The sequence below is a fragment of the Triticum urartu genome, chromosome 4 (assembly GCF_003073215.2).
Source record: "Triticum urartu cultivar G1812 chromosome 4, Tu2.1, whole genome shotgun sequence".
In the NCBI taxonomy this organism is placed as follows: Eukaryota; Viridiplantae; Streptophyta; class Magnoliopsida; order Poales; family Poaceae; genus Triticum; species Triticum urartu.
In genome coordinates this window covers 121,803,102-121,875,190 of record NC_053025.1, presented here as the reverse complement: position 1 = coordinate 121,875,190, position 72,089 = coordinate 121,803,102, and the positions used below count along the sequence as shown (strand labels likewise).

Here is a 72,089-nt window from a genome sequence, read left to right as displayed (position 1 = left end):
ATCTATTTACTTTTATGTTGAGTCATCATCCTCTTATTAAAAAGCACTAGTTGGAGAGCACCGCTGTCATTTGCATTCATTACTGTTAGTTTACATTGAGTATGACTTGACTAGATCTCTTTCGCCATGAATTACAATGTCTAGTCAGTCCTTGATCTTTAAAGGTGCTCTGCATTTATGTTTTGTGGTCTCAGAAAGGGCTAGCGAGATACCATCTTGTTATATCATATTATGATTGTTTTGAGAAAGTGTTGTCATCCGAGATTTATTATTATTGCTCGCTAGTTGATTATGCCATTGATATGAGTAAACGTGAGACCTAAGAGTTATTGTGAATATGGTTAGTTCATAATCTTTGCTGAAAACTTGAATGCTGACTTTACATATTTACAACAAGGGCAAACATAGTTTGTAAAAGTTTTTCTTTATCACTTTCAGTTTGTCAACTGAATTGCTTGAGGACAAGCAAAGGTTTAAGCTTGGGGGCGTTGATACGTTTCCGTCGTATCTACTTTTCCAAACACTTTTGCCCTTGTTTTGGACTCTAACTTGCATGATTTGAATGGAACTAACCCGGACTGACGCTGTTTTCAGCAGAATTGCCATGGTGTTATTTATGTGCAGAAACAAAAGTTCTCGGAATGACCTGAAACTCCATGGAGATTATTTTTGGAAATAATAAAAAATACTGGCAAAGAATCAAGGCCAGGGGCCCACACCCTAGCCACGAGGGTGGGGGCGCGCCCCCTGCCTCGTGGGCCCCCTGGAGCTCCACCAACCTCAAATACAACTCCATATATTCGTGTTCGGGGAGAAAAAATCAGGGAGAAGGATTCATCACGTTTTACGATACGGAGCCGCCGCCAAGCCCTAAACTCTCTCGGGAGGGCTGATCTGGAGTCTATTTGGGGCTCCGGAGAGGGGAATCCGTCGCCGTCGTCATCATCAACCTTCCTCCATCACCAATTTCATGATGCTCACCGCCGTGCGTGAGTAATTCCATCATAGGCTTGCTGGACGGTGATGGGTTGGATGAGATTTATCATGTAATCGAGTTAGTTTTGTTAGGGTTTGATCCCTAGTATCCACTATGTTCTAAGATTGATGTTGCTATTACTTTGCTATGCTTAATGCTTGTCACTAGGGCCCGAGTGCCATGATTTCAGATCTGAACCTATTATGTTTTCATGAATATATGTGAGTTTTTGATCCTATCTTGCAAGTCTATAGTCACCTACTATGTGTTATGATCCGGCAACCCCGAAGTGACAATAATCGGGACCACTCCCGGTGATGACCGTAGTTTGAGGATTTCATGTATTCACTATGTGTTAATGCTTTGATTCGGAACTCTATTAAAAGGAGGCCTTAATATCCCTTAGTTTCCGCTAGGATCCCGCTGCCACGGGAGGGTAGGACAAAAGATGTCATGCAAGTTCTTTTCCATAAGCACGTATGACTATATTCGGAATACATGCCTACATTACATTGATGAACTGGAGCTAGTTCTGTGTCACCCTAGGTTATGACTGTTACATGATGAACCACATCCGGCATAATTCTCCATCACCGATCCAATGCCTACGAGCTTTCCATATATTGGTCTTCGCTTATTTACTTTTCCGTTGCTATTGTTATCATCACTATAAAACACCAAAAATATTACTTTTGCTACCGTTACCTTTTGCCACCATTACCACTACTATCATATTACTTTGCTACTAAATATCTTGCTGCAGATATTAAGTTATCCAGGTGTGGTTGAATTGATAACTCAGCTGCTAATACTTGAGAATATTCTTTGGCTCCCCTTGTGTCGAATCAATAAATTTGGGTTGAATACTCTACCCTCGAAAACTGTTGCAATCCCCTATACTTGTGGTTATCACCTGCCGAGCGTGGTTGCCGCCTTCCCGCAAGCTGCCGAGCGTCATGGCGGGTCAGGGGGACAGGCATCACGCAGTCCTGGCGGAGATGGAGACGGTCGTCAGGGGGGCGCCCGGGCCTCCAGAGCCTCCCGAGGCTTTGGGCCTCAACGGCTCGTGAGGGGTGATACGTCTCCAACTTATCTATAATTTTTTATTGTTCCATGCTATTTTATTACCCGTTTTGGATGTTTATGGGCTTTATTATACACTTTTATATTATTTTTGGGACTAATCTATTAACCGGAGGCCCAGCCCAAAATGCTATTTTCTTGCCTATTTCGGTGTTTCGAAGAAAAGGAATATCAAATGGAGTCCAAACGGAATGAAACCTTCGGGAGAGTTATTTTTGGAACGGAAGCAACCTAGGAGACTTGGAGTAGACGTCAGGGAAGCTTCGAGGAAGCCACGAGGCAGGGAGGCGCGCCCTACCCCCCTAGGCGCGCCCCCACCCTCGTGGGCCCCTCCTGGCTCCCCTGACCGACTTCTTTTGCCTATATATATGTCCATATACCCTAAAATCATCAGGGAGCAGAATAGATCAGGAGTTCCGCCGCCAAAAGCCTCCGTAGCCACCGAAAACCAATCTAGACCCGTTCCGGCACCCTGCCGGAGGGGGGATCCCTCTCCGGTGACCATCTTCATCATCCCGTTGCTCTCCATGATGAGGAGGGAGTAGTCCACCCTCAGGGCTGAGGGTATGTACCAGTATCTATGTGTTTGATCTCTCTCTCTCTCTCTCGTGTTCTTGGAGATGGTACGATCTTGATGTATCGCGAGCTTTGCTATTATAGTTGGATCTTATGATGTTTCTCCCCCTCTACTCTCTTGTAATGGATTGAGTTTTCCCTTTGAAGTTATCTTATCGGATTGAGTCTTTAAGGATTTGAGAACACTTGATGTATGTCTTGCATGTGCTTATCTGTGGTGACAATGGGATATCACGTGATCCACTTGATGTATGTTTTGGTGACCAACTTGCGAGTTCCGTGACCTCGTGAACTTATGCATAGGGGTTGGCACACGTTTTCGTCTTGACTCTTCGGTAGAAACTTTGGGGCACTCTTTGAAGTTCTTTGTGTCGGTTGAATAGATGAATCTGAGATTGTGTGATGCATATCGTATAATCATACCCGCGGATACTTGAGGTGACATTGGAGTATCTAGGTGAAATTAGGGTTTTGGTTGATTTGTGTCTTAAGGTGTTATTCTAGTACGAACTCTAGGATGGATTGAACGGAAAGAATAGCTTCATGTTATTTTACTATGGACTCTTGAATAGATCGATCAGAAAGGATAACTTTGAGGTGGTTTCGTACCCTACCATAATCTCTTCGTTTGTTCTCCACTATTAGTGACTTTGGAGTGACTCTTTGTTGCATGTTGAGGGATAGTTATATGATCCAATTATGTTATTATTGTTGAGAGGACTTGCACTAGTGAAAGTATGAACCTTAGGCCTTGTTTCAACGCATTGCAATACCGTTTGTGCTCACTTTTACCACTTGCTACCTGATACGTCTCCAACGTATCTATAATTTTTGATTGCTCCATGCTATATTATCTACTGTTTTAGGCAATATTGAGCTTTATTTTCCACTTCTATATTATTTTTGGGACTAACCTATTAACCGGAGGCCCGGCCCAGATTTGTTGTTTTATGCCTATTTCAGTGTTTCGAGGAAAAGGAATATCAAACGGGGTCGAAACGGAACGAAATCAACTGGAGAAGTTATTTTTGGAAGGAAACCTACCGGATAGACTTGGACCCTACGTCAGAAGATGAAGGAGGAGCTCACGAGGGTAGGGGGCGCGCCCACCCCCCCTGGGGCGCGCCTTGATACGTCTCCAACGTATCTATAATTTTTGATTGCTCCATGCTATATTATCTACTGTTTTGGACTATACTGGGCTTTATTTTCTACTTTTATATTATTTTTGGGACTAACCTATTAACCGGAGGCCCAGCCCAGAATTGTTGTTTTTTGCCTATTTCAGTGTTTCGAAGAAACGAAATATCAAACGAAGTCCAAACGGAATAAAATCTTCAGGAACTTGATTTTCTCACCGAACGTGATCCAGGAGACTAGGACCCTGCTCCAAGGAACAAAAGAGGCGGTCACGAGGGTGGGGGGGTGCCCCCCCCTAGGGCGCGTCCCCTGCCTCGTGGGCCCCTCGTTGCTCCTCCGGCGTACTTCTTCCTCCTATATATACACACGTACCCCCAAACGATCAGAACAGGAGCCAAAAACCTAATTCCGCCGCCGCAACTTTCTGTATCCACGAGATCCCATCTTGGGGCCTGTTCCAGAGCTCCGCCGGAAGAGGGCCGTCATCACGGAGCGCTTCTACATCACCATAGCCTCTCCGATGAAGTGTGAGTAGTTTACCTTAGACCTTCGGGTCCATAGTTAGTAGCTAGATGGCTTCTTCTCTCTCTTTGAATCTCAATACAAAGTTCTCCCCCTCTCTCATGGAGATCTATTCGATGTAATCTTCTTTTTGCGGTGTGTTTGTTGAGACCGATGAATTGTGGGTTTATGATCAAGTCTATCTATGAATAATATTTGAATCTTCTCTGAATTCTTTTATGTATGATTGGTTATCTTTGCAAGTCTCTTCGAATTATCCGTTTGGTTTGGCCAACTAGATTGGTATTTCTTGCCATGGGAGAAGTGCTTAGCTTTGGGTTCGATCTTGCGGTGTCCTTACCCAGTGACAGAAGGGGCAGCAAGGCACGTATTGTATCGTTGCCATCGAGGATAACAAGATGGGGTTTATTTCATATTGCATGAATTTATCTCTCTACATCATGTCATCTTGCTTAAGGCGTTACTCTGTTTTTAACTTAATACTCTAGATGCATGTTGGATAGGGGTCGATGAGTGGAGTAATAGTAGTAGATGCAGAATTGTTTTGATCTACTTGTCACGGACGTGATGCCTATATACATGATCATGCGTGGATATTCTCATAGTTATGCTCAATTCTATCAATTGCTCAACAGTAATTTGTTCACCCATCGTAGAATACTTATGCTCTTGAGAGAAGCCACTAGTGAAACCTATGGCCCCCGGGTCTATTCTCATCATATCAATCTCCATCACTTTAATATTGTTTTGCTATTTACTTTGCCTTTACTTTTTACCTTGCATCTTTATATCAAAAATACCAAAAATATTCTATCTATCAGATCTCACTCTCGTAAGTGACCATGAAGGGCTTGACAACCCCTAATCGCGTTGGTTGCGAGTAGCTATCGTTTTGTGCAGGTACGAGGGACTTGAGCGTGGCCTCCTACTGGATTGATACCTTGGTTCTCAAAAACCGAGGGAAATACTTACGCTACTCTGCTGCATCATCCCTTCCTCTTCGGGGAAAACCAACGCAAGCTCAAGACGTAGCACGCCCCCCTGCCTCGTGGCCCCCTTCAGTCCACCGACGTACTCCTTTCACCCATATATACACACGCATCCTAAAACTTCCAGAACAGACAATAGATCGGGAGTTCCGCCGCCAGAAGCCTCCGTAGCCACCGAAAACCAATCTAGACCCGTTCCGGCACCCTGCCGGAGAGGGCAATCCTTCTCCGGTGGCCATATTCATCATCCCGGTGCTCTCCATGACGAGGAGGGAGTAGTTCTCCCTCGGGGCTGAGGGTATGTACCAATAGCTATGTGTTTGATCTCTCTCTCGTGTTCTTGATTTGGCACGATCTTGATGTATCGCGAGCTTTGCTATTATAGTTGGATCTTATGTTTCTCCTCCCCCTCTTCTCTCTTGTAATGAATTGAGTTTCCCCTTTGAAGTAATCTTATCGGATTGAGTCTTTAAAGATTTGAGAACACTTGATGTATGTCTTGCAGTGGATATCTGTGGTGACAATGGGATATCACGTGATTCACTTGATGTATGTTTTGCTGATCAACTTGCGGGTTCCGCCCATGAACCTATGCATAGGGTGGCACACGTTTTCGTCGTGATTCTCCAGTAGAAACTTTGGGGCACTCTTTGAGGTCCTTTTGTGTTGGTTGAATAGATGAATGTGAGATTGTGTGATGCATATCGTATAATCATGCCCACGGATACTTGAGGTGACATTGGAGTATCTAGGTGACATTAGGGTTTTGGTTGATTTGTATCTTAAGGTGTTATTCTAGTACGAACTCTAGGGCTGTTTGTGACACTTATAGGAATAGCCCAACGGATTGATTGGAAAGAATAACTTTGAGGTGGTTTCGTACCCTATCATAATCTCTTCGTTCGTTCTCCGATATTAGTGACTTTGGAGTGACTCTTTGTTGCATGTTGAGGGATAGTTTTATGATCCAATTATGTTAGTATTGTTGAGAGGACTTGCACTAGTGAAAGTATGAACCCTAGGCCTTGTTTCAACGCATTGCAATACCGTTTACGCTCACTTTTATCACTTTCTACCTTGCTGTTTTTATAATTTCAGATTACAAATACCTTTATCTACTATCCATATACCACTTGTTTCACCATCTCTTCGCCGAACTAGTGCACCTATACAATTTACCTTTGTATTGGGTGTGTTGGGGACACAAGAGACTTTTTGTTATTTGGTTGCAGGGTTGCTTGAGAGAGACCATCTTCATCCTACGCCTCCTATGGATTGATAAACCTTAGGCCATCCACTTGAGGGAAATTTGCTACTGTCCTACAAACCTCTGCACTTGGAGGCCCAACAACGTCTACAAGAAGAAGGTTGTGTAGTAGACATCACTACCTTGCTGTTTTTATATTTTCAGATTACAAAAATCTATATCTACCATCCATATTGCACTGGTATCACCATCTCTTCGCCGAACTAGTGCACCTATACAATTTACCATTGTATTGGGTGTGTTGGGGACACAAGAGACTCTTTGTTATTTGGTTGCAGTGTTGCTTGAGAGAGACCATCTTCATCCTACGCCTCCCACGGATTGATAAACCTTAGGTCATCCACTTGAGGGAAATTTGCTACTGTCCTAGAAACCTCTGCACTTGGAGGCCCAACAACGTCTACAAGAAGAAGGTTGTGTAGTAGGCATCAAGCTCTTTTCTGGCGTCGTTGCCGGGGAGGTGAGTGCTTGAAGGTATATCTTTAGATCTTGCAATCGAATCTTTTTGTTTCTTGTTTTATCACTAGTTTATTTTATAAAAAAGAACAAAAAAAGGAATTGAATTTGCCTCATACGCTTCATATTTTTAATATCTTTTGTGAGAATGATGGAAAGGAAAATTGTGCTCAAGTGCTAGAAGAAGAAGTCTCTAAAATGTTTGGCACTAAATCTTTGAATGATGAGCATGATTGCAATGTTGTTAGTATGAACTCCTTGAATATCCATAGTACTAATGATTATTGCACTAGTCATGATGAAAATGTCTCTTATAAGCATGTCGACTTTTGTGGAGTGTATAGAGTTTGCAAGTACACACCAAATAGGGAAGATAGATTTTGCAAGAGGCATAAGTACTTAGAAACCAAATGGTTGCAAGAGAGGCTAGATTTTTGTGCTGAAAATTTAAAATTTCTTCGCCATACTTGTGAACTTTGCAATGAATATGGTCATTTAAATCTCCAATGCAAATTGTTTCATGATCGTATCGTGTCCAAAAATTGTGATGATTTGATTTCCCTTGCACATCATAATGAACTTAGCTTGCTTTTGGGTTATGAAGAAATGAAACGTATAACTGAGGGTATTCCAAAATATAACCTTGAGAAATTCCTCGATATTGATCTAGAAGAAATTTGTATGTATTGTGCGGTGAATTGCATTGAAAATCCTTATATATTACATAAAGAAAAGAAAACAAATAGAGGATGAAGAGAATACTAATGAAAGGGAAGAGGCTTCCCAATATCCTCCTATTATTTCTTATGATGAATCAAGTAACGAGGAGGAGCCTTCTATTCAACCAATCTCATCAATAAGGAGCTCCAAAAAGAGGATTGAACCCACACATAATGTGAAGAAGAAAAAGAAAAGATGGAGAAGTAAAGGTGAAAAGGTATCCCTCCCAAATGATGTTTCCCCTATTACTCATTGTGATGATGATAATTGTATGCTATTGGTGCTATCCATACTATTAATGATGAGAGTGATTATGCTTATGATATGAAAAGGCCCAAGCTTGGGGATTCTATGTTTGATGAGAATGACATGTTTGAGAATATATTTGCTGCAATTAATGTTTTTCCCAAGCTTGGGGATGCTATGTTTAATGAAGATGATATTTCTAGCCTCCCAAGTTTTGATATGCAAATTTGTTATGATGATAGCATGCCTCCTACTTATGATGATTATATTGATGAAAGTGGGTTTGGAAGAGTGTCAACTTTAGGAAGTAATGATCCCACTATTTTGGAGGATGTTGAATCTTATTGTGATAATTATGGAAGTGGATTTGGAGAGGTCATGACTTTATTTACTAATAATTCCACTATCTTGGAAGAGGTTTCAATTGATTATGATGAGAACAAAGTTGCTACTTATGATGATTATTGTGATGATACTCATGCTATAAAAAGTAATGATGATTATATTTATAAAACTTTTCATGATTATGATTACCCCTTTTCTGAACATTACTCTTTTAATATGGAAACAATTTATAGTATTCGAGTTACGTATGATACTCCCACTATTTCGAATGAGAAGAATTTTGCTTATGTGGAGAGTAATAAAATTTCTATACTTGTAGATCATGAAAAGAATACTTTATGTGATAGTTATATTGTTGAATTAATTTATGAAGCTACTGAAAATTATTATTATGGAGGAATATATGCTTGTAGGAATTGCAATAATATCAAGTTTCCTCTCTATGTGCTTAAAGTTTTGAAGTTATGCTTGTTTTGCCTTCCTTTGCTAGTTGATTATTGTTCCCATAAGTTGTTTGCTCACAAAATCCCTATGCATAGGAAGTGGGTTCGACTTAAATTTACTAGTCATATTCTTCATGATGCACTCTTTATATTTCAATTCTTATCTTTTATGTGAGCATCATTGAAATCATCATGCCTAGCTAGGGGCGTTAAACGTTAGCGCTTGTTGGGAGGCAACCCGATTTTATTTTTCTTCTTTGCTTTTTGCTCCTGTTTAGTAATAAATAATTCATCTAGCCTATGTTTAGATGTGGTTTTATGTTTTAATTAGTGTTTGTGCCAAGTAGAACCTTTGGAAAGACTTGGGGAAAGTCTTTGTGATCTTGCTGTAAAAAACAGAAACTTTAGCGCTCATGAGAATTGCTGCCATTTTTTAATGGAGAGTGCGATTAAGTTAATTATTTTTGCAGATGATTAATAGACAAATTCCCCGCGTCCACCAATTTATTTAAGAATTTTATGATTTCCATAAGTATACGTTTGATACAGATTACTACAGATTGTTCTGTTTTTGATAGATTCTGTTTTCATTGTGTTGTTTGCTTATTTTGATGAATATATGAGTAGTATCGGAGGGTATGAACCATAGAGAAGTTGGAACACAATAGATATTACACCAATATAAATTTAGAATGAGTTCATAACAGTACCTAAGTGGTGATTTATTTTCTTATACTAACGGAGCTTACGAGTTTTCTGTTAAGTTTTGGGTAAAGATTTGATGGACTATGGAATAAGGAGTGGCAAGAGCCTAAGCTTGGGGATGCCCAAGGCACCCCAAGGCAATATTCAAGAACAACCAAGAGCCTAAGCTTGGGGATGCCCCGGATGGCATCTCCTCTTTCGTCTTCGTCTATCGGTAACTTTACTTGGAGCTATATTTTTATTCACCACATGATATGTGTTTTGCTTGGAGCGTCATTTTATTTTCTTTTGTTTTGCTTGCTGTTTGAACAAAATACCAAGATCTGAAATTATTAAATGTTAGAGAGTCTTCACATAGTTGCATAATTATTCGATTACTCATTGATCTTCACTTATATCTTTCGGAGTAGTTTGTCATTTGCTCTAGTGCTTCACTTATATCCTTTTAGAGCATGGCGGTGGTTTTATTTTGAAGAAATAGATGAACTCTCGTGCTTCACTTATATTATTTTGAGAGTCTTTTAGAACTGCATGGTAATTTGCTTTTAGGCATAATAAAATCTTTCATATAAGTGCATTGAATACTATGAGAAGTTTGATACTTGATAATTGTTTTTGAGATATGGAGATGGTGATATTAGAGTCATGCTAGTTGAGTAGTTGTGAATTTGAGAAATACTTGTGTTGAAGTTTGTGATTCCCGTAGCATGCACGTATGGCGAACCGTTATGTGATGAAGTCGGAGCATGATTTATTTATTGATTGTCTTCCTTATGAGTGGCGGTCGGGGACGAGCGATGGTTTTTTCCTACCAATCTATCCCCTAGGAGCATGCGCGTAGTACTTTGTTTCGGTAACTAATAGATTTTTGCAATAAGTATCTGAGTTCTTTATGACTAATGTTGAGTCCATGGATTATACGCACTCTCACCCTTCCACATTTGCTAGCCTCTCTATTACCGCGCACTTTTCGCCGGTATCATACACCCACCATATACCTTTGAAAGAACATGCGGTGCCCCCATGTTTGGTTTTGGTAATTGAGGACAATCTCTATGGACTAATGATTGCCTTGAGTTATATTTGAAGGTTTTGTCCATAGGTTTTTCTTGAAGTACATGTGTTGGTTTCAAGGAGAGTTGTCGACCAAGGTGCTATTCAAGGAATTATCCAAAGATTGGTCACGTGAGTGTTGAGCTTATTGCAAGCATGTCTTGAAGAAGAAGATTGTGCGATCATTCATGTCTACCTTCAAGACATCATCCAAATGAAGAGAATTGGAAAGATTCAAGGTTGATCAAGATTAAGTCAAGAACGAATCAAGTTGATCAACACACAAAGCATACAAGATGTACTGAGGGATCAAGTGATCCCATGGTATGGTAAGCATTGTCCATTATGCTTTGTTTGCTAACCCATGGTTTTTGTGAGAGTTCTTTGTGGGGTTAGGTTACGATGTGCAAGTTCAAGTGGAGCATCATGAAGAGATCAAATGCTTGAAGCTTGCCGTCCATTATGGTAATAATGGATTTATGAAGATGTGTCGAAGAGTGGCTCACCCATAGTGGAGTATGGGGGAGCAATCAACTAGTCTTCATCGAGCAAACACAATCAAGAAAGGTGGTCCAACTTGAAGAAGTCAAGATCATCATCATCTAGCTCAAGTGGACTATGTGCAAGACAAAGGTTTGCCCTTGATAGATTTTCTATTTTACCGGTCTCATAGTGGTAGTTGGGAGACCGGGTTATAGGATCGATTATCGTACTATTAAGGGGGGCTCTCGATGAGTAACTTGATCGTATCATTCGTAGAGAGCGCAAACCATTGCATCCTTACATCATCTTTCCTGGTTCTTGTTTGGTTCTCTTTGAGAGTTTTGGAGCTTATGGTCATCTTGATGACAAGCTCGAGTTCATTGAAAACAGAGTTCACTCGCATCTTCTATGATGTTTTCGACGTTAGAGGTTTTGTCGGTTCTTCTCTGTTGGAGGTTTTACTCCTCTATTTGTTAGGCATACCTCCCTTGCCTCTTCTTACTATAACTAGTCGCTGTTCTATATCGATCCTTATCTATTCTTCTGTGATCCACAATGGAGAGGAGAAAGGATGTTGGAGATTTTGGCGGCAGTCCGTTGATACATGGGAGAAAGAAAGGCAGTTTTGCTGATTTTCCGATACGGTGTGGTTGTTTTAGTGGTCGCGTCCACCTTGCCATGTGTTGGCCGCTGGTTGGCCCTGCACGATAGTGCGTGCAGGGCTCCCAGCAGGGCCAATCGTTGCGCAACACATGTCCCCGTGGACCCCACCACTTAATAAACAGATTATGTTTTGTTTAATTTGCTGAAAAGTCATTTGCCTTGCTTTATTTGCCCCGGACGCTTTGAGCTAGTTCCATTATTCCATTGAACTGAGCTCCGTGAGTGAGAGAGAGAGTTCCAGAAAGTGAGGTCCGCCGTCCGACGGTGTCGTGGTCGCGGCGAGCGACAGAGGAAGCAGTCACGGTTGCCGCTGCCTGACTCCGGCGCGCCCAAGCCCCGGCCAAAGCTGGAGCAGCTGCTCTGGCATGCCGCCGTTCCCCTCCTGGAGCGACCAGATCCCTTGGAGAAGGTGGGGAACTGCAGGGCTGCAGCCGGCGGTGCAGCGCTGCTTCTCCGGGATGCCGCAGGAGGTCGTACAGGCGCACATCAAGACGGGAGCCCGACTCAGACTCATCGAACAGAGGTTAGTGGTAGCTGTTCTACATCTATCCTGTACTAGTAGCTAGCTTTCGATGGCTTCAAACTAGTACATGGGCTATCCATTTAATTACTACTCCGTAGCATATTGCTAATATAACCGTTAATTTGAGATTAAATTAGCTTTCAATGACTTCAAACTAGGCAGCCTCATGTAGATATGTTCTCTGTTTTTAGGCACACGACGGTCACAGAAATCTCAATTTGGTGAAAGATCCTTGTGGATTGAACCACGGAGAAATAACCAGCAACTAATCAGTACACTTATATATCTCCATTTAGAATAAATCCATTATACATCTCACACCATAGGGAATAGTAAGATAAACTATTACATGGGGACGTAATTGTTTTGTAGAGCAATCCTGAGAAGCAAAGTTTATATAGAGCTATTTAAAAGTGTTATCTTGTCCATGGCTTGGTTGGCTACCCAAGTCCTGAAATAAAAAAAGGAACGATTTTATCTGAGAAATAAACTTGAATTTGAGAGTCTGACTTGTAAGTGAAACAATACCTTAGTCGGCAGCTGGTAATTTTGATATGCTGGCCATTCCGAGTTCAGTATCAATACAGAACTCTACATACAGTTTAAAGTTAATGGAAGTGAATGAGCTATGCATGTTCATCTTATTTTTTAGTGACTAACTAAATAAATATACCTGAGTTGGTTGAGTGCCATAATAGAAATATGATTGCTGTGGTTGCAAGCCGAGTAACTGCTGAAAAGAAGTAGCATTTGCCTGCGGTAGGCCGTGATGCAATACTTGCAAACTATAATTCTCTGGTCGTGGCACTGGTGTCATAGTCTGAGGAAGTAGATGCAAATTGTAGTTCTTTGCTTGTGGTTGCGGAGGCATAGCGCGCGGCAATACATGCAAATTGGAGTTCGTAGCTTGTGGTTGTGGAGGCATAGTGCGCGACAATACTTGCGAATTGTAGCTCGTAGCTTGTGGGTTTGGAGGCATAGCTTGCGGCAATACTTGCGCATTGTAGTTTGTAGCTTGTGGGTTTGGAGGCATAGCGTGCGGCTATACTTGTGAATTGTAGTTCGCAACTTGTGGTAGTGGAGGCATAGCGCGCGATGACACTTGCAAACTGTAGTTCATAGCTTGTGGGTTTGGAGGCATAGTGTGCGGCAATACTTGCGAATTGTAGTTCGCAGCATGTGGTAGTGGAGGCATAGCGTGCGACGATACTTGCAAACTGTAGTTCGTAGCATGTGGTACTAGAGGCATGGCGCTTTGCGGTACTTGCAAGTTGGAGTACTGATTTGACATGGTAAAGCTAGGATTTGCTTCAGTTGAGGCAGAAGAACAATCACCATTCCTATTCTTGCATGTTGTTGCTTGACCTATTTGGAAAAGAAATTGTTAGATCTATTTAAATAACATGAGCAGATATTTATGTAGCCATTTCTTGAGCTATACCATACCTTTCTTCCATGTATTCTTTTTTGTTTAGTTCCAATCCAGAATTAATCCTCTTACTGCTATTTCCTTTTTCTTTTCTCTTTATTCCTTGTGCTTGGACAACGTTCTCATTGTTGCATTCAACTGGCTATTTCTCTGCTTGTTTCTCAACTTGTTCATGATTTGGTGGTATATCTTTTGACTGGTTGCTTCCGTGCAAAATCTGGTCCACCTTTTCCATTAGTTCTATTGACATACTTTGCAGTAGTGCATATGCCTCTTTGTTTGCTGCTGCTTTGCTCAAAATGTTATTATAAGTGCGACATAGTGATCCATACTGCCTAGCTAGCACAACTCTAGCATCTTCATCATCAGCACACTTTTGAATTGCATGTGATGGCCCTGATTTTGCTTGCCTTGTCCATCTTTTCAAGATATATTCCGGTGCCAACTCCTTAATATTGTTGTGGTCCAACACCTTCAATGCATGATGACACAATACCCCAATAAATTCAAACTTTTTGTATGAGCATGAAAATTTTGATCCATCATGATCAAATTTCACTGTATGACTATTTTGGCTAGCTGAATGGGTAACCTTGAATTCAGAAATAGAGGCAGTACGACCACTTTCATACACACAATATCCCATTACCATGTCAAATTCTCCTTTAAATATCTCAAACATAGCAGGTGTATATACTTTGGAAGTTTGAATCAACATCTGCACATGTGGCACTTTTGGTGATGTTTGACTCGCATAGAAATCACTTTCCACTTCAGCGTACCTTCTATCATCCACAGCCCTCTCATAGTGCTTGAAGAAATCTAATAAATCAAGGCAAACGTGCAAGTATCGCTTCAATAGTGCATTCATACCCTCGCTTCTTTGCGTAGATTTCATATCCGCACAGAAGGTCTGTCGACCATAAACCAAAGCCCACTTCTCCTTGTTCTGGAATAATCTATGTAGCCAATCATTGTCTTCCAAATTATATTTCACTAGCATATCATTCCAACCTGCTAAGAATTCATCAACTTCTTCAAAATCATAAACACACTTGCCAAAATCTTTCTTAAATGTTTTCGAACCTTGGAAAACATGACTCAAATGTTTTGCAGCATTCTGATACATGTGCCACACACATAGACGATGTATTAAATTAGTAAAACCCTTCTCAATGGCACTAATAATGGCAGGACATTGATCGGTCAATATTGTTTTTGGTTCTTTTCCTGACATGGCCCTTTTGAATGTTTCAAATAACCATTCAAACGTATCAGCTGTTTCATCATACAATAATGCAGCTCCAAAAACCACTGTTTGTTTATGATGGTTGACACCAACAAAAGGGGCAAATGGCCTGCCATAACTATTTGTCTTAAAGGTTGTGTCAAAGCATACCACATCACCAAAGTAGTGATAATCTAATATTGATCTTGCATCTGCCCAGAATATATTAGTCATCATATCCTCTTCATCTACTTGTATTGCATAGAAAAAAGAAGGATTTTCCATTTGCTTCTCCTGTAGGTATTGAAGAATGGCACCTGTATCTCCTTCTTGGATTGATTGCATACGCTTTGATCGAAGATAATTTTTATAATCTTTGTGACCGAAGCAAAGACTTTGTCGACCTCCTGCTTGCCTAGTCATCACTTCATGACCAGATTTTGGTCTAATACCTGAATCATTCAATATGTCAATCTGGGCCTTTTGAGCTTCTGTAATTTTTCTTTGGGATCGCAGTAGATGGGCTTTGCTTTGAGTTACGAGTTCATGATTATGGGCATCCTCCAAGCTGCTTACAACATATTTTCCGTTAGCACTTATTTTGATGGTCATCTCTGCCAGATAGCCAACTCTTGTATCTGCTCGCTTCCGCTGGCATTGTTCCTTGCTCTTGTCCTTGAAACCTCCCTTTGAGCATACAAATTTCTTTGTTCGAATAACATTCGTTGACGATTTATCATGCCAAAATTTCCTGACACTGAAACCTACATGTCCTGCATATGCATTATAAAACTCATATGCTATATCTTCACTCTCAAATTCCATTCCTATCTCTGGTTTTAACCTTTTGCTGTAACAATCGTCTATGTTTCGACCCGCCTCTCCCACATTTGTGGTCTCATGATCTACATAACATCAAAATATCATATACTAATTAGTTCATGGACGACACATTTTTGTAAAAAAACATGATATTCAGACTCATGTTATAGTGAAACCTAAACATCACTTCAAGATGGGACAACATATTTTGCCAAATATCACACTGTATTCATACGAGCATTAGCAAAACACTCTCCTTTTTCTTAGATACAATAATCTCTATCATTACAATTGGCACAAAAAAACCCACAAGAAACAGACCTATGGAAGATGAATTAAGTACGAGGAGCTAAGTCTCAAGGATTAATTTGCATGTCAAAGATTAAGCTCTTCCTTTGTTTCTGTTTAATCTTGTCTCCTCCATATGATGAGAGTGTTGATAATTTGCAGATTCAAGACACAACAACAAACTTATGGATGATGAAGTCGCGGGAGCTCCTTCCATGCCTAAGAACACCGTAGATGCTGGTCCACGTGAGAGGGCAATTCTCTATCGATCCTGATCTATTCTTCTGTGATCCACAATGGAGAGGAGAAAGGATGTGGGAGATTTTGGCGGCAGTCCGTTGATACGCGGGAGAAAGAAAGGCAGTTTTGCTGATTTTTCGTAATTACAGAGATAGGGTGTGATTGTTTTAGTGGTCGGGTCCACCAGGCCACGTGTTGGCCGCTGGTTGGCCCTGCACGATAGTGCGTGCAAGGATCCCAGCAGGAGAGCCTGACCCCTGGTCTTGGTTCAAGTTGGACCAACCCACCATGCTCACCCTATGTGATTGGGCGACTATTCTGCCTCATCGTGTTAGATGGGATTTGCCTCCTTCGATTCTGCCTTCAGTGAGTGGCTCAAGCATCAAGGAAGGAAATTACGCTTGTGGGCTATTGGCTACCACTATGGACTAAGGAGAAGAAACACGGGAGCAGCCTAGCTTGGTCCAATTAAGGGCTCCTTTGATTTAGGAGAGTTTTACATGAATTTTGGAGGATTTGGATCCCTAGTTTTGTTCCTGTGTCAGTCGTTTGATTTGAGTTGTAGGATTATATCCTTAGGAATTTTTCCTTAAGATTTGTTTGCACTCTGTTTGAAATAAAATTTTCAATCCCTCAAACTTCCTCCATCCAAATTTCTATAGGATTCAAGATGACATGACACTCTAATTTCATTTATCCTATTCCAACATTGTGAGAATCTTTTGAACAAGCCGATTTTTTAGCTAGATCAATGTTCCCGGCGTTGCAGCAAATTTTGCAACTTTGGAAGCTCATTGGAGTTCATGCATGCTACGACACCGAGCTCGACCACTGCGCAGGGTGCATGTATGCAGAGGCCGGTGCATGTATGCAGAGGCGGAGGCAGAAACTTTGGATTAGGGGGGGGGCAAGTGATACTAAAACAGGTTGGGGAGGGCCAAATCTTAGAAAAGTAGATGCTTATCAGTAAAAAAATTATGATGCTGCACTGTTCATCAGTAATTTAGTAGCAACAACGTGATGTTAGGGGGGGCCAGGGCCCCTGCTGGCACCCCCTGTCTCCGCCACTGCAGATGTATGATGAATTCATTCATTGGTCAACACATAAAAGAAACTATGAATATTTTTTAAATCAGCGATAATTAATATGGATTGGAGGGAGTAATATAACTCAAACAGTGTTTTACACAAGTGACATCAAAAACAATTTTGAAGGGTTATATGAAGATTTTCCATGCATGGTGTAACAAAAATTGTACACACTAGAAACAGATTTCACAAAGATAGCAAGCATCTAACTGTTTTTCTATAAGATTTTGGGATCATTTTATCTCTCTACATTTTGTAATATTTTAAAAAATATTATTTTTATTTTTCTCAAATTTCAGAAAAATAATCTTTTCTTCTCGAATTTCAGAAAAATAATCAAAAGCAACAAATGGCCGGCCCATGAGGCCATCCCTGTAGCGGGGCTCCTTGCGGGGCGGATGGTCCCTATCTCTCGCAAGAAGCGGAGAATAGGAGCGGTGGTGACAGTGAGGACTGTTTTCCCAAGTCCAAGTGGATAACCATGCCGCTCGCCATTGCCGTCCCCTCGGCGGCGGCGCTCCGGCGGCCATATCACTTCCGCTTTCTCCACCCTCCCAGAAAGCTTAGCCTATCGAGAACACGCTGCGCCCCTTCGCCCCCGGCAGAGGCGCAGCCAGTGCCTCCGCAACCCCGGCGGTACCCGAGGCAGTACCCAGGCGAGGCGGTGGGCGTTGCCGAGGAGATGCGGTTCGTCGCCATGCGCCTCCGCAACACTAAGCGCACTACTCGTAAGGGCAATAATAGGGCTGACGGATCCGGGGAGGACGATGAATCGAGGGAGGATGAGGTGGAGGACAACGACGACATGGACGAGGAGGGAAACGACGAAGTGAAGGAGGAGGAGGAGGAGGAGGAGGAGGAGGAGGACAACCATGAAGTGGAGGAGTGGATGCCCAGCATGGAAGGGTTCGTGGGCTACCTTGTGGATAGCAAGCTTGTCTTCGACACCGTTGAGCGGATCATAGCCGGGTCTACGGACGTCGCCTGTGAGTGAGATCTTTCTTCCCCATTCTTTGCTACAGTTCTTGTTCTTGTCAATTGCTGCAGCCAGCCAGCAATTAGTGCAGATGTTCTTTTCCAGAGCGGCAATGTGATCCTGCAGTTCGAATTTGGGTCCAGTAATGGGGCTTGTAGTGGGCGCATGTTAAGAGTGTTTCATTATCATGTCATTTTCTGTAAAAGGTTTTGTTTCCCTTGCTATTTCTTTGGGCACTTGAAGCTCACAGTATGACTTGTATTGTTAGGGCAGTCTCAGTGCTCAATCTTGGACTATATCTTAATCATGACACCTAAGCAAAAATCTGATGTGCCACCTATTTAATTAACGATGAAAGAGAGAGTTACCATATCTTAATATAGATATAGCTCTTAGCACCAAAACCAAGACAACTCATACTTTTTCTTTCTCAAAACAAATTAAATGAGAGCTCTTTTAGATACAACAATAAGATATATTCCATTGGAGGAGCTATATCTAAGTACATATTTAATGCATATGATATAACCTAGGATATAATGCATTGGGAGAGCCCTTAGTGCTGATGAGGGCATGCACAATAGTTGTTGAAAGATAGTCTTTCTGTGCCCTTCATGTTATCTTTAGCAATTAATGTTTGCGTACTCCTCAAATTATGGGTGATTTAGAAGTAAACTACTAGTAAATATGTAACTAAGAGAAGACATATCTTACAATGCAAAAAGTTATCATAACCTTCTTACTAAGGGCTCATTTGGTTGCAGTGGATCCCTCTGGGATCTCCACTTAAAATCATGGCGCAGAAACCATGGGGCAAGTTTTAGTAATGGTCAAATCTTGGATCCTCTCTATAAATATCCTCCCATACCCCTTGGTGGCTGAAATCATCCATACTCATTTGAAGTCATTCCACTCACTCATTCCACCCCTTGCAAGCCACTCAAACCACTTCATCCATCAACCACCAGAAGTGATGAAGAGAGATTCAAGGCAAGAAAAGAAGAGAAGTGTTGGGTGATTCCTTGATCACTTCTTTGATTCTTTGAAGGCCAATAATTTCCTTTTTCTGAATCCCTACACCTTCAAGTTCATCTCTTTCACCACAATCCTATTCTTGTGAGAGAGTGTTCTCTTAGATTCATGAGGTGCTTTGATTGAATGTCATTTGAGGAGTTCTTGTCAAGTGACTTTGCTTTGCTTGCTCCTCTTGGATGGTGTGTGTGCATCCTAGACGGTTAGGAGTCACTTGAGAGCCCATCATTTTCTACATGGCTCGGAGATGGCCTACTTGGTGAAGATCTACCCCTTAGTTAGGCTTATTGGTGCAATCCATGATTGTATAGGTTGGTTGTGCTCAGTGGGCCGCTTAGAGCATCTCTAGCAGACCCCTTATACCGCGGACCTGTAAAGTGAGTTTACAGTTCGCAGCAAGCCTCGGATACGGGCTGAAAACAGCCCGGCAAAACAGAAACTTACATGAACCTGTAAATTTTGAAAGCAGAACTTCGCGGGAGAAATCAGTAGAACTAGTAGCGCTCATATTTACTTGATCATCATACATATTTCATACATAGCCTATTTGTACAAAATAGATCGGAGGAGCGGCGGCCACTGTAAACCCTACTGCCAAAATTTTGCTCACCGGAGCCATCCGGGTGCTGCGGCGGAGGAGCTCAGTCGTCGTCGGAGGAGGAGACGAGGTCGATGTAGATGTCGTCCTGCGCCTTGGCCTCGCAGCCCCATGCCTCCAAATTGTCGTCGAACTCCTGCGCCTCGTGAGCCCTTCCTCGAGGAGGAATGCGTCGAGGTCGACTTCCTGTCGACGACGCTGCTCCGCCTCCTCCTCCTCCCGCGCACTGCGCGCGACGATGGCGGACTCAAAGATGTCCGCCTCCGCCGGGGGAAGGAAATCCTCCGGCCAGATGACGCCACCGCCCCCCCCCCCCCCCCGTTCCGGCTCCGGCTCTAGCTCCATCTTCATCAGGCGGAGCGGCGGGAGCTCCTCCGGCTCCCTTTTCACCGGCATGAGCGGCGTACAGGAGCTCGACCCACCAGCGGAGCTGCTCACGCCGGAGGACAGCCGCGCCTGCTTGCGGTCATACTCCTCGTCTCACGTGGAGGAGCGACAGCTACGGCTCTAGGCCGCGGTTCGTGTACTTCCGGGTGGCTTGCTTCCTCGCGCTGTCGGCTATGACGCACCGCTGCCGCTCGGGGTCGTCGCCCCCGCCGGCGCGGCCGCCCGAGCTCCACATCCCGCGCCACATGGTGGATTGCGGCGGCGGATACGAGTCACCGCGGCGAGAAATCGAGAGGGGAGAGGGGGGGATTGCGGTGGCACAGGGATAGGGTTTGGCCCCGTATGCTCGCCGCGAACCCGTAGTTATACCGCGTGAGGGGGGGGGGGGGGTTGGTTCCGGGCCACCGTAAAAGGTTTATGGGCCGGGGCGAGTATACGGGCTCTGGTCTGGCCCAAAAAAGGGCCAAACCCGTATAGTCGCCGGATTTTTACAGTTCGCGCGATTTTAAGGAGTCTGTTAGAGATGCTCTTAGTGGGCCACTCAACTGGGTTCCTTGTGATCCTAAAACCTTTCGTTCGAAGCCTCCATCAACATGGACGTATGATAGCGCCAACCATCCGAACCACGGTAAAAACATGATCGCGTCAAGAGTGGTTGCACTCTTTTTTTACCATACCTCCTAATTAGTTGCAGTTCTTTACTTTCCACTGGTTAATATTCTTGATAGTTTGCTTGTTAAGTTGTTTGGGAAGTGTTACTCTAAAAAACTACCAACCCTAAAATTGGAGTACTTTGAAGGCAAAACAATTTTTGGTGCACTTAAGTATATCCATAATATCTCAGCAACAGCATGGACCAGTAATCATGCTGCCTTCTATGTGAAACGCCTAAATTATTAGAAATCAGAATTAATAATGGCCTTCAAGAAACATCTAATGCCTATTGTAGCTCCTAAGAACTTCTTGAATCAGTACAACAGAAACTGTATCTACTACTCGCATATTATTAATTTAATGTTCATTCAGATGTTTACTTCAGGAAAAGTGGTTTGGAACGTTCGGCTAGCATTGAAAAAGATTTGGAGTGGTTCAGAGAACAAGCAATTGAAATTCCAGAGCCAAGTACTTTTGGATCAACATATGCAGCTTATCTGTCTGAATTGGCTGGGAGCAGTGCCCCGGCCTTCCTTTCCCATTATTACAATCTTTATTTTTCTCATACAACTGGAGGGTTGGCGATTGGTAAAAAGGTAACTCCCTATCCATACCTGATTAAATATCCATGATCTTGTCTCAGTTATTCTGGCAATTCTTCCATCACTAAACCAGATCGAGTTCCGTATTCTGTATACAATAAAAATTAGATGCTTTGTGCTGTATTTTATTTTCTCAAGTCATGTCATATTCTGTTGCATTGCTTATACAAAGCACTTATTTCCCGACGCCGGGGCCAATATATTAGCCTTAATATGGGTAGTACTGCAGAGTATCTATTCCTGGTAGAAATTTTACAGCCATCCTGTTTATAGGTGACATGATTTTATTTGGACAATCAGTTTATTTGTCAGACAAGTTGTGATGGGACTGTTCAGGAAATGCCCATAAGTTTGGTTGATATAGAATGAAAATGGATCACTGTGAAGTACAATCATGAGATAGTTGCAGTGTGCCCCCTCTGTCCTTTGTGAGATCAAGTATGTTTTTATCGTGAACTTTTAAAGGGAAATGTATGTTCTGTGCAAGCCTTCGTATTTGCCAAAAACCGTCTTCACAATCATTTTACCTACATTTCTTTAACTGAATATTTTGGCTTGGTAATTGGACTCAGGTAGCTGTTTGGCCTAGTATACTGCATTTTTCTTCAGATGATGGAAGAGAACATCCCCCCAGCCTGTACATCAATTATAAAGTCTAGTACTTCTCAAGCAAAACAAAATAAAGTAGCAAACTACAAATCACCGGAAACTCAAAAATTACATAGTCTAGTATACTGTGTACACCTCTGACTCCTTGTTGTAAATACCACTTGTATTTTTGGCCCAACCTTGTAAAAACCGGCGTAGCTTGAATTGCCAACGTTCGATTGACGTGAATCCTTGCTGCTCTTGTTGCCAAACTTTGGCGACTAAATCATAAAACCCATCCCGATTCAGCCAACCTAGCTCAAACTTAAGAAGGGGCTGGTTGCCAACATGGGCAGCATTGTCGGCATCAAGGAGCAGCGGGGTATGGTCAGAAAGAAAAGTCTCCAGAGGCCAAACTGAGACCAAAGGAAACCTATGTTCCCAGTCTGAATTCATAAGGACACGGTCCAACTTTTCAAAAGTAGGGTTGTCAAGTGAATTAGCCCAAGCATATTGCTTCCCTGCCAAATCTATCTCACGCAGATCGAGATTATCAATGACCACGTTGAAAAGGAATGGCCAGAGAGGTTCAAAATTATCATTGTTCTTATCATCAGCCCTATGAATGATATTGAAGTCCCCACCAATGAGCATTGGGAGGGTTTCCTTCTTACAAGCATGAACTAAATCGATTAAAAATCTGCGCTTGTATTCAGGCTGTGCCGCCCCATAAACTGCGACAAGGATCCATTCAAAACCATCTCTTTATTTCGTAGCCGGAACTTAATTAAAGATTTGCTATGCTGTCTTCGATGAAAGCCTCTGAAGAAGTATTGCTATTTTCTCATGTAACAGACGTGCGACAAAATTTTGGATGGGAGATTGCTGGAGTTCTACAAATGGGATTCTGACCCAGAAATTTTACTAAAAGATGCTAGGGAGAAGCTTAATGAGCTTAGCAAGGTACACATTGCGCAATGTTTTCCTGCTTTCATGTAAAGTTGAAACCATCCCCATGAGGTATGTGATTGCTGGTCTGATTAGCGCGTCTCTTCTGCGGTGCAGCACTGGTCTCGGAAGGACAGGAACTTGTGCTTGAAAGAAGCCGCAAAATGCTTCCAGTACATGGGGCGGATCGTGCGGTTAATTGTTTCATAGACAAACGACCAATCTCTCTACAGGCTTCACTTGATTTGAACCTGAAGACGGGAAAAGCTAGAGGCTTAGTGTAGTTTCATCTTTAGAGATAATGTTTTCTAGAGGCGGCTCGGCCCATAGATGTCTTTTCCTGTTAGAGATGGAGCTGATCGACTTGTGCTTCGCGACTCCTGCTCGCCTATTCTTGGTGCCACGGGTGCATCTCCGCGCCTTCTTCATCTACTGGCAGGTGCTTCCTTGGGCAGTAGACGGCCTACTTCCTGCCTGACTTCTGATAATGTAGGGGGTACTTGAGGAAAACGAACTCAGTAACTTGTGATAATGATGGTGGTGATTTTGATGGTAAATGCTGGAAATCTTCTAGTACGTGGTGTAGCCTATCTAGGTCAAAGGAGTGGACCCCCTTCCACGGTGCCCCTGGTGCCCTATATAGCTCGGAGACTCCATGCCAGTGTGCGAGGACGTTTTTCTTTTTTTGACAATTATCTCTTTGTTTATTTATTCATAAGGATCGTAGCACCGCCCATCCAGATATTTGGAGGAGAAACTCTAGCTATCCTAGAAAGTTCATGAGTCACTTGATTTTTTTCTCTATTACAATGATCCTAGATGACATGAGCTACTTGATTTCTTTCTCTAATACAGTGTGGCCGTTCATGGATAGGAGTCGGCGGTAATGTTGGTTTACAATCTGTATGGTCCTTTTCTCTACCATGTCAGTGTTTTCATATATGTAGCGCTCTCTTGATTGAAAGTCTCCGTAGGCGGTGGCGCTTCTCCTTGGGTTGATGTGTTGTACTTCCTCTGTTTCTAAATACAAGTCTTTTTTTAAGATTTTAAATGGACTACAACATAGAAATGTATATAGACATATTTTAGAGTATAGATTCATTCATTTTGCTCCGTATGTAGTCTTTTATTGAAATCTCTAAAAAGATTTATATTTAAGAATGGAGGGAGTACTAGGTAATTAGTTCAGAGTACAAAGTGCACTACACAGGGGGAACACAAAGTGTAAGAACGTTGGTGAGTAAAAAGTTGTACATTGTTGCAGGGAGCACAATTGCACTACATGAGAAAGTGCAAGTAAACTAGAGTTTGGAGTACAACTTGCCCTCAGGATATTTTTTTGTCAAAATCTATTAATATATATATAGACCTAATTTCGAAGATCACGACAAGAGGGAAAAAAACCTCACCAAGACTTCCAAGGCCTCTTTTGGTTTAGAGGGATCTTGTAGGAATTTCATAGGATAGAATTTCTATAGAAAAAAAATTCTTTAGAGCCCTTTGGCTTGTAGGAATAGAACTCTATTTCTATGAAGGAATTCTTCCTATCCTCTATATTTCATGAAAAAATAAATATTAGCCTAGACTTAATGAAAAAAAAAATCCTATGATGTGAATCAAAAGGCATCTCCTTTCCTATTCCTACTCATAGGATTTAAAATACATATCATCTCATTCTATGATGTGAATCAAAAAACATCTCTTTTTATATTCCTACTCATAGAATTTAAGATATATATCATGAGTACAGTGTTTTGGGTCATGAGCGACATGGCGCTCGGTATCCCAATCGTTCGGTGGAGCATGGGGATCTGGGCCAAATTTATTTAGCCAGACAATACGGACTTGAATACATAGAGTTTCAACAGTGTTGTTGTATGCGGCTGGCCCAGGCTCATCACGTGAACAGATGTGCGAATATTTGCTTTGGTTTTGAAGTGGCCCAGGTGGATGGTTGGCAGTCAACTGTTGCGCACCTATTTCTTAGTATGGGCCATGTAATACATGCAGAACAGTTAACAACGGCTCTAAATAAATTCTCAAGAAAAGAAAACTACGGCTCTAAAAAGAGATAATTAACTATTTTTGCGCATTAAGAGATAATTAAGTATGTTCCTGAAATTCACTAAGAAAGACACAGGCCCATAAAGAAAAAAAATTACTACACCGACAGGCAAATGTTTATTGATGATGGTTTACGGGGCGGTCTCTCTGGTAATCCTATCTCCTCCCCTGATTTTTCTTGATGTGTCCTTTGTGATTTTCAACCGGCCAACCCCATCATTTCACATCAGCCCATAATTCCAATCTATAAATATTTGCGTATAACTGTAGCATTATATTGCTTAAAAGAATGATGATTAAGTACGATGGTGGAAACACTGAACTTTTTTTTCTGGTGGCTCAAAACACTAGGAAGGCTTCTTTTCTCTTTGTTAATTTTTTTCATTATTTTTCATCATTCCTTGTTTTCCCATTTTCTTTACATATGTTTTCTTTTGAAATTCATTTTCTTTTCTTTTCTTTTTCTGTGCAGTGATTGAACATTGTTTTTTTTTTTTAAGTTTGCTTATACGGATCTTTGGTTGTCCTTCATTTCATGCATGGCCAGATAATTTGTTTGGGGCAATATGCCATGATGTGGTACTTAATCGTGAAAAAAAAGCTCCATATTAATTTTGAAATTTCATAATGTGCCCATTTTGATTTATTGGGGTCAATTTGTGGTGTTATCATTTGAATCATGGAGGACATTGAAGTGAAGTGTACTTTTTGATTGCCAAACTGACCGATAAGAATGTCTTCATCTGGAGAATATATAACAGCCCTAGTTGCTTTAGTAAAAAAAATCCTATCAATTACTAAAAATCATGGGCAGAACATTAGTAAATTGTGTCAGGAAGATCTATGCCCTTGATTACATTAATATTCATAACATTGAAGGTTTATGCAGTTGACATCATGCTAAGTACAGGATATTGCCTTTGGAGGCGGAGCTCGATTTTGAAAAAAAATTAAATTTCGTGAATTTTCATATTTTCTATGTTTTGAAAAATTCTGAAAAAAATACAGATATATATGGAGGCAGAACACACATGTGTGTAAATTTTCAGGTCAAAATACGTTGAAATGAGGGCTATGCAAAAAAAGACAAATCTGGGGATTTTTAACACATGATACTATTCATCCTCGCAAGCATGAATTTATCTTTTTTGTACAGATCGCATTTCAATGTATTTCATCTTAAAATTTTACATATATACACATAACATCCTTGTTTACTTGCACAAATTTTTTTAGACTTTTTTGAAACCAAAAAGTTTGAAATTTGATTTTTTTTAAAGGCCTCTATGAAGGCCAAGAGCCAAACGTCCGTTCTCGCTAAGTACGCACTAATAAATTAGATAGACATAAATTAGTCAAGACTGAATAAACCCCTGTCCAACATCTTTTCTAGCCCATCAGTTGGACACCTCAACCCGTGCCATTTATGTCTCTTACCGACCTGCTATGGTGGGAATACGGTCCATATACTTCGATGAGACGCGCACAGGGCAGAAATCACGAGCCAATGTGATGGCCGCGATTCCGAGCTATATGGTGCTCGGGCACCAAAGAGAATTTCCGATATATCATCTCATTTCTTATGACTTTTTTATTCCTACAATGTTTCTTCCCTATCAACCAAAGAAGGCCCATTGCAGCGTTTGAAAACGTCAGTCACCGAAGAAAAAATCAGCCCACAGCGACGTCAACCTAGCTACATTTATGCGCGCTTATTTAAGGCACCCTGCTAACTTCTTCCCCTGCCCTCCGTCCCAAGTCCCAACGCCACAGCTCCGAACCAACACCCCCATAAATCCAACCAACACATAACCACTCTCTCTCTCTCTCAAACGAAGAGAAGGAAGCAGCAAGGTACGCCCATGGCGCCATCACCTCGGCCGTACGCCTCTCTGCTGCTGCCATCTCTCGTCCTGCTCCTCCTCGTCGCCTCCTCCCGCGCAGCGAGAGTGGGAGCAACCGCAAGAAACCAGGCAGCCCAGGACGGCCGCGCAGAGGTGGACGCCGGCGGCGAGGCGGCGGCGGAGGCGGAGGATGAAGGTTGCGGCGGTGGCGCCGAAGGGGGAGATGGAGGCGACGATGAGTGCTTGATGAGGAGGACGCTGGTGGCGCACACCGACTACATCTACACCCAGGGAGGAAACCACAACTAGCTAGCTTAGCTGGGACTGAAATCATAGCATCATATTTGTATGATCAATATGGAGATTTTATCAGCAGTTGGGCACTTTTTTTTTTTGCGAATCGGGTACTCGATTGTATATAAGCTGGTAGAGAAATCTTGCTGAGTTGTTTGTGATCCGCTGGTCAAGCCAGTGCGTTGGCTGGCTTGAGTAAGAACACAGGAAAGAATCTTGTAGGTCACCCTTGAACAATAATGATAATGCTACTGTTGTGTATGGGCGATGCATATTATTTGCTCAACTTTGGAAATCTAACTGCCATGTCCCTCTCGATCGCTGACCCATATCCATGTAAGCTCTCGCTCGTACTACATTTACGTACATGCGTAGGAGTAAAAGCAGTACCGATGCTTTTTGAACGCTTGCAGTTCAGACCACGGGATTTGATTATGGTACGTGCAGGCGGAGAAAGAAATCATGTTGATCTCACCCACGGTTAGCGCGCGGCCGGGTTAGGCACGGCGCGGAGTGGGTGTAGCGTGTCCCGTGGTGTACGTACGTGACCGTACCCTACGCAGATGGGCAGCACCAACCGAGTGCAGGTCTTCTTCCACTCATGGTCTCCAACTCCAACTTGGACGCACACCTGTACAGGACGGACGGGCACATGTGACCGGTGGGTGTCGTCGTCGACCAGACAGTCAAAAACTCAATCTTGACTTATCAAGACTTGATGGCAGCAAGCGAAGGCGAAGCAATGATGGATGGAGGAGCACACCTCGTGTCATGACTCGTCAGCTAGCTAGCTAGCTAGCTTGAGACCACACGTACGTACCAACCTTTCATGCTGCCAAGCTCCAAGAGGACAACTCGAAAACAACTCACAAACATGACTTCAAAAAAAATAGAGGGATGCACATCTAAAAAATAATGAAAATGGAGGGATCCAGAGCGCTAGCTAGCTGCAGTATGACAAGCTTGTGAGTTGTGACTCTTGTCCTATGTAGTACTACATGGTACAAGCAGCGAACGAGGTAGAGCCCAGCTGACGCGTGAGCCTCATCACCAAAATCCTTTTATTTCAAACTTCATCACTGGACTGCGTTAAACTATGGATGAAGCCGCACCGGCCAAAGTATGGCATCCATCTGCCAAACAATCTGTCGTATAAAGAACAAGAGAAAGATGCATGGTCCCTGCTTTGCCAAACTCGCGTACTTTTTGGGATGTTTTATAAGGTCTTAGAGCAACTCTAGCAGACCTCATAAAAAGTCCTGACCCGCTAAATAACCGCAAAAATGCGGGTCGGCACGAAAAATCCCGCCCGAACAGATCCCGCAAACGCAGCCGGCCCGCAAATTTTTTTGAGGGGCGCGGCAAAATCTCGGCCTCAACCCGCGAATACGCGGGTTTCTGTCTCGCCCCTACGGTGCCCCGTATCGCAGTCAAGCGGTTGGCGGGAGGGACATTTCAGCCCGCGCTCTTTCCCCATCTCCTTCCGCCGGCGATTCCGGCCAAATCTACGGGCGGAATCGCGCCGCGGAGGCGTCCCCCACCCTCCATTGCACCGTCCCCGGATCCGGCGAGAAAAGACACCCCTCGTCGCTGTCGCCGTCGGGGATCGACCGCCCTCGAGCCCGCCCCTCGTCGCCGCCCAGGATCACCCGCCCCACGAGCCGTCGGTTAGTGTTTGTTTGTGCTTTGTGCTGAGTGGTATGCATAGTTGATTGATGCGGCGTGCGATTCTTGTTCATGTGGATGGAATTGAGCCCCTGCGAGAAGTTCTTGCTCTCCGATTTGTCCGATTCGGACGACTCGGATGTAGAGACGATGCTTGCAACCTTTCGACAGCAGACATTAGTGATGGCACTTGCCGTGAAGGAGCACGAAGACGAGAACCGGAAGAGGCAGCGAGGATCGACCGTCGGGCGCCTTTGCATTCCTCAGAATCGCCATCTCGGGAACGAGATGTTGATGCAAGGCTACTTCGCGGAGAATCCAGCATATACACCGCACCTCTTTCGGAGAAGGTACCGAATGCGCGGTCCCTCTTTGTGAAATTTTTTCAAGCTTGCGAGGCCAATTGTCGGTATTTTACTCAAAGAAGAAATGCTGCGGGCTTAAAGGGATTTAGTGCATATCAAAAAATCTCCGCAGCTATGCGGGTGATTGCATATGGCGTTCCGGCTGACTATGCCGATGAGTACCTTCGCATTGGTGAAGATACCACAATTGAGTCAGTGCGTAGATTTTCCAAAGTGATCATCCGTGTCTTTGGTCCTGAATATCTTCGGACACCCAACGAGGATGACACAAAGAAATTGATGGCATCTAATGAGAGAAGAGGTTGGCCTGGCATGCTAGGTAGCATTGATTGTATGCATTGGATTTGGAAAAATAGCCCGAAGGCATGGCAGTGAATGTATTGTGGCAAGTCTCGTGATGCAACAATTGTGCTAGAGGCCGTAGCATCCAAGGATTTATGGATTTGGCATTGCTTCTTTGGTATGCCGGGCACTCTCAATGATATCAATGTGTTGTGATGGTCTCATTTGTTTGCTAGGCTTGCTAGTGGTGATGCTCCTGCTTGCAACTACATTATCAATGGGCATGAATATACAAAAGGGTACTATCTTGCAGATGGTATATACCTTTCTTGGTGCACATCTGTCAAGAGCATCAAAGATACCAAAACTAGAAAACATTGTGAATTCGCAAGGGTCCAAGAGGCGGCCCGAAAAGACATTGAAAGAGCATTCGGGGTTTTACAATCTAGGTTTGCCATTGTTCGTGGTCCTGCTCATTTTTGGGACAAGAGGACCTTGAAAAATATCATGACATGCTGTGTTATCCTTCACAATATGATTCTCGAAGATGAGAGAGGAATAAACTTGGAGTTCTTCTACGACAATGTGGGTAGCCGTGTCAAACCAGCTAGAGGCCCTAACCGCATTAGAGCTTTTCTTCAGACCTACAAGGAGATTGAAAATGAAAGACCCACTTTCAGCTTTAGGAGGATCTCATTGAGCATCATTGGCAAAGGGCTGGACAGTAACAAACTTATTTTTCTATTCATTTTTATTTAATTCATGTGTTATTTGTACTCTGGACAAGTTTTGTATTGCATTATTTAGTTTGCTTCGTTGGTTTGAATAATTTTTTGTAATGTGAATGATTGTTGTATTGTGTTGGTTGTAACGCCCCGAGACCGATGTGCCAGGTGTCCTCCAGTTATTCGCTGTTGTTGCCTTGTCATTGCTTGCGTGTCATGCATTGCATATCATGTCATCATGTGCATTTCATTTGCATACATGTTCGTCTCATGCATCCGAGCATTTTTCCCGTTGTCCGTTTTGCAATCCGGCGCTCCTATGTCACCCAGTGTCCCTTTCCACCTCTTTTTGTGTGCGGGTGCTAAACGTTCTTGGATTGGACCAAGACTTGTCATGCGGCCTTGGTTTACTACCGGTATACCGTCTGTCAAGTTTCGTACCATTTGGACTTCGTTTGGTACTCCAACGGTTAACCGAGGGACCGAAAAAACCTCGTGTGTGTTGCAGCCCAACACCCTTCCAAAGTGGCCCAAAACCCACCTAAACCTCCTCTATCATCTCGGTCGTTCGATCACGATCGCGTGGCCGCAAACCGCACCTCATTTGGACTCTCCTAGCTTCCTCTACCTATATATATGTGATCCCCTCCGGAATTTTCGCGCAGTCTAACCCTAGATCCAACTCCCTCCGCGCCGCCGAACATGTCTGCCCGCCGGCGGACGCGTCCACCCCGCCGCCACGTCGCCCGGACCAATCCCGGGGCGACACGTCATCAGCCGCCGCGCCTCAGCCAACCCTGTGCCGCCACCTGTCCGCGCCTGGCCTCAGCGCGCCGCCGCAGCCCGCGAGACCCAGGGCGGGCCCTCCCGGCCCGCAACATCCGCCGCCCGCGCCCCGCGTGAGACGCTGCGCCGCCCACCGTCTTCTCCGCCTCCGGTCGCCGGAGCCGATCCAGCCACCACCTCCACGCGCCTCGCCGGAGCTCGCCGCTCCGCATCGTCGCGGCCTCGTCTCGGCGCCCGAGATCGCCGGCCGACGCCGTCCGCCGCGGCACGCCGCCCGGCCACCGCCTCCGTTCTCCGACGTCGACCCCTCAATCTCCCGCCACCGCATCACCGGCAGAAGCGCCACCCCGCCGCCGTCCTTTCTCGCCCTCGCCTCGCCGGAGAAGAACCGCCTCGTTGGAGTCCAAGTCCGGCCAGATCTGGGCCGGGTTGGATCAGATCCACCCATCCCTCCAACCAAACGGTGTCCCGCGTCCCCGGATCCCTTCATCCCGCATCGTCCCGTCCCGGGTTGACTTTTCGCGAGGGTATAATTTCACTAAGTCCCCCAGATTCCAGTAATTTTATGCATTTTTCATCGCATCATAACTCTGCACTCGTAGCTCCGATTCGCGCATGTAGCATATCAAAATGTTCGTCTCGATGATTACATCATTTCATCTCATTGCATCATTTTCATTTGAGCTCATCTTGATGCCCGAAATGCTGTTGGAAGAGGGCTATGTGAGGAATATTTCAGATTTGTTTCAGCAAATGGCCTTTTGTCATTTTTGCCATGATTAATGTGTGCATGCTATGATCCTGAGCTCTACATGTGTTTTGTTATATGCCATGTCATCTTTACAGGGGTGTATGCCATGTATTTTTATGATCTTTGTGGTGACTAGCATAAGCTTGCAAAGTAGCGTAGTCGTTGATGCTGATTTCAGGGACTTAGAATTTCACTAAGTCCTTGTCATGTATTTGTTTTTTATGCCATATGTTCATGTTGTTTCCTAGTGATCCGTGCCTCTTTTGAGGATGATCAGTAAGTATGTTTTGTTAATATTGTGGTGCTCTATCCATCCATGTCTTTGTTTGAAATTATGGAGCACCCTAGCTTGAGTCAATCGAGCTCTACTTTTGCTATAAAATGATCCTGGCAGATTGTTGACATGTTTAGCGATTTTGCCGAGGATGTTGCTATTGATCCGTGCATGCTATGTTATTGTTCTTTCCATTTATAGCTTCTATGCCATGACTTCTTGATGGGTGTATGCTTAGTTTTTCATGTCATGCTCTGTAGTGAGTGCATCGAGCTCGTAAACATGCCTACTCGTTAATCTGTTTTGCATGCTCCAGTTTTTCACTAAGTCTGAATCTATTTATGTTTTTGCTATGTTCACATGCTTGCAATTGTATTTTCTGATCCCTTTTGGCTCAAGGTCACTAAGGGACTTTTGTTATATGCTTAGAGAAGCTTCATGCCATGCCTTGCTTTGCCATGATATGTTCCTGTAGCATGTAATTTTCATGCTCTAAAGTTTGCTTCCTGATGATAAATTCCAGACTTGTGTTAATTTCACAAAGTCTGAAACCTGTTATCATTTGCACTTTTGCTATGCTTGTTTGAACCTGTTAATGAGTAAATTAGCCGTAGCTCAGTGTTCATCTTTTGTCAAGCATCATGAGTGGATCCCTGCCATGTATTTTGTTGTCATGTTTGAGTGCTGTAGCATATTTATCTTGTTGCACTTAGATGGCTACTTGCTGATTATCGCAGATCGGTGCTATTTTTGTTTTTGCTTGCCATTTCCAAACCGTGCATCCGATTCCGGTGATCTTTATATCGATTTCGACCGAAATCAACTCACCTTTCCAGTGGCACTCTTGGATTTCCAAGTTGAGGCGAGGTTCAATCTTTCCTTTGCAAATCATGCATATGCATCACATACCGCATCCCGCATATCATACCATGTTCGTGTGTTGGTTGTTTACTATGTTGTGTGCTTCTTTCCGGTGTTGCTTCTTTGGGTTGGTTCCGCTAACGTCGCATTTGTGAGGACCCGTTCGACTACGTCCATTTGTCTTCTTCATGGACTCGTTCTTCTTCCTTGTGGGATCTCAGGCAAGATGATCATACCCTCGAAATCACTTCTATCTTTGCTTGCTAGTTGCTCGCTCTTTTGCTATGCCTATGCTGTGATACCTACCACTTGCTTATCATGTCTCCCATATTGTTAAGCCAAGCCTCTAACCCACCTTGTCCTAGTAAACCGTTGTTTGGCTATGTTACCGCTTGGCTCAGCCCCTCTTATAGCGTTGTTAGTTGCAGGTGAAGATTGGAGTTTGTTCCTTGTTGGAACATGGATATTTTGTTGGGATATCACAATATCTCTTATTTAATTAATGCATCTATATACTTGGTAAAGGGTGGAAGGCTCGGCCTTATGCCTGGTGTTTTGTTCCACTCTTGCCGTCCTAGTTTCCGTCATATCGGTGTTATGTTCCCGGATTTTGCGTTCCTTACACGGTTGGGTTATAATGGGAACCCCTTGACAGTTCGCCTTGAATAAAACTCCTCCAGCAAGGCCCAACATTGGTTTTACCATTCGCCACCTAGCCTTTTCTTTCCCTTGGGTTCTTCAGACTCAAGGGTCATCTTTATTTAAACCCCCAAGCCAGTGCTCCTCTGAGTGTTGGTCCAACTTGTCAGCCGCCGGTGGCTACCAGGGGCAACTCTGGGCTGGCCTACCGGAAGTTTGGACAATCCGGTGTGCCCTGAGAACGAGATATGTGCAGCTCCTGTCGGGATTTGTCGGCACATCCGGGTGGCTTTGCTGGACTTGTTTTACCATTGTCGAGGATGTCTTGTAACCGGGATTCCGAGCCTGATCGGGTCTTCCTGGGAGAAGGAATATCCTTCGTTGACCGTGAGAGCTTGTGATGGGCTAAGTTGGGACACCCCTGCAGGGATTAAACTTTTGAAAGCCGTGCCCGTGGTTATGGGCAGATGGGAATTTGTTAATGTCCGGTTGTAGAAAACCTGAAACTTATCTTAAATAAAATACATCAACCGCGTGTGTAACCGTGATGGTCTTTTCTCGGCGGAGTCCGGGAAGTGAACACGGTGTTGGAGTAATGCTTGACGTAGGTTGTTCTAGGATCACTTCTTGATCATAGTTTCTCGACCGCGCTTTGCCTTCTCTTCTCGCTCTCATTTGCGTATGTTTAGCCACCATATATGCTAGTCGCTTGCTGCAGCTCCACCTCATACCTTTTACCCTTCCTATAAGCTTAAATAGTCTTGATCACGAGGGTGTGAGATTGCTGAGTCCCGTGACTCACAGATACTTCCAAAACCAGTTTGCAGGTGCCGATGTTACCGAGCAGGTGACGCAATCAAGCTCAAGGAGGAGCTCGATGAAGATCTCGTTCGTTATGTTGTTCCTTTTCCAGTTGATCAGTAGTGGAGCCCAGTTGGGGTCGATCGGGGATCTGTGTAGCATTTGGGGTAGTCTTCTTTTATTTTGGTTCCGTAGTCGGACCTTGATTGTATCTGGATGATGTAATGCTTTATTCATGTAATTATGTGAAGTGGCGATTGTAAGCCAACTATGTATCTCTTTCCCTTATGTATTACATGGGTTGTGTGAAGATCACCTCACTTGCGACATTGATTTCAATGCGGTTATGCCTCTAAGTCATGCTTCGACACGTAGGAGATATAGCCGCATCGAGGGCGTTACAAGTTGGTATCAGAGTCTTCCCCGACCTTAGGAGCCCCCTGCTTGATCGAATCGCTGGCGTTGTTGAGTCTTGAAAAATGTTTTGAGTCATTTAGTAATTATATATATCAGAGAGTTAGGAATTCTTTTTACTCCTCAGTCCCTTCGTCGCTCTGGTGAGGCATCCTGACGTAGAGTTTTGACTCTTCTCTTCTCAAATTTCACTAATTTTTTTTAGGATCACGCGGGTATCTTGGAATCATTCCGATAGTTTTGTGATGAGAACATTGTTCTTGGTGCCTCGTGACATTTAGGGGTTGTGGCAGTGTCCTGGGAGTTGAGCTCCGTGGTATTGTCGTCACAATTTTATCATTGCAGTTCTGGAATACCTGAGTTCGCCGACATCGAAAATCTCTTTTATGCAGTTGTTGGTGAGATAACCTCGACGCCACCCAATACTGGGGTGGGAGTTCGGGAGTATTGCCATAACTCATATAACGGATGCTTTTCGAAGGTTGAGGTAAACGATTTCCGAAGGTTTCTTGGTTATGTGTTGAAGGATGGATACAACTGGATGTAGGATTTGCTAGTTTGGGTGAGATATTATGCTTCCCCTGTATCCCCAACACCTGATTGCACAACTGGAAAATTTTGGGAGTTTATAAGTGGGAATTCAAGTAGCTCTTAGGATATCTTTCCGACAGAGGTATGATATGAAATTGGGGTTCGACGTCTAGTGGTCCACCTATCCATGGTTGGTTTTACAGTGGTCTCGTTGTGTCTTAAAGAGTCCTTGGCTATGCTGACTCGGGGATGCTTCGCATGTCATGTGCACTGCCTTGTACATGATGGTGCTGTACGATCGAGCCCGTGTAGGCCCCACCACGAAAACTTCGAACGAAATCTGTATCATATGTTTGTTCCGGCTTATTCCGCAAGCTAATCCTTTGTTTTGTTTTGAGTTGTGGTATTCGAGTTGCTTCAAAGTCAAGTGTTGATTCCATACCTTTCCTAAGCGGTGTTCTCATATTTCTATGTGAATACCAATCCTTCATGATCATCGAGATTGCCATGTCAATCCTTTTCAACCGGTGTGCTTCTCTTCAAGTGGGTCAAATCTTGTCAATTTTCGCAAGATCAATTATCAGTCCTTCTCAACGTTGTTCGTTTCATCTGTCCTCAAGTTTCCTTTGTTTTTTCCCCCCCCCCCCCCCCTTTTTTTTCAGTTTCAGATTTCTTAATCACTATCCATTTTATTGATGAAAGTCTCTCCATTCTTTTTCCTTCATGTTTTTACCCGGTGTTTCTCATGAAGATGCTCTACTCGTTCTTCATTCTCCATTCTTTTCTTCTCCGGTGGTTTCAATTCAAGTTTTCTGTGTTGATCATATTCTTTTCCTTGCTTCAAATGCCTTCTCATACCGGTGCACCTCATAATATTTCACTTCTCGCTATTCATTTGTTTCGGAGTGCTGAAGAAATCTCAGAAGGCTCGTTTTGTCATTCAAGATCCGTTCAACTTATTTCGAGGTTGTTATCTCATTCAAGCCGTTAAATTCAACCGGTGCATTCTCTCTTTTAAATCGTTCTACGGTGTTTCTTTTGAGTGGGACCTAACCCACAGGTCTTTTTCCAGGATCTTACCTGACTCGTCTAATTCTTTTCCGGAGTTACTCCCAAATTATTTTCCAAGTTTGACGTAAGAATGATTCATCATCAGTCATATGTATTTCTCCAAGATCTTTCAAATTTTTTTCATTGTTGGTTCAATTTTTCCATTCTTCTTTATTCCGGAGTGACTCAACAATTCATGATGGCGTTTCTCGTCGTAATTCTCAGATTTTGAAGACCGAAGAAGAGTTTATTTTAAATCTTGCCCCATTCTCTGCCATCCTCTCATAATTGTTTTGATTGTGAGAATTCTTTTCACCTATCCGGAGCAATTCAAGAGTCTTCTCAGTTTGATTATCCGGAGTCCATCAATTCAGGTTTATTCATTCTCAGCTTTAAGTTATCATTCTCCGATCTTACCGGTGCATCGTTCAAGTGATCTCTAATTAGTCCGTGATCTATTCGTTTCACTTGTATCTAAATTCTCTCAAACATCTTCGTTCTTTTGCTAATTCTCCCCGGTGCTTCGATATCTTTCCTTTGATAGTTCCCAATTCTTACGGTGGTTTGCTCAAGATTCTCTTCCATGGTGATCATATCAATTCATTCGTTATTTCAATCCTACCGGTGTTTCGTTGAAGACCTTCTCAAGTTTGATTTATATCTCTCTTAATCCTTTCTACCGGAATAGGTTGTATGCTATTCGTTGCTTGTCATCAATTTAAATTGGTGAAGGATACACATAATATAATTCTTATTCGTGTTTCATCCAAGTGATCAATTCCTTATTCCGGAGGTTCATCAAATTCTTGATTTCTTTTGTTCATCTTTTTTCCAGAGTTCCAGTTTTTCCGCATTATCTAGTCGCGAAGCTCCATCTAAATCATTGCAAGTCTTCACCTTGGGTTTTCAACTTCTCTTTCCTTTCGTTTGATCATCCTTTTGTTACCGGAGTTCTTCATGGAGGCTCTACATGATGGTTCATCAAGGATTTAAATCCTTCTCGAAGTGTTCATCAAGATTCTTTTCAGAGGAGCTCAAGCATTCTTCATCTTGCGTTCCAGAGTGCAATTCTTTCTTCCGTATCATTTGAGGTGGTATTATGTCATTCTTGATAATTTGAGTTCATGTTTCATGATTCACATGTTGTTAAGAATGAGATATTTTAAATCCATCAATCTCGTCATTGGAGTTATCTTGGGTATATTTCACCCAAAGCCCTCCCTAAGGTTTGTTGCAATTATGGTGCTTATAAATGATCCAAGTTCTTATTTTATCCTCCCGGTGAAATAGTTTCTCGTTTTCTTGCTCATATCAATCCAATCTATTGTTTTCCGTTATTGGCAGAATTTCAGCTCATAATTTTGAGATGTCTTCCATAAGCCCACATCAAGCTTATCCTTTTCGTTGTGGATTTTTCCAACAACTTCGTTCGACCCTTCTCCTAAGGATGCCTTTTCAAGCTCAATTGTGACAGAAGTTGGCATTTTCTCCTCCATTCTTTTATTTCGATTATCTATCTTCTATTTCTTCCATTCGGAGGCATTGTGATGTTGCTCTCTTAAACCCTTCTTCTTGTGTTGTCAGGATCGTGTTCTTTTCTTGCTTATCCATTTAAACCGGAGTGTTGTGCCCTGTTGCTCAAGTTCTTTTCGCTTTATCAAGTCTTCCATCACTTTTCAACCGGATTACTGCTCGAATTTGTTCTTCCTTGTTCCTCTTTTCTAACGGAGTGTTTTTCAACTTCGTCATCTCCGTTGTATTCTTTTCTCGAAATGGCTTAACCTTTGCAAGGTTCTTTGGTTTCACTCGTTTGTCAAAAGAGCAACTTAGTTTTACCTCTCCTCTTTCTCTTCCGTTTTCCCTCCGGTGCCATTCTAGATCTCGGGACGAGATCCTCTCGTAGTGGTGGAGTGTTGTAACGCCCGGAGACCGATGTGCCAGGTGTCCTCCAGTTATTCACCGTTGTTGCCTTGTCATTGCTTGCGTGTCATGCATTGCATATCATGTCAACATCTGCATTTCATTTGCATACATGTTCGTCTCATGCATCCGAGCATTTTCCCTGTTGTCCGTTTTGCAAGCCGGCGCTCCTATGTCACCCTGTGTCCCTTTCCACCTCTTTTCGTGTGCGGGTGTTAAACGTTCTCGGATTGGACTGAGACTTGTCATGCGGCCTTGGTTTACTACCGGTAGACCGCCTGTCAAGTTTCGTACCATTTGGACTTCGTTTGGTACTCCAACGGTTAACCGAGGGACCAAAAAAGCCTCGTGTGTGTTGCAGCCCAACACCCTTCCAAAGTGGCCTAAAACCCACCTAAACCTCCTCCATCATCTCGGTCGTTCGATCACGATCGCGTGGCCACAAACCGCACCTCATTTGGACTCTCCTATCTCCCTCTACCTACATATATGTGATCCCCTCCGAAATTTTGGCGCAGTCTAACCCTAGATCCAACTCCCTACGCGCCGCCGGACATGTCCGTCCGCCGACGGACGCGTCCACCCTGCCGCCACGTCGCCCGAACCAATCCCGGGGCGACACGTCATCAGCCGCCGCGATTCAGCCAACCCTGTGCCGCCACCTGTCCGCGCCTGGCCTCAGCGCGCCGCCGCAGCCTGCGAGACCCGGGGCGGGCCCTCCCCGGCCCGCAACGTCCGCCGCCCGCCGTCTTCTCCGCCTCCGGCCGCCGGAGCCGCTCCGGCCACCGCCTCCATGTGCCTCGCCGGAGCTCGCCGCTCCGCATCGTCGCCGCCTCGTCTCGGGGCCAGAGATCGCCGGCTGACGCCGTCCGCCGCGGCACGCCGCCCGGCCATCACCTCCGTTCTCCGGCGTCGACCCCTCCATCTCCCGCCACCGCATCGCCGGCGCAAGCGCCGCCCCGCCGCCGTCCTTTCTCGCCCTCGCCTCGCCGGAGAAGAACCGCCTCGCTGGAGTCCAAGTCCGGCCAGATCTGGGCCGGGTTGGATCAGATCCACCCATCCCTCCAACCAAACGGTGTCCCGCGTCCCCGGATCCCTCCGTCCCGCACCGTCCCGTCCCGGGTTGACTTTTCGCGAGGGTATAATTTCACTAAGTCCCCCAGATTCCAGTAATTTTATGCATTTTTCATCGCATCATAACTCTGCATTCGAAGCTCCGATTCACGCGTGTAGCATATCAAAATGTTCGTCTCGACGATTATATCATTTCTTCTCATTGCATCATTTTCATTTGAGCTCATCTTGATGCCCGAAATGCTGTTGGAAGAGGGCTATGTGAGGAATATTTCAGATTTGTTTCAGCAAATGGCCTTTTGTCATTTTTTGCCATGATTAATGTGTGCATGCTATGATCCTGAACTCTACATGTGTTTTGTTATATGCCATGTCATCTTTACAGGGGTGTATGCCATGTATTTTTGTGATCTTTGTGGTGACTAGCACAAGCTTGCAAAGTAGCGTAATCGTTGATGCTGATTTCAGGGACTTAGAATTTCACCAAGTCCTTGTCCTGTATTTGTTTTTTATGCCATATGTTCATGTTGTTTCCTAGTGATCCGAGCCTCTTTTGAGGATGATCAGTAAGGATGTTTTGTTAATATTTTGGTGCTCTATCCATCCATGTTTTTGTTTGCAATTATGGAGCACCCTAGCTTGAGTCAATCGAGCTCTACTTTTGCTATAAAATGATCCTGGCAGATTGTTGACATGTTTAGCGATTTTGCCGAGGATGTTGCTATTGATCCGTGCATGCTATGTTATTGTTCTTGCCATGTCTAGCTTCTATGCCATGACTTCTTGATGGGTGTATGCTTAGTTTGTCCTGCCATGCTCTGTAGTGAGTGCATCGAGCTCGTAAACATGCCTACTCGTTAATCTGTTTTGCATGCTCCAGTTTTTCACTAAGTCTGAATCTGTTTATGTTTTTGCTATGTTCACATGCTTGCAATTGTATTTTTTGATCCCTTTTGGCTCAAGGTCACTAAGGGACTTTTGTTTTATTCTTAGAGAAGCTTCATGCCGTGCCTTTCTTTGCCATGATATGTTCTTGTAGCATGTAATTTTCATGCTCTAAAGTTTGCTTCCTGATGATAAATTCCAGACTTGTGTTAATTTCACAAAGTCTGAAACCTGTTATCATTTGCATTTCTACCATGCTTGTTTGAACCTGTTAATGAGTAAATTAGCCGTAGCTCAGTGTTCATCTTTTGTCAAGAATCATGAGTGGATCCCTGCCATGTATACTGTTGTCATGTTTGAGTGCTGTAGCATATTTATCTTGTTGCATTTAGATGGCTACTTGCTGATTATCGCAGATCGGTGCTATTTTTGTTTTTGCTTGCCATTTCCAAACCGTGCATCCGATTCCGGTGATCTTTATATCGATTTCAACTGAAATCAACTCACCTTTCTAGTGGCACTCTTGGATTTCCAAGTTGAGGCCAGGTTCAATCTTTCCTTTGCAAATCATGCATATGCATCACATACCGCATCCCGCATATCATACCATGTTCGTGTGTTGGTTGTTTACTATGTTGTGTGCTTCTTTCCGGTGTTGCTTCTTCGGGTTGGTTCCGCTAACGTCGCATTTGTGAGGACCCGTTCGACTATGTCCGTTTGTCTTCTTCATGGACTCGTTCTTCTTCCTTGCGGGATCTCAGGCAAGATGATCATACCCTTGAAATCACTTCTATCTTTGCTTGCTAGTTTCTCGCTCTTTTGCTATGCCTATGCTGCGATACCTACCACTTGCTTATCATGCCTCCCATATTGTTAAGCCAAGCCTCTAACCCACCTTGTCCTAGCAAACCGTTGTTTGGCTATGTTACCGCTTTGCTCAGCCCTTCTTATAGCGTTGTTAGTTGCAGGTGAAGATTGGAGTTTGTTCCTTGTTGGAACATGGATATTTTGTTGGGATATCACAATATCTCTTATTTAATTAATGCATCTATATACTTGGTAAAGGGTGGAAGGCTCTGCCTTATGCCTGGTGTTTTGTTCTACTCTTGCCGCCCTAGTTTCCGTCATATCGGTGTTATGTTCCCGGATTTTGCGTTCCTTACACGGTTGGGTTATAATGGGAACCCCTTGACAGTTCGCCTTGAATAAAACTCCTCCAGGAAGGCCCAATATTGGTTTTACCATTCGCCACCTATCCTTTTCTTTCCCTTGGGTTCTGCAGACTCAAGGGTCATCTTTATTTAAACCCCCGGGCCAGTGCTCCTCTGAGTGTTGGTCCAACTTGTCAGCCGCCGGTGGCTACCAGGGGCAACTCTGGGCTGGCCTACCGGAATTTTGGACAATCTGGTGTGCCCTGAGAACGAGATATGTGCAGCTCCTGTCGGGATTTGTCGGCACATCCGGGTGGCTTTGCTGGACTTGTTTTACCATTGTCGAGGATGTCTTGTAACCGGGATTCCGAGCCTGATCGGGTCTTCCTGGGAGAAGGAATATCCTTCGTTGACCGTGAGAGCTTGTGATGGGCTAAGTTGGGACACCCCTGCAGGGATTGAACTTTCGAAAGCCGTGCCCGCAGTTATGGGCAGATGGGAATTTGTTAATGTCCGGTTGTAGAAAACCTGAAACTTATCTTAAATAAAATACATCAACCGCGTGTGTAACCGTGATGGTCTCTTCTTGGCGGAGTCCGGGAAGTGAACACGGTGTTGTAGTAATGCTTGACGTAGGTTGTTCTAGGATCACTTCTTGATCATAGTTTCTCGACCGCGCTTTGCCTTCTCTTCTCGCTCTCATTTGCGTATGTTTAGCCACCATATATGCTAGTCGCTTGCTGCAGCTCCACCTCATACCTTTTACCCTTCCTATAAGTTTAAATAGTCTTGATCGCGAGGGTGTGAGATTGCTGAGTCCTCGTGACTCACAGATACTTCCAAAACCAGTTTGCAGGTGCCGATGTTACCGAGCAGGTGACGCAATCAAGCTCAAGGAGGAGCTCAATGAAGATCTCGTTCGTTATGTTGTTCCTTTTCCAGTTGATCAGTAGTGGAGCCCAGTTGGGGTCGATCGGGGATCTGTGTAGCATTTGGGGTAGTCTTCTTTTATTTTGGTTCCGTAGTCGGACCTTGATTGTATCTGGATGATGTAATGCTTTATTCATGTAATTGTGTGAAGTGGCGATTGTAAGCCAACTATGTATCTCTTTCCCTTATGTATTACATGGGTTGTGTGAAGATTACCTCACTTGCGACATTGCTTTCAATGCAGTTATGCCTCTAAGTCGTGCTTCGACACGTAGGAGATATAGCCGCATCGAGGGCGTTACATTGGTATTGTAATTTGTGGTGTGATATTGATATTTGCGGACCGGCGGCAACGGTGCAAGAGCAGACCCCCCAAAGCCGACCCGTAAAAAGTATATTCTATGAATATCATTTTATACGGGTCCGTCATGCGGTGTCTCCCTCTGCGGTCGTCCGCGCCGGCCCGCAATACCGTTTTCCGCGAACTGCAAACACGTTTTGCAGGTCGGCGGGATGCGGGGTCTGCTAGAGATGCTCTTACCCTTTAAAGTGGTCAAACCCATAAAAAAGTGTTTACAGTAGCAGATTGCGTAAAACTCGTTCGACCCTTAAACTTTTTAAAAGGCACTGAAAATCCATCCGCGAGAACCTCATATGTACAGTTTCGAAGGCAGTATGCAGTTCAACCCATAAACCGACCAAACCTTGTCGGAGCAGATGTGCCACCACGAAGCTAGCTGGAATCTACTCGAAACTCACCGGAATCCGTCGCGGCACACCGGAATTTGCCGCTGCCGGTCGGCATTGTGGCCGGCTCGACCTCCACTGCGATGCGAGGCCGTCGACGGGTAGGGCGGAGCAGGCCACCAGCGGCTCGAATCAAGGAGGGGCGGCGCTGGAGAAGAGGGGGAGGGGGTGCCAGGGAGCTCGCGCGGCCACGCCAGGGAGAGCGCGTAGGGCGGTAGATGGTGCCAGGCTACATCAGGGACGGGCAGGCGCATGGTCGGGGCGGGGGGCGCCGTGGCGGCCGAAGACGGGAGGAAAAAGGAAAAAGGCTATGGTGGGATACAGTTTTATTTACGGAGTCTGCTTTGCCCCGGGCAATTTCACACTGTAAAAATGGTTTACAATCACCTTATACGCGTTTTTAAAAGTCAACTTTTAAGGGGTCTGTTAGAGGTGCTCTTAGGCATGCTACTAGCAAAAGAGTCTGTGCGTTGCAATGGGAGAAAAAATACCACACGCCCCGAACACAATAACCATGACTCAATACCCCGATAGGCCCACGTGCTTTATTTCAGCATGACATTTTATCAGTCTTGTCGTTTATCCTTCTTCCCACTCTCGCCGACGGACATGCATGGTTATAGATGGTTTCTTTCGTCTCCAATTTGTTTTTGTTGAGGTGTTCATTTTCAATTTGGATTGACACCGGTACAAAAGAAAGACAGGTCGTGCACTACTGATTAATGTTGCACCCTAAACAACATTTTAAAAATTATTAACATGTGAAACAACATCATATTCAGATTCTACACATTTTTCTAATAAATTTTCATATATAACATGTTAAAATTGGAGTTAGGGTTTAAAAGCTATGAATATTTTTTTAACATTTGAATCTGTCTCTAAACATCATTTAAAAATGGTTAACGGGTAAAAATAACATCATATTCATATTCTACACATTTTATCTAATCAATTTTCATATATAATATGTTAAAGTTGGAGTTACGATTTAAAAGATATGAATATTTTTTAAAAACATTTGAATATATAAAAAATATTATTTTCTAGACGAACAACGGGTTAATTAACCAAAATCTCAGGGGGTTTTCGACAAAAAAGCTAAACATTTTCATTCTCGCTTAAAATAGTACCCGGAGTTGATTAACCGAAACCTTAGGAGCTTTTCCGCAAAACACGAAATATTTTTCTGCTCCCACTTAAATCAGGACCGTGGGTGCATATCACAAAAGTGCAAGGACTTCTCTATAAAATATGCAACGACGGCCAGAAACAGTCCGTGCTTGACCCCGTCCAAGAATATGTGATATGGCATTGATTGTTTTTCTTTTCATCATTGTTCAATGACACATGCTTGACCCCCTCCAAGAATCAAATGGTTGATCCAAATCACCAAATAACAACTCAGTAATACTTCCTCAGTATCAAAATATAAAATATATTTTAACACTATGAATTTGGCAAAGGGAGTCCTGGATTACAAAAGTGATGTTATTTTTTGAGACAAACAAAACTGATGTTGTGGCACAGGGATAAGAGCGGAACATACTTGGCCAAACGGCCCGACCCGGCCCGTGACGACACGCCTAATAGCCGGGCCGTGCCGGCCCATGGGCGGGAGGTCGCAGCCCAGGCATGGCCCAGCTACTAATCAGGCCAGCCCAGCGGCATGCCATGCCCACTAGTTCATCTGCTATTTGACCCACTGGGCGTTTTTAGCCCATTTTTACCTGTTGGGCTATATAGAGATGTATAGAAAAATAAAAAAACTGTAATCGGGCTGTGCCGTGCCAGCCCGCGTGCTCAGGCTAGCAGCCTAGAGCGTGCCGCATGCCGGGCCTGGCACGTTTAGCCCGTGCGGTGCCTGGCCCATGACGAATCGTGCCGGCGTGCTCACGGGCCGGCCTGGTTAGCCCGGTCTATTTGACCGGCTATAAAGCAGAAGGCGAACAATTTTGCTTCAGTGGGAATTGATCATAGCATACCCATGGGACCGTACAGTGGACAGAACCCAAGCCCACTTATATATACATATATATGGATTCAAGCCAGATGCAGCAAGAAGGTGATGACCAAGCTCGATCGCCATTGCTATCTTACATGTTGCTTCGCCATCTTCCTCCAGGTCACCCAAAGATACGTCCTCGTCGTTGCCTGCTATTGGAACGTGCGTGCTTTCTGCATGGACCACCCGTGTGGCCGTGTCCTCTTCCAACCATTCATCCCCATCATCATCACCACTGTCATCGCTATGAGCCTTCTGAATCACAACTCTTGGTAGAGGTCACTCAATGGCCGTTCCCGTTCATCTTCTCATTTGCTACAAATGGCACACACTGCTCATTTGCTACAAGATTATCTGTGGGGAAGTCGGGTGTGCTTGTGCTAGATTGTGACAACTCAGTGGCATCTTTTAAATACGGGCAAAAGTTGTACAGGCACGCAACCACTCATGTGTAACCTGAAGAAGCAGCTCCACCATCACTGACTGTATCTTTTGATAGTGCTTCCAGATGAATTGGTTCAAGTATACCATAATCTGGTGCCAAAAGATGTGGGCCTGCGGAAGAATCCTCATCTTGTAATACGCTGACCACCTCTACATGTTCATTGCTCTCTAGCTTTGTTTTTAGAGAAAAGGCCTACGCCCAACTTTATAAATAAAGCCACAAGGTAGAGTCAAAGAACAACACCGCGAACGAACCGAAGCATCATCAAGTACACCCACACGCGGGTAGACACGAACGAAAGAACCCGAAAGTACGAGGGATACATGGCACCCTGCCAATGCACGGCACGCAGGCCGGAGAAAAGTAAAACGACATAGCCATCAACTAGTCGACGGAGGTCCAAAATGCCTAGACACCATAATCCTGTCCAGATAGAGACGACGCCGAGGCCCGAACTTTAGATATGAGAAGACTAAGAGTGTCCCAGTCCTCCGGCTTAGTCAATGATCTCCACTGCTGCAAGAAGATAGAAGATTTAAATAAACAGTCAGCAGGTTTAGCAGGGAAAATATGTTCAATCGTAAACTTGTTCCTAGTAGTCCATAATGACCAACAGATGGCACCCAGACCAACCCAGAAAACCCTCTTTGTAATGCCAACCAAGGAATTGGCAAGACATCTCAGATCAGTAAAGGAGGAGGGGTCCCAGGTGACCTGGAGCCAGGATCTAACGCAGCTCCAAACAAGCTTAGCAAGCACACAATGAAAGAATATATGGTTCGTGTTTTCCAAAGCACCGCAGAGAGAGAGAGAGAGAGAGCAGAACTCCGAGCCCGGGCCCTTTCTCTTCCGGATTTGATCGGCAGCAGGGAGGCGCCCTCTGAATGCTTGCCAGAGGAATTTTTTTATCTTTGGTGGCACTCGGCCCCGCCAGATATTAGAGAATCTATTTGTAGGGGAGCCACCAATAAGCTTTGAGTACAGAGACTTGACCGAGAAGCGACCAGAGGTAGTGAGAGGCCAAACCACCTAATCCGGAATCTCTGAGAGCGTGGGGAATAAGGCAGAGAGTCTTTGCCAGTCTTCTAACTCTTCAGGCGAAAGGGAACGATGGAAGGCGAGGTCCCAATTATTAGCCGACAACTCCGTGATGGAGATATTCGGGTTAGAGCAGTAAGAAAAAAGGGTAGGGAAGCTCACAGAGAGAGGTGAGTCTCCACACCACCAATCAAGCCAAAAACGAACTGAGGAACCATCTCCTACAATGAATTTAACATGCACAAGGAAAAGCGGGCGGACCCAAATAAGATCCTTCCAGAATTGCGATCCATGCCGTGCCATCACAAACATCGGGCTAGAGTGAGGAAAGTACTTGGCTTTAAGGATAGAATACCATAACGTACCGGCCCCACTAGACATGATCTTCCACCACCATTTAATCAAAAGGCATTTGTTCATGACGAAAGTGTTAATGTGAAGGAAATATGCCCTAGAGGAAATAATAAAGTTGTCATTTATATTTCCTTATATCGTGATAAATGTTCATTATTTAGGCTAGAATTGTATTAACCGGAAACTTAGTACATGTGTGAATACATAGACAAACAAAGTGTCCCTAGTATGCTTCTACTTGACTAGCTCGTTAATCAAAGATGGTTAAGTTTCCTAGCCATAGACATGTGTTGTCATTTGATGAACGGGATCACATCATTAGAGAATGATGTGATGGACAAGACCCATCACTACTAGGGAAAACCCTAGTAGTAGTGCGGGTAATTGCCTAGCAGTAGCGCGGGGGCCTGCGCTACTGCTAGGGCGCTACAGCTAACTTTTAGCAGTAGCGCGGGTGGTACCCGCGCTACTACTACTTAGTTGTAGCGTGTGTCAGGGCCCCACGCTACTACTAACTAATTGAGAATTAAAAAAATAAATTCCATCCATGGCGGCTGCTTTTGCTGGGCATCGTCCTCTTCATCCATGGCTGCTGCTTTTGCTGGGCATCGTCCTCTCCATCCATGGCTGCTACTGGTCCTGGAGGGGATGAAGTTGTCCGTGGTGATGGTGCTTCCCCACCCAACTTGTGCCCGCACCTCTCGTCTAGTGCTGCTACAAGAGAAGAGAAAATTATTAGAAAGAGGAATAGAGAGATAGAGAGAAGTAGGAGGAGGAACTCACCGGTGGCCGCCGGAGTTGGAGCCGATGCCCGAAACCCTAGATGAAGCTCGGTGACCCGCTGCTGCTTGTCGTGGGACCCTTGACCCAGCGAGGAGGTGCAAGTGGCTGCATCCATGGAGGATCCGGCCGCCACCATGGATGACGCTCTGCTGGTTTCCGTCTCCTTCCACCAGCGGAGAAGAAGGAGGATGAAGGGGGAGGGGAGGGGTCTGCAGTGCCATCGAGGATGGAGGATGGAGGGGGGAGAGGAGGTCGCCGGATTTGTGAATGCCGCCGATGTGCGAGGCCGGCACTGGCGGTGGGTGAGGAAGGGAATGGCGAGTGGGAGGAGAAGGGGAATCAAAAGAGTGTGGGTTTGGATTTGGGCTTCGGCACGCTATGTGTACATATGTCTTGGTGGGTCGATAGTAGTAGCGCGGGTTTATACCCCTCGCTACTACTATGGCATGTCCCGGGTGGGCACGGTAGAGACCACTTAGTAGTAGCGAGGGTTATAAACTCGCGCTACTACTATCAACCTAGTAGTAGCGCGGGTTTATACCCCTCGCTACTACTATGGCATGTTTCCGAGGGGCACGACAGAGACCACTTAGTAGTAGCGCGGGTTTATAAACCCGCGCTACTACTATCAACTTAGTAGTAGCGGGGGCTATAAACCCGCGCTACTAGTAAGTAGCAGCAGCGAGGGGTATAAACCCACGCTACTAGTAAGCGTCTGCCTATAAGCTTTTCCCTAGTAGTGCATCCGTTAGCTTAGCATAATGATCATTTAGTTTTTCTGCTATTGCTTTCTTCATGGCTTATACATGTTCCTCAGACTATGAGATTATGCAACTCCCGAATACCGAAGGAACACCTTGTGTGCTATTAAACGTCACAACGTAACTGGGTGATTATAAAGATGCTCTACAGGTGTCTCCGATGGTGTTTGTTGAGTTGGCATAGATCAAGATTAGGATTTGTCACTCCGTGTATCGGAGAGGTATCTCTGGGCCCTCTCGGTAATGCACATCATTATGAGCCTTGCAAGCAATGTGTCTAATGAGTTAGCCATGGGATGATGCATTACAGAACGAGTAAAGAGACTTGCCGGTGACGAGATTGCACTAGGTATGATGATACCGACGATTGAATCTTGGGCAAGTAACATACCGATGACAAAGGGAACAACGTATATTGTTATGCGGTTTGACCGATAAAGATCTTCATAGAATATGTAGGAACCAATATGAGCATCCAGGTTCCGCTATTGGTTATTTACCGGAGATGTGTCTCGGTCATATCTACATAGTTCTCGAACCCGTAGGGTCCGCACGCTTAACGTTCGATAACGATTTGTATTATGAGTTTCATGTTTTGATGAACCGAAGTTTGTTCGGAGTCCCGTATGAGATCATGGACATGACGAGGAGTCTCGAAATGGTCAAGACATAAAGATTGATATGTTGAAAGGTTATGTTTGGACATCGGAATGGTTTCGGATAGGTTCGGGCATTTTCCGGAGTACCGGGGGGTTACCGGAACCCCCCGGGGGGTTAATGGGCCTTCATGGGCCCTAATGGAAGAGAGGAGGTGGCGGCCAGGTGGAGGCACGCGCCCCCCAAGCCCACTCCGAATTGGGTTAGGGTTGGGGGCGGCCCCCCTTTCCTTCTCTCCCTCTCCTCTTTCCCCCTTTCTCCTTGTAGGAATAGGAAAGGGGTGGGGGCGAATCCTTCTAGGATCGGGAGTCCAAGTAGGACTCCCCCCTTGGCGCGCCACACCTTGGCCGACATCCTCCTCCTCCCCCTCTTTATATACGTGGGGAGGGGGCACCCCAAAGACACACAAGTTGATCTTTTAGCCGTGTGCGGTGCCCCCCCACTACTGCAGGATGGTCCAAACGCGACAGCCGAATCAGAGACCCTTCGACGAAATTGTGTGCGATGCAATAATCACAAACGATGGTGTAAAAAACCGTCAAAAATGTGCAAAACGTTTGCGATGACAGATGCATCAAACACGGTTCAAAATTTAGTTGCGTGTGGGATGCAGGGCATACGGTTCATCTCAATGAACTGTTTGTGATGAGGAGGCACAAAAGAAACGACCAGCTAGATGAAGGAGTGTGCGATATACAACATACGGTTCACTGGGATGAACTGTGTGTGATTAGGCAACACAATGGAAATGGTTCAACTGAACAAGATGTGTGTGATACACGGCAAACAGGTCCGTAATCTGAAATGTGTGCGAAGACCAATAATAACATAGACGATTGCTGCTAATAAGCCGTATGAATTGCTCTGTCTACAGTAGAATAACATGTATATATATAACTGAAATAAACATCCAATTACATAAGTGACTATACAGATCATTCGCACACACCTCAACAAATAATTGCATGCATTCTAAAGTAGGAGAAACGATCGGCTAGTCATCTACTTCTTGTGACGCTCCCGCCACTGCTATGTAGCTTGATCCCTCGTCTGGGTCAGGCATAAGACATTTCCTCATGTCAACGATCCGCCTGTACATCTCGTAGCTTGTGTACATGTCCATGGCCGCGTACTTGACATGTTGTTCATCTAGTCTCTTATGCCACACACTGTGCCTGGCGTTCTTGTCCTTATTGCTCTCTTGATTCATCTTCGCGTAGTAGGGGTCGATGATGGCCGAGGCAAGGTCAACTAGGGAGTTCAGTTTGCTTTTGTCGGTGCCCCGGACCTTGTAGTGGTGCTGGATGCTGACAAAATTCGGGCATTTCAAGTCCGAAACCTTGAGCGCTTTTAGATCGTTGGTGGTGTCCACCGTAGCGAAACTGTAGTCGGAGCTCTTGATAAACCTGGAGAAACGCTCGCAAGGCCTTGTGGCAAGGTGGAAGTGGTAGACGAGGACATTATGTCGCACGCACAACTGGACGACGACAACCTTCTGATCGTGCCCCGCACGACCGATGGTGTACTCGAGGTCGAAGCCGACCACTCGATACTTGTCCTCGGCAAGGAACTGCTCCATAGTTTGCATGGAGCTCTCCACCAAGACCGGATCATTCATGTACACCACCGAGAGGGCCTTCCCCCTCACGTGGGTGTCCACTACGTGATGCGTGGTGAACGGCCCGCCGTTGTTGTCGTCGGCCGTTGGGAGCGCCATTGGAGCCATGGGGAGCGCCATTGGAACCGCTGGATGTCCTCTCTGTATGTGTCCTCGTGGGTGTGCTTATTGTGACGTGTGAGACGAGAGATGAAGGTAAATGGTCGCAGGAATAAAAGGGGTACGGGCGACGTGGATTCTCGGCGCGTCCGCATGGCAGTTTTTGCAGCGGGTAACTGCATCGTCACGCCACGCCCGGTGCAACCGCTTGCACACGAACGTGCGTGATCGTGCGCCGGCCCAAAACACTGACAGTGCAAGTGGGGGGACGAGGGCAAAGCACCCGGAGGGGCGCGAGAGCAGAGCGCGCGCGGCGGGACGCGAGCAGAGCGCGCCGCGGCCGCCTAAACTACAAGCAACCACACGCATGAAGCAGTTGAACACGCAGCAAATGGTCGCATACAAGCTGACCGACAGTTGCGTCGCTGCGTAGAGAGCGGCCGTGTGGTACCACGCCCGTCTAGTCTATAGTCTCCTTTATATTCCGTGCCATACTTTGCCCTCAAATTTAACCAACAAAATGTTAATGCATGTTTTAAAAATTATATAATCTATGTTCAAATACAAATTCAATTATATAATCTTTGGCGACATGCATTCGTATTTTATTAGTTAAATCATACTTATAAACTAGGACGGTGGTATAGTAGGTAATTAAATCACAAACATTTTTTTATTAACCGTATGTGTACATGGTCTTTCATCCTCCTCTCGCACGTCTTGTCACCCCGCTGCCGCAGACGGCTTATAGCGCAAGCTTGCGCAGCATGCGGGGGCGTTCTTTTTGCCAAACGATGGCGCCAATGAATCATCGGTGAGCCCATTCCCGCGCAACCTCGCAGGTTCCCACGCAAGCTTCCCGCCCGACTCGGTGAAATCCCCCAAAATCCCAATGCTTACCGGCTAGCTATAAAAACCCTCACGGCCGGCGAGTCCTGCGTCGCATTTTCCCCTCCATCCCTGTAGCTTATCTCGTCTGCTTCTCCCACATTCTCCAATGGCACCGGTCCGTCGTCATCGCTCAGCCACTCCTCCGTCATCGAAGGACAGCTCCAGCTAGGAGGCTACACCGCGACGGCGGCGCAGTCCCCGGCGTAGTGTACTGCACATGGCGTCCCTGTTGGGTGTGCGCGGAACACCCACCACACGCTCCGCCGCCGGTGCCTGTCGGCAGCTGTTGCCGGCCATCGTTGCCGCCACACCACCATCGAAAGCCAGGGCCATCGCCCGCTCAGCTGCCACGGCCCGAAGTCGGGAGATGGCCGTCGTGGCCGCCAGCCCACTGCCGGCCACTGTGGCCATCACCCACTCCACCATTGCGGCCCGAAGGTAGGAGGTGGTGGTCGTGGCCGCCACCCCATCATTGGCCGCCGTGGCCGCCAGCCCACCGTCGACCGCCAAGGTCATCACCCGCTCCGCCACCGCCACCCGTAGGCGGGAGGTGGAGGTGGATGCCCGCACGTGCGACAACGACATTGCGCGCTACACCGAGTTCTTGCGGGAGGAGGAGGAGCGCTTCGTCGAGCACGCAAAGAGCCTTACCGCCGCAGTGGCAATGGCACACGCCGCCTCAGAGGCGAGGAATCAGGAGATCTACGAGGAGAACCACCGCTTCTAGAGGGGTCGTCTGGAGTGGCAGAGGGCGTTCGAGGCGAGCGTCGCTGAAGCTGCATTAGTGCTACCTCTTGAGCACTGCGTTGGTTTTCCCCCAAAGAGGAAGTGATGATGCAGCAAAGTAGCGTAAGTATTTCCCTAAGTTTTTGAGAACCAAGGTATCAATCCAGTAGGAGGCTACCCGCGAGTCCCTCGTACCTACACAAAACAAATAAATCCTCGCAACCAACGCGATAAGGGGTTGTCAATCCCTACACGACCACTTATGAGAGTGAGATCTGATAGATATGATAAGATAATATTTTTGGTGTTTTTATGATAAACATGCAAAGTAAAATAGAAGCAAAGTAAAAGGCAAAGGAAATAACTAAGTATTGGAAGATTAATATGATGAAGATAGACCCCAGGGCCATAGGTTTCACTAGTGGCTTCTCTCGAGAGCATAAGTATTCTACGGTGGGTGAACGAATTACTGTTGAGCAATTGACAGAATTGAGCATAGTTATGAGAATATCTAGGGATGATCATGTATATAGGCATCACGTCCGAGACAAGTAGACCGACTCCTTCCTGCATCTACTACTATTACTCCACTCATCGACCGCTATCCAGCATGCATCTAGAGTATTAAGTTAATGAAAACAGAGTAACGCCTTAAGCAAGATGACATGATGTAGAGGGATAAACTCATGCAATATGATGAAAACCCCATCTTGTAATCCTCGATGGCAACAATACAATACGTGCCTTGCTGCCCCTACTGTCACTGGGAAAGGACACCGCAAGATTGAACCCAAAGGTAAGCACTTCTACCAGATTAATCTTTCTTGCAATGGGAGAAGTGCTTAGCTTTGGGTTCAATCTTGCGGTGCTCGATCCCAGTGATAGAAAGGGAAATGACACGTATTGTATTGTTGCCATCGAGGATAAAAATATGGGGTTTATATCATATTGCTTGAGTTAATCCCTCTACATCATGTCATCTTACCTAATGCGTTACTCTGTTCTATTGAACTTAATACTCTAGATGCATGCTGGATAGCGGTCGATGTGTGGAGTAATAGTAGTAGATGCAGGCAGGAGCTGGTCTACTTGTCACGGACGTGATGCCTATATTCATGATCATGCCTAGATATTCTCATAACTATGCTCAATTCTATCAATTGCTCGATAGTAATTCGTTCACCCACCGTAATACTTATGCTATCTTGAGAGAAGCAACTAGTGAAACCTATGGCCCTGGTCCTATTCTCCATCATATAAGTTTCCAATCTATTTTACTTTGCAATTTTTACTTTCAATCTATATCATAAAAATACCAAAAATATTTATCTTCTCATTATCATATCTATCAGATCTCACTCTCGTAAGTGACCGTGAAGGGATTGACAACCCCTTTATCGCGTTGGTTGCGAAGTTCTTTTTTGTTTGTGTAGGTACGAGGGACTTGCGTGTGGCCTCCTACTAGATTGATACCTTGGTTCTTAAAACTGAGGGAAATACTTACGCTACTTTGCTGCATCACCCTTTCCTCTTCAAGGGAAAACCAACGCAGTGCTCAAGAGGTAGCATCAGCCTGCGCACTGGACGACGCTCGCACGCCTCCCGTTCAGTCAAGGTCAAGCAGCTTTCCGCACGGCACCTCCTACAGCCATTAAAACCAAGACACGTGGCGTCACGTGAATGGTTAACAGAATTTTGGATTCACTAGAATTTAAAAACCAGCCATCTCAATGTTTTGCTGGCAATCAACGGTGCCCTGGTGTTTGAAATTCATTCCCATTTCTTGCATGGGACCTAAGCATGCACCCAAGGACACATATTTGATTTTTCAACCAACTTATATGCACTGGAGCATGTGCATGTAGTTCAAATTTGAATTATGCACATAAATGCATTGAAAACTCAGTTAATCCATAAAAATGTCCAAATGAACCCCGAAAAATCACAAAAATTCACACAATACTCCTGTTGTCCTATGTTGACACGAGAAAAAAAATTGAAAGCAATAAGAGGCAATGGATATCATTTGGTCCACAAAGGCGGGGCGTTCCCTACCTAAAACCATCATGCTTATTGTGAGAAGCATATACCCAAACCTGCCCCAAATGGGATGAAATTTGTACCACGACATGTTGATGCTGTTCCATGATAGCATGCCAAGTTTCATGAATTTCAGACGAGTTTTGGATTTACTAGAATTTAAAAATCATGCATCTCAATGTTTTGCTGACAATCAATGGTGCCCCTGTGTTTGAAATTCATTCCCCTTTCTTGCATGGGACCTAAGCATGCACCCAAGGACACATATTTGATTTTTCAACCAATTTATAATCACTGGGGCATGTGCATGTAGTTCAAATTTGAATTATGCACATAAATGCATTAAAAACTCAGTTAATTAAAAATGTCCAAATGAACCCCAAAAAATCACCCAACACTCCTGTTGTTCTATGTTGACACGAGAAAAAAATTGAAAGAAATAAGAGGCAATGGATATCGTTTCGTCCACAAAGGTGGGACGTTCCCTACCAAAAACCATCATGCTTGTTGTGAGAATCTTCGGTTTGTGAGAAGCATATACCCAAACCTTCCGCAAATGGGACAAAATTTGTACCACGACATGTTGATGCCGCTCCATGATAGCATGCCAAGTTTCATGAATTTCAGACTAGTTTTTGATTTACTAGAATTTAAAAACCATGCATCTCAATGTTTTGCCGGCAATCAACGGTGCCCCGGTGTTTGAAATTCATTCCCATTTCTTGCATGGGACCTAAGCATGCACCCAAGGACACATATTTGATTTTTCAACCAATTTATATGCACTGGGGCATGTGCATGTAGTTCAAATTTGAATTATGCACATAAAGGCATTGAAAACTTAGTTAATGCATAAAAATGTCCAAATGAACCCCAAAAAGTCACAATAATTCACACAACACTCCTTTTGTTCTATGTTGACACGAGAAAAAAAAATTGAAAGCAATAAGAGGCAATGGATATCGATTCGTCCACAAAGGTGGGACGTTCCCTACCGAAAACCATCATGCTTGTTGTGAGAAACTCCGGTTTGTGTGAAGCATATACCCAAACCTACCCCAAATGGGACAAAATTTGTACCACGGCATGTTGATGCCGCTCCATGATAGCATGACATGTTTCATGAATTTCAGACGAGTTTTGGATTTACTAGAATTTAAAAACCAGGCATCTCAATATTTTTCCGGCAATCAACGGTGCCCCAGTGTTTTAAATTCATTCCCATTTCTTGCATGGGACCTAAGCATGCACCCAAGGACACAGATTTGATTTTTCAACCAATTTATATGCACTGGAGCATGTGCATGTAGTTCAAATTTGAATTATGCACATAAATTGCATTGAAAACTCAGTTGATGCATAAAAATGTCCAAACGAACCCCGAAAAATCACAGAAAATCACACAACACTCCTCTTGTTCTATGTTGACACCAGAAAATAATTTGAAAGCAGTAAGAGGTAATGGATATCGTTTCATCCACAAAGGTGGGACGTTCCCTACCGAAAACCATCATGCTTGTTGTGAGAAGCTCCGGTTTGTGAGAATCATATACCCAAACCTACCCCAAATGGGACAAAATTTATAGAACGACATGTTGATGCCGCTCCATGATAGCATGACAAGTTTCATGAATTTCAGACGAGTTTTGGATTTACTAGAATTAAAAAACCATGCATCACAATGTTTTGCCGGCAATCAACGGTGCCCCGGTGTTTGAAATTCATTCTCATTTCTTTCATGGGACCTAAGCTGTAGCGACCAGACCTCAAACAGTTTGATCTCTGTGCTTCGGTGTCATCCCTGGATCAGTAATGCTGACACCACACAGTACTTGGAGGATTTATAGCAGAGTAGCAATCACACACTTATTACATCGAGTGTCTCAAAGGAGAACTTATTACAATAAATATGGCTTAAGGCCATCTAATAACGATAACAGCGGAAGGCTTGGAAGATAAGTGAGTCCATCAACTCCAACGACATCACTGAGTATAGGACCATGACCTAAAAACTCCTTAATCATCGTCTGAAAAGTCTGCAACATTAACGTTGCAGCCCGAAACGGGTCAGCACATGGAATATGCTGGCAAGGTAACACATAGAGAGTAATGGAATGAAACAGCTATACTATATGCATATTTGGCTGGTGGAAAGCTCTATGGTTACAGTTTTGTGTAAAGCCAATTTTTCCCTACTTCAAAGGAATAAAATTTAATTACTACCATGGTGGTTGTTAAACATTGAGAATGGTTGATAGCATTCTCAATCCCAATTAAGTATCATCATTAAAACCCAACAATATTAATTAAAATAACATGATGAGATTCACATGATAATCCAAGTACTAGATACTCAAGATGTCCATAACTGGGGACACGGCTAACCATGATTAGTTTATTACACTCTGCAGAGGTTTGCGCACTTTTCCCCACAAGACTCGATCGCCTCCGTTTGGTTTCTCGCACTACATGGTGTTTGAGAAGACGGATGACCGAGACATAGTCTTTCAGAAGCGCTAGCACCTTACGATGGGTAGACCGTACCACCTACATCCCCTACATCTGCTAGTCTACCACTGTAAGAGTTCGCACGACTTAGTCAACTATGCTAGAGCCCATAATAGCTTGTGGCTGCACACAGAAGTTTCTAGTATGTATAGTCTCATGATCCCTTTGAGCCTGGGTGGCGGTCCAAAAGAAAACAGGCAAGTCCTGGAATACCCAGGTGCCTCAATCCACCCAGATGTGTGTTTAAGTTGCCACCTTAGATAAATCATTAATTAACAATCTCACATCTGTCATGGATTTCACTCACCCAATCCACGTCTACTAGCATAGCATGGCATAATAAGCAAACGTAGAAGTAACTCCCAAAGGTTTGATAATAAACAGGTAATAGGTACTACCTCATCTACTTCCCATCCCACAATTTAATTAGATCCTAATCATGCAATGTGTGAGGATTGATCTAATGCAATAAAATTGGGTAGTAGAAAAGGTATGATCAAAGTGTTACTTGCCTTGCTGATGATCCGCGAAACCTAACGATTCGAAGTAACAGGCGGCGCACTCCGGGTACTCTATCGCAGACAAACAAACAAGCATACAATAAGTACTCATCTAATGCACAGGTACAACTCAAATAAGAGATCTAACCAGAAGGTTCAACTTAAGAACTCCGGTTGGCAAAAAGAATCAAATCGAACGAAACAACGAAAGACAAACGGCGAAAGAAAACAACTTCGCTCTACTAATCTGGATCTAGGGCAAATTTTACAGTAGCAAAATCTTGTTTAAGTTGGTTAAACGGATAGAGGGTTTCGAGACGAAACTCTAGGCGCTTGAATTGCCTGATTCCGATAAACGAGCAAAAAGTTAAACTAAGACGAAAATCGGATCAGGAACCGCGATCAGAAAAATCGCGGATTTAATCCGAGAAAAAAAAAACGACGAACGTCGATTTTTTTTCTCTCTCTTTTTTTTCGGCACGGAAAACGAGGCCCGACAAACCTCGGGCGGCCGGATCGTCGGCGGCGGCGCGCGCGGATCGAGGCGGGGCTGATGGGCTCGGGCGGCTTGGGGCGGCGCTATTTAAAGGCTGCCTCCGGGCGGTGTCTCGCTCGGGTACGGCCCAAAGTCGGTTCGTTTTTTCTAATTATTCCGCTCGGAAGAAAAATAAAAAGAAATACTAAACGGACTCCAAAAATTCCGAAATAAATTTTCACGGGCTTCTAAAATCAAGCTGCACAAGGTGAACATTTATTTGAGACCTAAATGCAATTTTGAAAAGCGCACATTTTTCCTAAATTCAAATAAAACACCGAAAACTCCGAAATAAAATCTTATTTGATTTTTTATTAAATCCTCAATATTTTTTTATTTCGGGAAAGTCATTTTATTCCCTCTCTCATATTTTTGTAATAGAAATAATTGATGATAAAATAAATAAAATCAAATGATCCTAGTCTCAAAATTTGAGAGAACTCAAATATGAAAATAACGAAATCCCCAACTCTCTCCGTGGGTCATTGAGTTGCGTAGAATTTCTAGGATCAACCAAAATGCAAAATAAAATATGATATGCATGATGCTCTAATGTATAACATTCCAAATTGAAAATTTGGGATGTTACAAACCTACCCCCCTTAAGATGAATCTCGCCCTCGAGATTCGGGTTGGCTAGAAAATAGGTGAGGGTGGTCTTTGAGCAAATCTTCCTCTCGTTCCCAGGTGGCTTCATCCTCCGTGTGGTGGCTCCACTGAACTTTGCAAAACTTGATAACCTTGCTGCGAGTAACTCGGCTGGCAAACTCGAGAATCTTGACTGGTTTCTCCTCGTAGGTCAAATCGTTATCCAACTGAATAGTTTCCAAAGGCATTGTATCTCTCAACGTTATGTCAGCCATCTCCGCGTGACATTTCTTTAACTGAGAAACGTGGAACACATCATGTACTCCTGACAATCCTTCGGGCAATTCCAACTTGTAGGCTACTTCTCCCATACGCTCCAAAACTCAATAGGGTCCTACAAATCGTGGTGCTAACTTCCCTTTAACTCCAAAATGCTTTGTTCCCCGAAGTGGAGATACTCGAAGATAAGCTCTGTCTCCGACTTCGTAAACTGTCTCCTTGCGTTTAGAATCTGCATAACTTTTCTATCTGGATTGGGCTATCCTGAGCCTATCGCGAATCAATTTCACCTTCTGTTTAGACTCTTTAATCAAGTCAGGACCAAACAACTGGCGGTCTCCAACTTTGTCCCATGATAACGGTGTCCTGCACCTCCTTCCGTACAAAGCTTCGAAAGGGGCCATCTTTAAACTGGTTTGGTAACTGTTGTTGTAAGAGAACTCTGCATATGGCAAATTATCGTCCCAACTAGATCCATAATCTAGCGCACAAGCTCTCAGCATATCCTCCAAAATCTGATTGACTCTCTTGGTCTGTCCATCTGTCTGTGGATGAAAAGCTGTACTGAATTCTAGCCTGGTTCCCAAAGTTTTGTGCAACTGCTTCCAGAACTTTGAGGTAAACTGGGTTCCTCTATCTGATACGATACTCCTTGGAACTCCATGCAAACATACGATCCTAGTCATGTATATCCTAGCCAACTTAGCACTGGTATAAGTGGTCTTTACTGGGATGAAATGAGCTACTTTCGTCAATCGATCAACTACAACCCAAATCGAGTCATAGCCTGAACGACTCCTGGGCAATCCCGTGATAAAATCCATGCCTAGCTTATCCCACTTCCATTCGGGTATCGGCAATGGTTGTAACAATCCTGCTGGCTTCTGATGCTCTGCCTTTACTCTCTGACATACTGTCGGTGTTCTGGGAACGGGGGTCCCCAGACTTGCCTGCCTGCGGCCTGCGGCGTGGCTCAAAGGGGGCCCAACACGGCCCATCTTCATCAACACAAGACTCAAGACCCTCGCGAGGGGCCAAGCCTCGCGGGGCGGAGGACACGGACCTTCCTCAGGCACGGCCTCGTCAGGCTGGCTCGCGAGGAGGCGGAGAGATCAAGGCAGGGTACCTCGCGAGGTGCCCGTGATGCAAGCCATGACAACTCGGGGCGCCAGGCGGGTGCCAGCCCGCGCAGCGTCCTCCTTTCCTCTTTGGTGCAAAGGGGGCAAGCACAGCCGCGGAGTACCGAGGCATCAGGCAAAGGTTGCCGTTTTGGTGCAACGAGACCAAGACCAGGAGGACTACGAGACGAAGGTCACCGTGGAGCCCAAGACGGCGTCATCACCTGAGCTTTGCGCAGGCGAAGACTGCTTTTGTCAGGATAGCTTGTACTAGTTATCCCCCTTCAAATTAGCTCGCCATTGTTGGCTCTCTTCCCTCTCAATATTTGGGAAGAGGACCAGGGCCTCTATAAATAGGACTAGCCACCCGCACAGCAAAGGGGGTTCCGGGTTCGGTCAAGAAAGAGAGAGAGAGAGAGAAAGGTGGATGAACTCCTCCCAGCAGTTCACCGCCCCAGCCAAGAACAGACCCTCGCGAGGCTGTTCTTCCTTGTATTGTTCATCATCATCAGCCCCAAGAGGCAATCCATCCACCGCAAACTAGAGTAGGGTATTACACCACAACGGTGGCCCGAACTAGTATAAACCCTGCGTCTCTTGCGCTGTTCTTTCGTTAGTTTAGATCCTTGCGAGACGGAGAGGTAGAAGGCGTAATCTCCGCGCGTACCCCAGTGTTCGAACCTTAAGGGTCTGCCGGAACCCGAAATCCGACATTTGGCGCGCCAGGTAGGGGTGCGCTAGAATTCGTCTCCCACCGCCCCGTTCTCCTCCTACCGTCGCATCCATGTCCGACGCTCGTCGGTCCCGCGCCGAGCGCCGGGCCGCCATCGCTTCCCGCGTCGCCCAGACGGCGCCCGTCGGCGGACGTCCTCATCGTTCCCCGTCGCCCGCCATCAACGCCGCCACCGGCCCGGCGGGGGGCGAGCAGCAGGCGTCGTCTCAGCATCCATCCGTGCGCCAAGACGGCCGCATCGGTACTCCATCGCTCGCACCAGCTGGTTCTTTGTCCCGTGCGCTCCGCGCCCCCTTGGAGGCTCGAGCTGCGCTCCTCGCGGCAAACGAGTTCCTACGCTGCCGCCCCGCCGACGACGTCTACGGGGAATGGCTCGACCGCGTCGCCGAGCTCGTCCGCGCCGCGGGGGGCTCTCCTGCGCCGCCCCATCGCGCTACACCAACACCCCCGGTTGTCGCAGCCCTCCTGGGTGGCTCGCAGGCGCCGCCCACAAGTCACCACGTCAAGCCGTTCGTCCGCCGGGTCAGCGCCGCTTCCACGCGGCAGGGGGCTCCCCCGGATCAGACGGCGCCCGAGACCGGCCTGACCTTCAGTTTAGAGGACCACCCCACCAACTCGGCCTGCTCGGGCGCGCTCCCCATGTTGTGCACCCCCACTATCTGCCAGGTGGCCGTCACCAGAACCCTCGTTGATGGCGGCGCGGGCCTCAGCGTGCTCTCGGTCGAGGCCTTCAACCTCCTCCGCATACCCCTGGAACGGCTGCAACCCAGCTGGCCCTTCTCAGACGTCGGGGGCAAGTCGTCTAGTTCCTTGGGGCAGATCCGGCTCCCCGTGACCTTCGACACCTACGACAACTTCCGCACGGAGCTGGTTGACTTCGACATCGCCCCCATCGGCAATGCCATCCTCGGTTACCCAGCGCTGGCCCAATTCATGGCCGCAGCACACCCGGCGTACAACCTCATGAAGATGCCCGGGAGCAGCGGTGTCCTCACTGTGCACGGGGACACCGGGGACGTGCTGCGGGCGCTCAAGCTTGCCTTCAAGACGGCGGCGTCGGCACAGCCGGTCGACTTGGAGACCCCCGGGCCCAAGGGGGTTGCACCCGCCAAGAAGAAGCAGTTGTTCACCCAGGACAAGGCAGAAACCAAGCAGATACCCGTCGATGAAGACGGGTCCACCAACGCCACTTTCACCATAGGCGCCCACCTCAAACCCGAGCAGGAGGAGGCCCTGGTCGGGTTCCTGCGCGCAAACAAGAAGGTATTCGCTTGGGAACCGGACCAGTTGGCAGGGATCCCCAGGAGTGTAATCGAGCATCACCTCAACGTGTGCCCCAACGTGCGCCCCGTGAAGCAGAAGGCCAGGCGGCAGTCCACAGAAAAGCAGGCCTTCATTGTCCAAGAGACCCGCAAATTAGAGGCCGCTGGGGTCATCCGCGAGGTCTGATACCCAGATTGGTTGGCCAACCCTGTCGTTGTGCCAAAGAAGGGAGGGAAGGAGCGTATGTGTGTCGACTTCACCAACCTCAACAAGGCATGCCCACAAGATCCGTTCCTGCTCCCCCGCATCGACCAGATCGTCGATTCCACTGCGGAATGCGACCTGCTATGCTTCCTGGATGCCTTCTCTGGGTATCACCAGATCAAGATGGCGGTAGAAGACGTCGAGAAGACAGCCTTCCTGACCCCGTGTAGGGTATACTGCTACACGTGCATGCCATTCGGGCTGCGTAACGCAGGGGTGACCTTCCAGCGGCTGATGCACATCACCTTGGGCCCGCAGCTCGGGAAGAATGTTGAAGCTTACGTCGATGACATTGTGGTAAAGTCTCGGGAGGCTGGGACCCTGATATAGGACTTGGAGGAAACCTTCGCGAGCCTCAACGCAGTGAACCTACGGCTCAACCCGGAGAAGTGCGTGTTCGGAGTCCCCTCGGGCAAGCTCCTGGGTTTCCTCGTGTCCCACCGAGGCATCGAGGCTAACCTAAAGAAGGTCAAGGCGGTGGAAGACATGAGCCCTCCAATGACCCTCAGAGAAATGCAGAAGCTCACGGGGCGCGTGACCGCACTAGGGCGCTTCATCTCCAAGTTGGGGGAACGAGCCCTGCCCTTCTTCCAGTAATGAAGAAAAAGGGGCCCTTCGACTGGACTGAAGAGGCCGACAAGGCGTTCCAGGGTCTCAAGAGATACCTGACCAGCCCTCCGGTCATGGTGGCACTGCGCCCTCAGGAGCCCCTGGTGCTTTACCTCGCCGCCACTCCCTACTCTGCCAGCGCAGCCTTGGTGGCAGTCAGAGAAGAGCGCCGAATCAAAACCACGCCAGCAGCCCGGGACAAGGCAGAACAGGGACAAGGAAGGCCTACAGAAACCGCCACCGCGGCTGAGGAGGATCAGCCGCCGCAGAGGGGCGCACCAGAGGCAGAAGAGGCCCCCCTTCCAGATGGCCAGTCTCAGGGGGTCTCGTTGCCTCAAGAGGCGCCATGGTCTCCGGAAGGAGCCACCAGCACTGACGCACTCCACCTCGTTGAGCACCCAGTGTACTTCGTCAGCACAGTGCTACGGGATGCAAGAGCACGGTACCCCATGCCTCAGAAACTCCTCCTCGCGCTACTGGTGGCTTCGCGCAAGCTGCGGCACTATTCTCAGGGTCGCCCCATCAAGGTCGTCTCGTCATATCCCCTGGAGAGAGTGCTCAGGAGCCCTAATTCAGCTGGAAGGGTCGCTGAGTGGAACATAGAACTGCAAGCGTTTCAGCCTGAATTCAGCACAACCAGGGTCATCAAGGGAGCAGCGTTGGCGGATTTTGTGGCAGAGTGGACGGAGGTGCCAGGCCTCAAGGCCGATGAGGATCGGTCCCTATCCCCGGGAAGCGAGGCGCCAGAGGGCTGGGTCATGTACTTCGATGGGGCGTTCTCCAGGCATGACGCTGGAGCTGGGGCGGTGCTTATATCGCCCACACAGGACAGGCTTTATTACGCCGTGCAACTATGCTTCCAGCAAGGCGAAAAGGTCTCCAACAACATAGCGGAGTATGAAGGTTTAATAGCGGGCTTGAAGGCCACGGCTGCCCTAGGAGTGAAACGCCTCACCATCAAGGGCGATTCACAGCTCCTTGTCAATTTCTCCAACAAGGTGTACGAGCCGAAGGATGGGCATATGGAAGCCTACCTTGCGGAAGTCCGCAAGATGGAGAAGCAATTCTGGGGGTTGGAGTTGCAGCATGTGCCCCGTGGCACCAATCAGGAGGCCGACGACATCGCCAAACGAGCGTCCAGACGGTTACCCCAGGAGCCTGGCATTTTCGAGGAGCGGCTCTTCAAGCCCTCAGCTCTGCCGACGTTATCAAACACGACTCAGCCCTGGGAGGAGCTCCCCCAGCCACCTGCCTCAGGAGCTCCGACCTGTGGTCCGGCCTCAGGAGCGCGTCTGCTCCTGACGATGGAACCTCAGGAGGGATGTTGGATCACGGAGCTCCGGAGCTACTTAGCTCAAGGGACCTTGCCGGAGAAGGAGGAGGAAGCGGAGTGAGTGGCACGCCAGGCCACGGCATACTGCATCAAAGACGGAGAGCTCTACCGGAAGCGACCTAACGATGTATCCCCGCGCTGCATCTCCAGGGAGCAAGGGAAGGAACTACTGGAAGATATACACGGCGGAGATTGTGGACATCATTCATCATCACGGACCCTCGTCGGCAAGGCGTTCCGCAGTGGGTTTTATTGGCCCACCGCGCTCAACGACGCCGTGGAACTAGTGAAAGCTTGTGAAGCCTGCCAGTTCCACGCCAAGCAGATCCATCAGCCAACAGGAGGCTTGCAGACTATCCCCCTTTCGTGGCCATTTGCAGTCTGGGGGCTGGACATTTTGGGCCCGTTCCCTCGGGCGCCAGGGGGCTACCGCTACCTCTACGTTGCCGTGGACAAATTCACCAAGTGGGCTGAAGTAGAGGCTGTCCGCACCGTTCCCGCGGGTTCCGCGGTCAAGTTCATCAAGGGCATCATAAGCCGGTTCGGGGTGCCGAATCGCATCATCACGGACAACGGTTCGCAGTTCACTAGTAACCTCTTCAAAACATATTGTGCTAACCTTGGAACGCAGATATGCTACGCCTCAGTGGCGCACCCCTGAAGCAACGGCCAGGCCGAGCGAGCCAACGCGGAGGTCCTGAGGGGCCTCAAGACCAGGACGTTCAGGAAGAAGTTGGAGGCCTGTGGCAGAGGTTGGTACGACGAGCTTCAGTCTGTGCTGTGGTCCATCCGCACCACTGCGACCAAACCGACTGGAGAGACCCCGTTCTTCCTGGTCTACGGAGCGGAAGCGGTCCTCCCTCACGAGGTCAGACGTCGCTCCACGCGGGTCCTGGCATTCGACGAGGCGCAGCAGGACGCCATGCGGGGGATGGACCTCGTGCTGGGGGAGGAACGTCGTCGAGAAGCCGTGCTGCGAGCGGCGAGGTACCAGCAAGCGCTGCGGCGATATCACTGCTGCAACGTCCGTCACAGGACTTTCGAGGTAGGAGACCTCGTGCTCAGGCGGGTTCTCTCCAGGGAGGGACTGCACAAGCTCTCTCCCATGTGGGAGGGCCCGTTCAAGGTTGTTCATGTTTCCAGGCCCGGCTCCGCGTGCTTGGAGACTCAGGAGGGAGTGCCAGTCCAGAATGCATGGAACATCCAGCACCTCCGGAGGTTCTACCCTTGAAAAGGCCCAGAGCCTGTGAAGTAAGGCGAGTGCCTATGAAGCTATCGCGTTTTGGAAAAGGCCCAGAGCCTGTGAAGCTATCGCGTTTTGGAAAAGGCCCAGAGCCTGTGAAGCAAGGCAAGTGCCTGTGAAGCTATCGCATTTTGGAAAAGGCCCAGAGCCTGTGAAGCAAGGCGAGTGCCTGTGAAGCTATCGCGTTTTGGAAAAGGCCCAGAGCCTGTGAAGCAAGGCGAGTGCCTGTGAAGCTGTCGCGTTTTGGAAAAGGCCCAGAGCCTGTGAAGCAAGGCGAGTGCCTGTGAAGCTATCGCGTTTTGGAAAAGGCTCAGAGCCTGTGAAGCAAGGCGAGTGCCTGTGAAGCTATCGCGTTTTGGAAAAGGCCCAGAGCCTATGAAGAAGGCGAACGCCTGTGAAGATCATCCTTTTTGGAAAAGGCCCGGAGCCTGTGAAGAAGGCGAATGCCTGTGAAGCTCGTTTCCCCTAAGAAGAAAGGCCCGGAGCCTGTGAAGAAGGCCAACGCCTGTGAAGCTCGCCGCCCGTGACACTCTCACGTAATAATGAGTGGGGCTGTACATGCCCCGGAGTCTCAGGAGCGCCGGCCTCAGGCCCTGGGGCTCCCTCCCACGCCCAGTGGCAGCACTTAGCTCCGCGCTGGTGAGAAGACGTCGAAGACTAGATTAGGTGCCGGATGCGGCTTTTTCATTTGCTTTCCGCAGTTGGCTTGTTTGTTCGCATTTGAAGTTTCATTGAAGTTGTTGTCATCTTTGGCTTGCGATTCTTCGGCTTTTCACTCTCCTGCCTCGATTTCTTTTGCGCAAGGCCTCGCGAGGGGGGGGGGGGGCAGTTGAGCGCCCTCGCGAGCGTTCCTATCCTAGTCATTCAAAGAGTTCGCGACCTGGGCCCCCTATAGGAGCACCCCTCCAGTCCGTGCCCCACGGGCACCACGACACAAACAAAGGGCCTGGGTCGGTCGCCCCCCTCACGGCCGGGGTCGGGAACTATCCATGCTCGGGCACATAGCCGGAAGGAACGGTAACGAAAGCAAAACAATGATTAACAGCGATAACTCAAACACGCCCCTGCGGGGCTCCACACTATTGTCTTTGCTACGCAGGAAAAAGGGAAAAGGAAGAACAAATCCGGCACGGCTCGCCTCACACCAGCTCGCTGGGAAGGCCCGAGCTACCTCCGGAGCTCAGGCGGACTCCCTCCCGCGCTTCACCAGGGCGCGGCGGCGTGCGGACACGTTGCCGCCCCCCAAGCAGACACGACGGCGTGGAGGCTGATCGCGGCCACCGCTGGAGGAGTCGGCACCTGAAGAAGGACCGGAGAAGCTTGAGGAACCCCAAACGCCGCCAGCTGCGCGGGCGCTGCTCCCTCCATCATCACTGGAGCTGGGTTCCCAGCCGCGGTCGTCACCCTCGGGGCAACACCCTGCACGGCGACCATCTTCCCCAAACGCCCTGACGAAGAGGGTGGCGTCGCCGTCAAACTTGAAGTGTAGGGTGCACCGACGGCTCAGGCCACGCGCACGGGCAAACGTCTGCCAACCTCGGGCCAGGGACAGGCTCCCGACCGCGGAGACCTCCAGGGAGACCCATGAGGCCTGGCTGCAGCAGCCGTCGGCCTGGAGCCAGAGGCCGCCCGGGGTGCCGGCCGGGAGCTCGCCGAGGAGAAAGCAAGGAAGCGGGAGCCGGGTGTTAGCCGGCTCCGCCGACCATACGACGAACTCTAGCAGCGCTTCAGCAGCACGAACGCGCGGCCTGGGGGGACGCGCAGCCGGGGCGCGCCCCCGACTGCAGCAATCCGCCCATCGCCGTGCTGAAGATCGCCTGCACGGCCGCGGGGAGCCACTGTGGTGGCCACAGGATGCTTGCGAGGGCGCCCACGGCCGCGCTTGGGTGGGGGAGAGGCGGGCTCAACCCGGCAAGCCTTCCCCTTCTCGGCGGCCGAGAACCTCCTCGACGGGGCCATGAAGAAAAAGGAGAAGCAAGGGGGGATGAACTGGAAGAGCGCGCGCCGGCCCGTACTTATGGCTGGCGATGGCCAACCGCCGGCCTCCACGATCACAGGTAATCATGACACGATTTGCATGCAGGGACTTGTCCAACTCGCGCGATCACCAAGGCGTCGTGGGGAAGCGGAGACGCCCACGTTCCATCAACAGCCACACGGCGCCCAAGGCCGCAGGCTGTTAGGACCCGCGGCGCTTCGCCCTTGCCCTTTCGCCTCTCAGCACGGGCTACTGTCGGCGTTCTGGGAACGGGGGTCCTCAGACTTGCCTGCCTGCGTCCTGCGGCGTGGCTCAAAGGGGGCCCAGCACGGCCCATCTTCATCAACACAAGACTCAAGACCCTCGCGAGGGGCCAAGCTCGCGGGGCGGACGACACAGACCTTCCTCAGGCACGGCCTCATCAGGCTGGCTCGTGAGGAGGCGGAGAGATCAAGGCAGGGTACCTCGCGAGGTGCCCGTGATGCAAGCCATGACGACTCGGGGCGCCAGGCGGGTGCCAGCCCGCGCAGCGTCCTCCTTTCCTCTTTGGTGCAAAGGGGGCAAGCACAGCCGCAGAGTACCGAGGCATCAGGCAAACGTTGCCGTTTCGGTGCAACGAGACCAAGACCAGGAGGACTACGAGACGGAGGTCACCGTGGAGCCCAAGACGGCGTCATCACCAGAGCTTTGCGCAGGCGAAGACTGCTTTTGTCAGGATAGCTTGTACTAGCTGTCCCCCTTCAAATTAGCCCGCCATTATTAGCTCCCTTCCCGCTCAATATTTGGAAAGAGGACCAGGGCCTCTATAAATAGGACTAGCCACCCGCACAACAAAGGGGGTTCCGGGTACGGTCAAGAAAGAGATAGAGAGAGAAAGGTGGTTGAACTCCTCCCAGCAGTTCACCGCCCCAGCCAAGAACAGACCCTCGCGAGGCTGTTCTTCCTTGTATTGTTCATCATCATCAGCCCCAAGAGGCAATCCATCCACCACAAACTAGAGTAGGGTATTACACCACAACGGTGGCCCGAACTAGTATAAACCCTGCGTCTCTTGCGCTGTTCTTTCATTAGTTTAGATCCTTGCGAGACGGAGAGGTAGAAGGCGTAATCTCCACGCGCACCCCAGTGTTCGAACCTTAAGGGTCTGTCGGAACCCGAAATCTGACACATACATCACAAACTGCTACATACTCCTCTATATCCTTCTTCATTCCGGTCCGCCAGAAAATATTCTTCAAATCCAGATACATCTTGGTATTTCCTGGGTGAATTGAATACGGTGAGTCGTGTGCCTCTTGCAAAATCAACTTCCTGATCTCCGGGTCATTGGGCACGTAAACGCGGTCTTCAAACCATAGGTTGTCGTGCTCATCCTCACAAAATCCTTTAGCTTTTCCTTTGCTCAGTTTCTCCTTTATAGCGGCAATCTCTTTGTCAGCTTTCTGAGCTTCTCTGATTCTATCCATCAAAGTTGACTGAATCTCCAATGCTACTACATAGCCTCTCGTAACTATTTTCAAACATAGTTCACGAAGATTTCTGGCTAACTCCCTTGGTAATTCTCCCGTCATTAATGTATTGACATGGCTCTTACGGCTTAATGCGTCAGCTACTACATTAGCCTTTCCGGGATGATAATGCAATTTCATATCATAATCCTTGATAAGCTCCAACCATCTCCTTTGTCTGAGATTCAACTCCTTCTGTGTGAAAATGTACTTCAAACTCTTATGATCCGTGTACACCTCACAATGATTTCCAATGAGAAAATGTCTCCATGTCTTCAATGCATGCACTATGGCTGCTAACTCCAAATCATGCATAGTATAATTCAACTCATGAGGCTTCAGTTGTCTTGAGGCATATGAAACAACTCTCCCTTCCTGCATAAGCACTGCTCCAAGTCCTCGACGTGAAGCGTCACAATACACCTCATAATCCTTGGTCTGGTCTGGCAAAATCAACACTGGTGAGGTAACCAAACGTTTCTTCAATTCCTGGAAACTAGCCTCACATTCCTCTGTCTATATGAACTTGGTATCTTTCTTTAATAACTCCGTCATAGGCTTCGCAATCTTTGAGAAATTCTCAATAAATCTCCGGTAGTATCCTGCGAGTCCAAGAAAACTCCGGATCTCTCCAACTGTTGTTGGGGCTTCCCACTTGGTCACGGTTTCAACTTTAGCGGGATCTACCGCCATACCTTCTCCAGATATAACATGTCTGAGGAATCCTACTTCCTTCAACCAAAACTCACATTTGCTGAACTTGGCATATAGTTGATGTTCTCTGAGCTTCCCAAGTACCAAATGCAAATGCTCCTTATGTTCCTCTTCATTCTTCGAATAAACCAGGATATCATCAATGAACACTACGATGAACTTATCCAAAAACTCCATAAACACTTTGTTCATCATGTTCATAAAATAGGCAGGTGCGTTAATCAGACCAAATGACATAACGGTATACTCGTACAGCCCATACCTGGTAGTAAAAGCTGTCTTAGGAATATCCTATTCTCGAATCTTCAACTGGTGGTATCCTAATCGCAGATCGATCTTGGAAAATACCTTAGCTCCTTGCAATCGATCAAACAGATCATTGATCATCGGTAGTGGGTACTTGTTCTTGATCATTACTTCATTCAATCCTCGATAATCTACAACCATCCTTAATGATCCATCCTTCTTCTCCACTAGAAGTACTGGCAATCCCCAAGGCGAAGAACTTGGGCAAATATATCCTTTATCCAGTAACTCCTTAATCTGCTTCTTAATTTCCACCAAATCCTTTGGTGGCATCCTATATGGTCTCTTTGATATTGGCCCTGTGTCTGGCAATAGCTCAATCAAAAACTCAATATCTCTATCCGGTGGCATGCCTGGCAACTCCTCTGGAAATACATCAGGGAAATCCCTTACCACTGGTACTTCCTCCTGCACAACTCCTGTTAGGCAATTTACTTGAGTCCTCTTTGGCACATGCCGGGATACATACTTGATCCTTCTCCCTTCTGGGGTGGTAAGCAGAATTGACTTACTAGCACACTCAATATTCCCTTCATACTTTGATAACCAATCCATGCCTAATATCATACCCAATCCTTGAGATTCCAAAACTATTAGGTCTGAGGGAAAAACATAGTTACCCATCCTTAATGGTAACCGATCACACCATAGACTAGCCACATACTCTGCTCCGGGCGAGGTTACTAACATGGGTGACCTAAGGGCTTGGGTTGATAGGTTATACTTATCCACAAATCCCCTTGAGATGTATGAATGCGATGTGCCAGTATCAAAAAGAACGAGTGCAGTAAATGACTTAACCAAAAACTTACCTATTACTGCATCGGGCTGAGCTTCAACCTCCTCCACGCTAACGTGGTTCACCTGTCCCCTGTTAAAAGGGTTCGGCTTCTTCCCAGAACTTCCATTGCTATTTCCATTTTGCAGTTCAGGACATTCATTTGCATAATGTCCTGTCTTCGAACACTTTAAACAAGTGACTTGGCTCAAGTCCTTCTTGGCTGGGGTTGAGGGGTTGGTGCGGTTCTGGCCGTTGCTTCCTCCATTGCCATTACCATTCTTGGTGCCATTGTGGTTGTGCGAGCTACCTCCTCCATGGGTATGCTGAAAAATGTCCTCCCGGTCTAGGGGTAAAACGTGGCTTTTGCTGAGCTCCTGAATTGTATTTTCCTTGTCCATACTTCCTCTTGCGATTCTCAATCTGCTGCTGCTTCCCTTCAATCATAAGAGCACGATCTACCAACTCCTGGTAGTTGTTGAAGGTTGCTACCATCAACTGCATGCTCAACTCATCATTCAGTCCTTCAAGAAACTTCTCCTGCTTAGTTGCATCCGTAGCAACGTCATCTGGGGCATAACATGCTAGCTTACTAAATTCCGCCACATACTGGCCAACTGTCCGTCCTCCTTGGCGCAAGTTGCGAAACTCACGCTTCTTCATGGCCATAGCTCCTGCTGAAACGTGTGCAGTACGAAAAGCCTGCTAAAACTGGTCCCATGTGACAGTGTCGACTGGGAAAGTGGCGGTGAAATTCTCCCACCATGATGCTGCGGGTCCTTCTAGCTGATGTGCGGCAAACTTCACCTTCTCCGCATCCGTACATCCTACTGTGGTCAACTCCCTAGCTGTCTTGCGGAGCCAATCATCTGCTACCATCAGCTCGGTGCTACTGGAAAACACCGGCGGATTCAACCTAAGAAACGGGCTAAGTGGTCAACAGGTGGTGGTGGTGGTGGTTTGTTGTTGTTGTTGTTCCCCTGATTCTGATTCTGGACTAGCAACTGCATCAATGTGTTCTGCTGCTGGATCAACTGGGTGAGCTCCGGTGGAAAGGCAAATCCGGGGTCACGTCTCGGAGGCATCTGAGGGTTTAGAAAAGATGAGATATAAGAATAGAGGGGGTCTAAAGAGAAAACACTACCCATATGCACATGAGGCAAAACCAAACAATTCACTTCAATCAATCAAACAAGGGCATACAATCGATCTATCTATTGCAAAAGTGCTCGGACTACTATATTTACATGGTGGACTACTACTACTAATGAGGTGGTCTACTAGAAATATT

At 46.4% G+C, this 72,089-nt stretch overlaps 2 protein-coding genes across 2 annotated transcripts; both read left to right on the top strand.

The window, feature by feature from the left end:
• The first annotated feature begins 17,664 nt into the window (after positions 1-17,664).
• LOC125551023 (probable inactive heme oxygenase 2, chloroplastic) lies at positions 17,665-23,647 on the top strand. Its single transcript, XM_048714172.1, has 4 exons — positions 17,665-18,272; positions 21,306-21,529; positions 22,979-23,086; positions 23,189-23,647. The coding sequence occupies exons 1-4, from the start codon at positions 17,768-17,770 to the stop codon at positions 23,279-23,281; spliced, it is 930 nt and encodes a 309-aa protein (XP_048570129.1). The 5' UTR covers positions 17,665-17,767; the 3' UTR covers positions 23,282-23,647.
• Positions 23,648-26,865: 3,218 nt separating this feature from the next.
• Positions 26,866-27,545, top strand: LOC125553667 (phytosulfokines 4-like). The gene has a single exon (XM_048717418.1). The coding sequence runs from the start codon at positions 26,998-27,000 to the stop codon at positions 27,286-27,288; it is 291 nt and encodes a 96-aa protein (XP_048573375.1). The 5' UTR covers positions 26,866-26,997; the 3' UTR covers positions 27,289-27,545.
• The last annotated feature ends 44,544 nt before the right edge of the window (positions 27,546-72,089 follow it).

What these genes read in the sequence shown, in the direction of transcription:
- LOC125551023 (XM_048714172.1), top strand. Translation starts at nt 17,768, where the DNA reads ATGCCGCTCGCCATTGCCGTCCCCTCGGCGGCGGCGCTCCGGCGGCCA. An exon ending in GGTTGGCGATTGGTAAAAAG is followed by an intron (nt 21,530 to 22,978) that starts GTAACTCCCTAT and finishes CTCATGTAACAG; the next exon opens with ACGTGCGACAAAATTTTGGA. An exon ending in AGCTTAATGAGCTTAGCAAG is followed by an intron (nt 23,087 to 23,188) that starts GTACACATTGCG and finishes TCTGCGGTGCAG; the next exon opens with CACTGGTCTCGGAAGGACAG.
- LOC125553667 (XM_048717418.1), top strand. Translation starts at nt 26,998, where the DNA reads ATGGCGCCATCACCTCGGCCGTACGCCTCTCTGCTGCTGCCATCTCTC.